Source organism: Phyllostomus discolor, chromosome 8 (genome assembly GCF_004126475.2).
Source record: "Phyllostomus discolor isolate MPI-MPIP mPhyDis1 chromosome 8, mPhyDis1.pri.v3, whole genome shotgun sequence".
In the NCBI taxonomy this organism is placed as follows: Eukaryota; Metazoa; Chordata; class Mammalia; order Chiroptera; family Phyllostomidae; genus Phyllostomus; species Phyllostomus discolor.
Window position 1 is genome coordinate 64,246,951 of NC_040910.2, and position 72,089 is coordinate 64,319,039.

Here is a 72,089-nt window from a genome sequence, read left to right on the forward strand (position 1 = left end):
GTATGGCTTTTGTTTCCTTTATAAAAGCAACCACTAGTGCAAACCGGGAACTGAAGCTTTGGTGTGCAGTAGTTAAGATGCACTGGCTGGTTTCAGCGCTACTTCTGTATTCACACATAACATTGCACACAGAGTAAGGGTTAGGGACCAGCTGCAGAAATCGTTGGATGAAAAATGGCTCTGTCAGTCCTCTGAACGGGACATACTCAATCAGTGTAGGGTTCTGGCAAGCGAAGTGTATGTACAGATTTATGTATAGGTTATTGTTTTCCACTGCTCCATGAATGAGTAGTCCATGCATTCAGCCTCATAACAGATCTTCTCCCTCAGACTGAAGCTGTGAAGGAGGTCTTTCAGTCTGGGGGCCCATCACTGGCAATTCGTGTCTACCACATTCACCCCAGGTTCTCTGGAAGAAACTCTTCAGCTGAACTGTTTGAGGAAGCTGGGAAGGCCTGTGTGATGATACCACCAGGATGCTTCTGTTTCTCTGGAGGATTTCCTGTCCTTCTCTGCATACATGAGTCTTGGGCCATCACTGGGTTTCTGTGTACCAGCTCCAGTGCTCCTCTCTGTCTTACCTCTCCCTACATGTGGGGGTTTGTTAGAGGGTCCTGGGGATGATCTAGGAAAAATATGATCACAAGAGGCAGTCACATACAACAAGCTTTATAGGTGGCACTCAGACAGGGTTGCATGAGGGGCAAGGTGTCTCACACAATGAGATTGTCCAGTGCCCAGGGAGCAGAGGGCCTACCATCCAGAAAGGGAGGAGGGAAAGACAAGTCCTGGAGAAAGGGAAAGAAGGAGGTCTGAAGGGAATCACCTATTTAGGTGATATTGCTCTGCTGCACAATGGGGAGTTTCTGGGTCAGAGAACCCCAAAGGACTGCAGCAACTCAGGGTCCTATAACCACAGGGCTCTATTTCATCAATGGTCAGCAGATGTAAGGTTAGGCTTAGTGAGGTATGCAAAGCATACAGGTTCTAAATGGCTAAAAATAGTCTTATTTGGGCTATTTTTAAGATAATTGAGCCCTGGCTGGTGTAGCTCAGTGGATTGAGCACGGGCTGCTAACCAAAGTGTTGCAGGTTCGATTCCCAGTCAGGGCACATGCCTGGGTTGTAGGCCACGGCCCCCAGCAACCGCACACTGATGTTTCTCTCTTTCTCTCTTTCTCCCTCCCTTCCCTCTCTAAAAATAAATAAATAAAAAATCTTTAAAAAAAAGATAATTGGATATGTATAAATTTGAGTTAGATGCCAGCAGGCTTTTGATGTATGGGTCTCAGACTGCAGGGAAGAAATAAAACAATGCCCAGGCTAGTACACAGAGACCACCTTTGGATCATTCATGTAGCTCTCTAGTGAGTTTGAGGTGTCCTCCCAAAGACCATGATGAGGCCACACCCTGAGCCAAATCCCTGTGGTCCTCCCACAAGGAGAATAAACATTTAACAAGGGAGAGCTTGAGTGGCCATTGGGAAGGACATGGCACAGTGTGACCTCAGACCACACCCACCCTACTCCTTACTTAGGATCACAGTGACAAATCTCTTCCTACCTGTGAAACGTTACCTGGCCTGGAGCCCCTTAGCTGGCTCCTGCCTTCACATCTGCCTCTTCATTTCCTGAGGTGTCTATGGTCAGTTTGAAGAAATGTCATTTCTTCCATTTGCCTTCACCAATAGAGACTAGGCTGTTGGAGCCAGAAAGGTCACAGGAAGTGCCCATGTTTCCAATGGGGAGTTTCATGAAAATAAAGTCTTGGGGAGAATCTGAGAACAAAAGTTCCCTTGTCCAATACATTTAGAAAATGCTTCATAATCTAGTCCCCTCTTAGGGGTCCACAAGACAGGTGCACATTCAATGACCCATGATTATATAGGAATGAGAGGTGAGACCATCTCGAGTAAACCATCCCTGGGAAGATTGTTGAAAACACCTTGCTGGGAAGGAAAATTCAAAAAGAGTCTTGAGGTCCCCCTATCATTGAGGAGTTCACAAGGCAGTGAAATTCAGATATTAATGGTATTTTGATTTTGTTATGCTTGCACATCGAATGAAGTGAGAAAGAGAGAGGGGAAGAGAAGAGAGGTCGACTGTGAGAATAATGTGGTAGGTGATAGATCATTGATGATCATGCAGAGTCTCCCCCCTAGGTCAAATGGACCATGATTTTCAGTGCACCCTGACTCTTCAGAACTATGTGCCATCATACTCATGGTGTTGGTTGTAGGGATTCTCAGATTCAAAGTCACATAACTCTGTCAATGAACTGTTGGCTCAGTCAGGGTTCCTCAAAATCAGTAAAGGTCTAGGCTACTCCCTCTCCTTCAAGTCTTCTGGTGCATTTAAATAAGCATAAAATAAGGTTACTAAACTCGTGATCCATGTAAGTGCTTACATTTTATCATCAGCATTGTAGGATGCACAGCTTAATTCAGTCCTGGCCTGGACATGTGACTCCACTTGGAGACAGCACAAAAGATGAAGTAAGGCCTGGCTCGTGATCACCCGGCCCCTCCCTGGGGCAAGTCCTGTGTCCCTTTCCTCCACTTAAGCCAGGAAGCCACAGATTCATCAGGATGAAGGCATGAGGCTAACATGTGTGATTATTAATCACGATTAGCCCCGTGATCGTGATAGGTTCAATTCTGTGCAAATTTATTTTCCCCTTTTATGTTGAAAACAAGTGTTTAAAAAATTATTTCATGCTGTATCCTCCAAGCTCTGCAGCCTTTCAGGTTCTGCTTTAATTTTTGTCACTGGAACTTGGTGTACAGCTCAGAGTGGAGTTCAGTGGTTAAGAAGACAGGGTCTTGGCCTTAGATGTCAAAGCTTACATTTGGCTCCACAATGTGCTGGCTGTGTGCCCTTGGGCACTACCTCCACCTCTTGTTGCCCAAGGGGCCACAGGAGCACACTCCTTCTGGAATGCTGTTAGTGATAAATGAGAGACCGAACACAGTACCTGGGGAGTGTCCCTAGATTGCAGCTACAGTAATCTGTAACATTTTTCCAAATAACCACATTATTGATTTTCTCATTTCACTAAATTGTCTTCCACAACATTATTTTTAATATCTATATAACATTTCATCTTATCACTGTCCCAAAATTTACCAATAATTTTCCTATTGCTTAGGATTTAGAAAGTTCATATTTTTCTTCATCATAAAAAAGAGTACTGCAATAAATACCTTTAGAGCCACATTTTTGCATATCCATGACTATTTTAAGATACATTTCTAAAATTTTAATATTGAGTCAAAATTCTAAGGTAATTGTGCCATGAGGCCCACGGTAACCACTGAAGTCTCCTGGATTTGGCATTTCCTAGTCCTTTTTTAAAAAAGATTCTATTTATTTATTATTTTTAGAGAGTGGGGAAGGGAGGGAGAAAGACAGGGACAGACCATCCATGTAAGAGAGAAACATTGATTGGTTGTCTCTCTGAGGTGCAACTGAGGCATGTGCCCTGAGTGGGAATGGAACCGGCAACCTTTTGCATTGTGGAACATCACCCAACCCACTGAGCTACATGGGTTGGGGCAGGTATTTCCTAGTTTTTAACAATAAAAAGTAAATGTACTTGATGCTTTGCCCAGTGTTGCTTTGAACCTCTCAAAAGCATTTGGCTTTTGTCTGTGAACCTTCCTGGCTCTGGCTGAGGTTTCACACCTGATGAGTGTGGTTCAGGGACTCAGAGAGCAAGAAAACACCTGCAACTGCTGTTCCTCCAGCTCAGAGGTATGCTCGAGGGACCATGGGCACAGTGGTGCATCGTGGAGATTCTTCTCCCAGGTTCCCTTCCAGAACAGGTGTTGGGAGCCTCCTTTTTGCAGGAGATTAATGTCCCACAGGCATGGCCTCATCTTCCAGAATCAAGTATTCCTTTGGCCTCTCCAGTCCTTGTCCCCCAGTGAGGACAACCACTGACATTAGGCCCAGACAGCCTTCCTCCTCTTTGTTATGCCTGATCCACAGACCCCCAAAATCTATGCATTCCTCTCTTAATCCATCCATTACTGTGTGACCAGCTAGCTCATTCTGCCTACCTCAGTGAGCTTATCCCCAGATGGAGTAGAAAAATGTCCCTTAGGAGGAAGAGTCTTCGGAGAGTTTCAGAATTTTTAATCCCAAGTACAAATCAGTTTTGGAAGCTCTGTTGCTTAAATTGTTCTTGAATCCTTTCTCTGCTGGCTCATGAGATGTCAGAGGAAGGACCGCCTCCTCCCCCTCCACTTGCATCTATGGAATCTGGCTTTCCTAAGTAACATTGCACTTGGGAACAAGGAATCCTTTGTACTTTGTACTGTTCCAATGGCAGAACATCATCATTCTGTACTTGTTCTCTCCCACAGGTGAAGGAGCAAAAGATGCAACTTATCCCAAGAAGAATGCATAAATTCATGTAATTTAGGGAACAGCTTGTGCCCACTTGAGTTTGTGTGTCTTAGCTGTTCTCTACCTGCTTCTGTGTTGTTCATTGGGACCACCTTTTAGGGACTTGGAGGTCATGTGGTTTCAAACATGTCTATTTACAAAGGGATCTGCTCTTCGAAAGCAAGCTGGCTCCTTCAGGTTCTTACTTTCTCCCATCTCCTCCCCTCCCTCTCTTTCTCTTTTTCCTCCCTCTCTACATGCCTCCCTTCCTCCCTTCCTTCCTTCCCCTTTGCCATCTTTTTCCTGTTTGCATGCTCTTTTAGTAATCAGCTGCTCTAGCCCCAGGTCAGGAGAGTCAGGAAGAGACTGGATGCAGCAATAACCTGACTTTTGAGGACCCTTCAGACCAGCTGCATCCCGGCCTTGCCAACAACACCCACACAGGCTGCTGGCTGCAATGAGACAGGAAAGGTTTCATGTGTAGTGTAAACACGCCCAGATACTGACCAAACGCCTGGTGAGACAGACACTCCAAAGACAACTTCGTAAACTGGGCAAAGGCCCAATTGAGACTAGCCTCTGTTTTCTGAGTGGGGAATCTGCATAATGGAAAAACCACAGGTTTGAAAACCAGAGGAACTAGCTACACATTGCAGCGGTGGAGCTTCCACGCCGGTCCCTGGAAGGAATTCTGCAAATTTTCCACGCCTCAGTTTCTCCACATAGAAAATGGTCATGATGATGCCCTGCTGAATAAAACATGACATGAAATAGCATTTTAGTTGCTGTAAGTGCATGAGAAAGGGCTGCCTCCCACTTGCCGAGTCTGCTTGGATTCCACTCCCCAAGGACAGCCAACAACGCAGCCCTGTCAAATGACTGCCGGTTCCAAGCAGGAGCCACCTGGCACTGGTGCTGCACAAGGGAGTGCCACACAGCCAGGGTGCTTAGCGGGGTTCACAGAACAGATGCAATCAGTGGAGGTTTCAGGACATTTTCTAGGTTTATTAACAGAAAAAGAAACATAAACCTAAAAATAGGTGTAATGTGTCGGGGTCTTTGGTAAATAAAAGAAATGAGATTATCCAGCATCTATGGAAGCAGCATGAGAAAGGTATGGATGTGCTGGACACAACCTGGAAGGAGCACAGTAGGATGCAAAACATCTCAGGGGGTGGAACGCAGGCTCTGCAGCCAGAATTCTTGGTTTCAATCCATCATTCCTTCGTGGGGTGTCTTGAGAAACTCACTGAATGTCCTGCTGTGCCTCAGTTTCCTCTTACATAAAAGAGGGTGATGGGATGCATATTTCACAAGTTTGTTGTAAAGACTAAATTATTTGATTCATACAAAATGTTCAGAATGGTGCCTCGCACACAGTAAGTACCAAGTAACCATGGATACTATTGCTATAAGGATTTTTATCCATGAATTAGAAATGATCTGTGGCTAATAAGGGAAAGTAGCATGGTGCAGCCAAAAAGCTCAAGTGTGGGAATTAGCCCATCTGAAGTGACTTGACGGGGTTTCCTCAGGAAGTTTGCCTAATTCTCATTTTCCCTACTGAAAAGATGAGGACTATAACAAGAGTGATCAGGGTGATTCGGTGAATATTCTATTCGTTATTAGGGCAAGTGGCCTGGTGGGATATTCTCCATGACCCTGAGGACAGACACATTGCTCAACACCGATGTCGGAGTGGGGGTCTGTTTTGCGGAGGAGAGGGCCACTGCAAGGAAGGAGAGAGAGGACTAGGAAGGCATTTCCTCGGAGGCCTGTGGGAGGCCGAGTCTGGCCTGTGTATGTGAAGACAGGTGTACTGGGTCCTGGTGGGCGGGGGTGGGGGGGCAGTGGAGCATAGCAGCTTCCAGCCCTGGGGCCTGGAAGCTTCAAGGAGCACATCAGACAGGCCACAGCCAAAGCCAGCAGGTTCTCCAGGGCTTTGCTGCTGGGGATGGGCAGTCAAAGGAGTTCCTGAAACATGAAGTTCATGGAAGGAGGAAGAGCTGATCAGAAGCAAAATGCATGCATGCCAACCCCACTCTACTCCACCCTTCTTCCTTTGAGCAGAACTGATCTTCTCAAAGGTCTCCAGGCTTAATCCTGGCCTGGAAGGCAGCAGCCCTCAGCACCTCATCGTGGGGGGCACAGTAGGAAGCAGCTGTCTGGGGAGGCCCCAAAACCATACTCACAGGTCTCCTCCATGTCAGGGTAGGATTAAGGGAGGCTACTCTCTCTCTCTCTCAAACACATATGAACACCCCAAATGTGCACATACTCCTAATTTGCCGAGCAGGACTGTGAACTATAACTTATAGAACACTGCACCCCACACTGGGCTTGCCTCAATTTGGGCTTCACAGCAGAAGGCAGTTGGAAGGAAACCAGGAACCATGTGATACCATATGACAATCTGGCTGGACACTGGACCATCCTGGGGAATGTTAACCACACCTGAGCCCCATCTCAGACAAGAGTGGCACCTGCTAGGGGCACAGGCCCAGGGGAGGCCATTTGCAAAGCTCTTAGGTGATTCTAAAGAGCTATTAAGGCCTGAGAACCACCACTGGCAAAAATAAAAATGACTTACCCAAATGGAAGAGGCCAACTTATTTCACTGGGACTGGGAAAGCTGGCTGGGAGCAGTACAGGAAAGAGGGTCATTTGGACCCTCTCACCCACTCCAACTTCCTGAGCAGCCCAACAAAACAGAGTCTGTGGCTGAGGGCACTTCTTCAAACTCTACAGGGCACCCCAGAGTGGGAGTCCCTAACATAAGAGGTGGGGAAATTGCCAGAGTTGCCGGAAACTTGTTCAATAAAACCAACTCCCCTTGTCTTGGAGTTTCCACCCAAGAGAACTTGCAAAAGATGGAGGACACTTTTTGAAAGCCTGAAGGACTATTAGCTACAAAGGGCCTGAAGAATACCACGTCTTCATTTGTCCACCTCTCCATGACTTTTCAGTTGCTCTCCTTGCCTATCCTGCCTGAATGGTTAGAATGTTTTCAACAGAGAATTGCTTACTTGAATTGAATTTTCTTATGAAGATCAACATTAAATAATGACTGGGTGACAGAGACTTTTGGTTCTGTGGGGTGTTGCTATGAGAGATAATCTGCACAATGTCTGAGCACCTTAAAAATGATGCTGTTGATTAAAAGTATCTGTCTGTACACATACAACACTATGGGCACAGGCCCTTCACACAGTATATTTCATCTTTGCAGAATTCACTGGGAGGTGGGGGCGTGGACACAGAGAAATCAGGAGACCTGTTTGCTATTACACAGGCTGGTACTTCCAGCGAGAACAGCCTCAGCATCACAGGTTAAGGCATACCCAAAGCTCATCTCCTTCTTGATTTCAGGTTCTACATGCCCTGCAGGGCCTCTTGGGATCACTGAGTTCTGGAAAGTGCACAAAGCTGGGCACTGTCCCTTTAAATAGTAGAGGCTGAGGCACTCTCAGGCCACCATGACACAGTCCTGCGTTGAACCAGCCCCTGAATAACTGGAAGGACGCCTGGTTTGGCTTTCAGTGACAGGGAGCACTACCAGGGAACATCCGGACAGCCTGGTTGGAAGCAGCAGGGTTTGGTCTGCCAGCTGCTGGCCTCTCTGCCACCCTGTGGGGAGAGCCTTGCCTTTGCATCTTTTGCATTTGACTGCAAAGAACACTTCGAGGAGGAAGGGGTAACACTGTTTGGCCTGGTGAGTTTTATTGCAAACTGTGCCTCTGGGTGGTGTATATTTATGCTTTACAGAGTGTTTGTTGCCCAATTCCCCACCCCCCACAAACCGCAAATGGAATTGCAGTGGAGACAGTGTGTTTGTGTTGGAATTGACTGGGAAGTCAGAGAATTTTTTTAAATCCTAGGTTAGGAGCTGGATAAGCTGGATATGTGGTGAGAATGTTTGAGGGAAATCTAGAAAGACCCGTACATCAACGGAATAAGAGGGTCTAGATGCTCCTTCCCTGGTGGGAAACAGATCTGCATATATGCCTGGCAGGTGATCTCACAGCGTAAGCAGGTCAGAGAGAAACTTCCACCTGTAGCTGAGCCCTGGCCCCCCTCTGGGTGTGGCAGAGCTTACTGCACTGCACTGAGCAGAAGCATTTTGCTCCCTATCACTCAGGGGAGAGAGGGGAGGTATGAGGGATGGAGGAGTTCACAGGTTCTGCAGCCCACACTGTGGCTCTGGCCTGGCATTGCTTAAAATGTTGAATTCAAAAGAAAGGAAGATATGAGCTGTGCCTTACAATATGTACACTTTTGTAGGTATATATACTTCATTTAAAAATTTAGTTGGGGGGAAAATCCTGAGTTAAATATGCTAACATCCGTAAAGTGCTTAGAGTAGTACTGGGTACATAGTGACCACATAAATGTTTGTTAAATAAAGTAAATAAAAGTCTAAATGACATAAAGCAAAGCAGCAATGCTTAGGGCAAACCTCACTATAAAATGACCTGGGAGAAGAAAAAACACTTCCATTTCTTAGTCATGCCACTTGCATATGCACTTTCAACCAGTGGGAGTTTGGAGCTGTTTTGGTCCAGGGGCAGTCAGACTTGTTGCAATGGTTAAATGTGATATCATAATAAGGATGGTGACAATTTAGTGGGCACTGGTCCCTTATTATGTTTCAGACACTATGCTCGCTGCTTCACATCTTTTAAAATAGGCATTTTTTGTCCTGTTTGCAGAGAGAAAAGAGAAGCTCAGTGAACTGTAGCTGATTGCCCAAATTCATAATCCCTGAGTAAGCAGGGTAATCAGGTTTGCTGAGCCCAGGGCCTAACCACTGGACCACACCACCTCTCACAGACCATGTGTAAATTCCTGTTAATGTGCCTGCCACATGATGGGCATCGAACACAACTTTTACTAAGATTCTTCTTTTTAATCTGATAATATAATAATTTTTAAAATACCACATTGGAAAATTTTTTTTTCAAATAACATTTTCACTTAAAGAATATGCAATTAGCAGCTACTTTCAAATAGTAAAATAATGTGGAATGTGACCTGAATCATTTAGAGTAATTAAGTTTTATGACACAGTTCACTAGCAGGTAGATGTGTGTGTGTGTGTGAAGTGCATTAGTAGGCAAAGACGTTTAACACACACACATTCGGGCTCTCTATTCATGCATCTAGAATGGGCTTCCGGAGTGTCTTATTTGAGCGCATCTTCGCCACGCCCGGAAGGGCTAGCCTCTCTCTCTGTGACGCTGGGCGGACCAAGTTCAGGCAGCTATGAATCAGCTGATTTCCCCGGCTGCTCTTCCCCCACCTCAAATGGGCCAACTCCCCTCCTCCTGGCAGGGACGCCAGCCCAGCCTGGGAGCCAAGCCAGGCAAATTTTGCCAGGAGCTTACCGGGTCGTGTTTTGGTTTTGTCCAGGCTAGGAGGGGCTGGACCCCAGGACAGGCTGTCTCATAGTTGCCAGGACTCTCCTTCCGCCGACTAATTCTCATCCAAAAAGTGCCCGCTAGATCTGTCCACTCCAATCCTAGGAACCCGACGCACGGCCTGCTTGCAGACACTGATAACAACCGCGCGTGGTGCAGATGTACACAGCGAAGGAGGCTGGGCAGGCCGGGTGCTCCAGGCCCTGAGAGGATTGGGACACCTTCCAGGGCTGAAGTGTCAGCGCCCTTCCCTTCTTCCAGTATAATAGGAATCCAGCCTCGGCCCCCAAGGGAGCTCAGCCTGCTAGGGCCCCCTCCCCACGGAGCCCAGAGCTGGGCACCCATGGGGGCGAACTCTGGCTAGATTTCTCACGTGGGCTGAGGGGGCAGAGGGGCCAGTTTATTGGTCAATACTTGGTTTCCACGAAGTCGGAGGAGCGAGGGGAAGTGGAGTTGAGAAAACTCAGCTGCCTCCTAGTTAGTTTCGAGTAAAAGTCACAGCCGTTTTGTAGAGATCAACTTTCTCCTGCGGCGCATTAAAGACCAAGTAACTGTCTCCAGCCCCCACCCGCCACTTTCTGCCCTTTCTCCTCCCAGAGTCCCGCCCTCCTGCACACGCTGACCCAGGGACACACCCTATTGCAGCGACGCAGACAGGGCGTTGTTCCCGTTAAAGGGGATCGCCAGGAGCCTCCCTCTGGCCCCTGGCTTTGCGATCGCAGCCCCGCGGCGCAGCTGTCTTTGGGGACGCCAGCAGCCAAGAGAACGCATCGAGTTTGTGCCTGAGGCCACTCTGAGGATCGGGGACAGCTATCCCTCTGGGCTGTAAGTGCTTTGGTACAGAAAGTGGAGGAGGTGGGGGAGAAACGTGGGCATCTTCTGTCGATGGTGCCAGAAAGCGCAGAGCAGGCGCAGGCGCAGGCTTGAGGCTGGCCAGGTCCCTGAGCTTTCTATACTGGGCGCAGGCTGAGAGAACACGGTCTGCCCCGTGTGGTTCCAACGGGGTTGGAGTGGGGTGCCCTGCGGTGTGTATAATGTAACGGGCACGGGTGTTGGGCCAGAATACCAGGCAGGGGCGGAGCAGTTTTCGCCTCGCTGGAATGGAGGCTACTAGGGGACTCATTGGCAAACCAGTGCCTGCCCTAGACCTCCCGGAGTACTGTAGTTCCCCACTTTCCAGCTCTATGCCCGACCACCCTCCTCTTGCCACGCCCGGGCACTAAGAGCCACTGGACTTAATTTAAACCTTCTGGGAGACATCAGAAAACCGTGCTTATTTTTTCTTGTACATTCCTGGATTTCTTTGAATGGGTTGCTTGTGGAGGAGAACGGAGGGGCCCGGGATTGGGTACTTTAAAAACCGAGTTATGAAAGGTCTCCCTGGCCCAAGACTCCATCCTGAAATAGTCCCCAAAGACGCAGCTCATCTCCCAGCTTTACACACACTCTAACAGGCCATCCCGGTCTTCCGTTCCCCAAGGTCTGTAAAATGAGGGGCGAGGACCGCGCAACTAAGGATAGAAGGTATCTTGCAGACTGCGGCCCGCCGCAGTCCTCCTGGGACTCAACCCTCCACCCTCCGCCTCTCCTTCCCGCCGGACATTTGCTCCGCTCCATCCACATAGTAGGCTTAGTTCACAAGACACCCTTTAGGACTTAAAACTGAAAGGTTAAAATTGGCTTTTTCAGAAAAGAGTTCCTAGTCCCAGGTCTGCTGGACGCGGTAGCATCCCGGCTTCTTGTGCAGCGGGCCCTGTGAGGCATTGGGGGCAAAGCTGCTGCGTCGGGCGGGGAGTGCGGGCCCCTCCCACAGGGGCTGCGGACGCAGCGGATTGTGTGCGGGAGGTGCAGGGTCCCGGTACCTCTCTTCGACCATTCTCTCCTCCTCACACTGCCCTGCGCGCTCTCCGGAGCCTCCACCGTCTCTTTCGCTGGCTGAGCTGGGGCCAGGACGGCTCCCGGCGTTGGCAGAACTCAGTGGAAACTTGGAGACTCATGGAATGAGAAGCGCGCGGGGATCTGGGAAACCAACTCCCTGCGGCGCGCTCTCCCTCAGAGCCTGCCCCAGGTGTCCCCAGGTCTCTTGCAGACAACTGGGCGCCTAGCCCCTCGCCCCCACCTTCACTGCTGGAGGGAACGTGCTCTCCCTCTGCTTCCCCAAGTTTGGCCGTCTCTGGAAAGCGCCCGCGGTGGGTGGAGGCGGGCTGTGGCCTCTGCTCGCCATTCTGGAAAAACCTCTCCTCCTGCACTGACTTACCACATTTTTTTTCCAAAAGCAAAAGTTGTTCTGTTGCAAGGGGACCTCCCCCCCCCCCAAACACCCCGCCCCCCGCTGCCCTGCTGAGTGCTGAGCGGGTATCCTGTGGTCCGCGTCTGCCCCCTCTCGGCCAGCCGTGGGGAGCTGGGCGGGCGGGCGTGGCGCCAGGCCGGGGAACGCAGGGACCTTCCTCCTCACTGCGCCCCCCCCCCCGCCCGTCCCCCCGCCCTGCCTTGCTAGGACCAGTAGGTTGGGCCTCACGTCTAGCTTCGGCTCTCTCCTGGCAGGCAGAAACTCCGTGAGCAGAACTTGCCGTCAAAATGCTCCTCCTGTTGCTGAGTATCATTGTTCTCCACGTCGCAGTGCTGGTGCTGCTGTTCGTCTCCACCATCGTCAGCGTGAGTGCCAGGAGGACAGCGGGGGCGGCCGGGCACCCCGCGCTCACCCAGTGCTGGGGCCTCCGGAAGCCCGGATCCCGCTGGTATCCCCTCTAGCTCAGGACGGCATGGTTGTTTTCAGACAAGAGAAGCCTCGAATGTCCTAGGGCGTTTTGCAGTTTCTGGCAATCTGCGCCTTTTCAGTTGTTTTGAGAAAATGAGAGCAGATTAAGGGGTAGGGAGGAAGCAATCACTGGACTGGGTTAGCTGCCCAGGCCTCCTTTTAAGCCCAGTAATTTCAGTGGAGGTCCAGGGCCCTAAACCTTTATTTGGTAAAGTTGTTTAGCGTTTTTTCTTGATGCAGGTTTGTTGAGGAAGTGGAGTATTTATGAAGGTTTGCTTTTTCCAAATGGCATAGGTCAGATGGGCAGTTTAGTGCACAAAACAGCCCTTAGGACTTTAAGTTGGGAAGTTAAAATTGGCTTTTTCAGAAAAGAGTTCACAGTCCCAGGTGCACATCACAGTCTGCTTTTTGATGTGCACACAGCACCTTCTTAGACAAGTCCCTACTACATGGACAGGCCAAGAGGATAACTCAGTTACAAAGCCAGCAGCATCAAGTAGATTGGTTTCTAAACTTATTTTCTTGGCTGTGAAGATGAGCACAGTCCTGGACAGTTAGGTGCTGTGGTTTTAACTTCATATAAGGTGAATTCCAGGCCTGATACTCTTGTCTGTTTAAAAGGTTGAGAAATAATTTGATCTGCGAAAAATAATTATGTCCCAGATTTGTGAATTTTATAAGCATCCGAGTTTACCACATTCTAATTGTGCCTGACAATCTTGTCAGATTGGTAGGGATTATAAATAAGGAAATAGGCTCAGAGAGGTGGTGGGTGGGGAATGACAGCCAGAAGACCCAGGGAGAAGTGACAGCTTGAGTACAGGGGCCCTGGGTGACTCCTTCTACTATAGTACACACCTCTGCACATAATGGTAACTTATGCATGTGTGTGTGGTACTTTTCCACTGACAAAGTGCTTTTTACTTGCAAAAACTGGTCTCTTCCTCAAAATGATGTCTGAGCCAGACCAACAACTCTCTCCTTTCTCCAGCATGACTGTGGCCTTTGGCTGGGCAGCACTGGGCGGGGTAGGGGCAGACCAGGTGGACAGGTTGATGAGGCTGCTCTTTGCTTTGCCTTCATCTTCTCCTTTCTGTCACTCCTCACTACCTTAGCTGATGTAGACTGTCTGGTTCTTTCCAGGAATGGATCGTGGGCAATGGACATGCGACTGACCTCTGGCAGAACTGTAGCACTTCTTCCTCAGGCAGCATCCGCCACTGTTTCTCATCATCAACAAACGGTGAGACTGGCACTTTGCTCCACAGGCTTGTCCTTATCAGCCCTTGTGTTTGGAAGACATAAGCTTGAAAGTTGTTGCTGGGCTTGGGTGGAATGTGACTGGGGTCGTGAATGAAGACAAAAGGAGAGGGGCAGTAGTTACACTGGCTAAGCTAAGCTCCTAGGTATTATTATTCGTTCTCGATACCTACAGAATGGCCTTGCGCTCCCCGTTATTGCTTAGGGTAATGCTTCTTGTGACTCAAGATGTGTGGACACAGATAAACAAAGGAGGCATGATAGCAAAGGAGGTAACCCCTTGGGACTTTGGTTTGGTGGCTGTCTCACTGCAGAAATGTCCTTCCTCTTCCTGTTGTAGTGACAGTGGGACTGTCCCAAGGATAGTAGGGCCAGCTTTGGTCCCCCAGGTACCAAACTGCCTCTCCAAGTCTTAGACTCAGTAATGACATTTAGTATCAAAACGTTTGAGTGTTCCTTTGTGCCAGGTGGGGACTTGAAGCTATTTGCAAACCCTCAGCTGAACCCAGGAGGGTCCTTTACCCAGAAGATTGTGTTTCTCATCTGTCCTCAGCATCATTGCTTGTGAGATATTGTAAATCAGGCTCTCTTGGATTCAAGTTAAGGGGCTAATTGGCAGTGGAAGAATCTGCTGGATGCCTCAAGTTCTCAGAGGGGAAAGGAGTACTTAGCAGGGGGCCTTATGGTGGGATGGGAAAGGCTGAGGTACATCGGATGCATTCTTTGTGGTGGCTGGGTGATGTTTAGTGGTGACATGGACCCTGGAAGGAGCTGCAGTGCTTGGTGCTGAGGACACAGTGAGCCTGACTTGGTATATGCCTGTGTTCCAAAGGAAGTGTCCTTGTCCTGGAGAGGGCAATAGGTGCAGATATGACAGTGCTTTGCTGACACCCTGGGTTTAAAAGACCAATAACATACAGGTTTCAATATGGCTGCAGTGACTCATAAATCCAATATTTCTGTTGAAGATGTTATACTCAGTGGAAGAAACCAATTTAGATCTAGTTCCTGAAAGCAGGCAGTGAAGTAGCCCTTAGTTCAGGCTTTGCACAATCCAGTTTCTTTGCTGGGCTTTGCCTCCTATGGGCTCTGCACCCACTAGCACCTAAGCTGTCGCTGAAGTATTCCAAACAATACATATCAAACCTCAGTATAAAAAGAAACTGCTGGAATAGTCATTTGGTAGTTTATATGGGGAGAATAGGCAAGGAGTGGAAAACCTGCTTTATGCTTCCACTTTCCCAGGGGAAGAAAAGCAAGACCCTGGTGCATATTGAAAGGAGCAGCTCTTCATCTTTTGTCTAAGAGCGTGAAGGCTATTGAATTAAAACCATCCTACAAATTGCATAGTGAGATTGCTTGGTGAGTTGCAAGTAAATAGTCACAAGGGCCCGGGAGTCTGAGATAGTACTGCTTGTCCCTAAAACCACCAGAAGCAGTGTCTCCCTCTTCAGGGTCAGCTGAAGTGCCCTGAAAACTCAGATAGGTATCTACTCGCTCGCTACTGACACCTGGTGGTCACAAGTGGTGACACAGTCCAGAAGGCAGGCTTTCCCTGAGGCCAAGCCCTGTCCACCAGCAGTTCCCAAGTGGCATGTGTCCCATGTGGGTTTGATATGGAGTCCTGGACGCTTAGGCCCAGAAGGAGGCAGCTTGGGCAGGCATGTTAAAACCCAGCTGGTTTCAGCAGAAATGAGGCGGCAGAGGAGCAGCCATCTAAATTGTGCTTAAACTGTCTGCAGGAAGGAAAGCAGAATTTGCCTCATGGCCTGTTATTGACCTGCATTCAACATCTGCAGTTTTAAATAGTCATTATTCCATGCTAGAAGCATCTCTCAGAGAGGCACTCATGTTATTCAATCAGGAAATTTGTTACTTCTCAATTGGCTCTTTATGTGTCAAACACATCTTCTAGGGTTTATTTATGAGGACTTTGGTGTTTCTAGCATGGTTACTTTCTGTGGGGGTCCTGGAGTGTGGGTTCTCCCCATCTGCATTTTTAGGGCAGGGCATTTTGAGGAAATCTGGACACACCCTTAAACAGACTGATAGTATTTGGACTTGGGCTCATGTACTAAATTAGAAGTTTCCATTTCAGTGTCCCCAGTCATCATTATCTTTGATGACATCTTGCTGATACTGATGGGTCAACATGTGTTACAAACTTCTGCTCTGGTGGGGGTGAACCCTCTGGGCCTTTGTTGCCTTTTTGATTGGGTTTAACTACTTCTGTGGCAGACAATAGGGTGAAAAATATATAATTTTTAAAAAATTAGACTGTCTTTAGAAATGAACTGTATCAGTTGCAAACCATTTACCTTGGTCTGAACTTGCTCTTGCAATATTTGGAACATGCTTTTTATTTTACTAAAATCAAAAGTAAATTGTTACTGGTAATGATTTATGCAGAACATGTTGCAAGTATGTTCTGTGAAAATACATAGGTTTACACGACTTGTTGTTTTTTCTGAAGGGCTCATTCTGTGGGGCCATGGCATGGCACCTCTCTGGGGGCTGCCATCACTTTGTTTTTATGTGACTCGCACCCCTTGCCAGGTTAACTGTATGGCAGGCCAACAGCTATGTTATATTGTCAGGAGGAGCCACACCAGATCTTTCCCCCAAGTTGCCTCTTTATTAGAAGTGGTTTTAGATTTCTTACAAACTGCCCTCAACTCTGCCTGCTCTTCCATATTTAGACTTTACTTACTTACTTTCTGCTCCCATCCTGATCCTGGCTGCTGGTAGAGGCAAAAGAGGTTTACTGGGGGCACATGCATGGTGACCTTGTATTGGAATGCCTCTCAACTCCAGGGAATCCAAGGACCTAGGAAACAGACACGTTGCCCTTGATGGTCCTGAGCCTCTTGGATCAGTCAGGGGGTCCATAGAGAGGGATGAATCACTGTGAAGGCAGCTTAAGCCAGGTGCCCAAGGAGTGGGGGCAGGCAGGCAGTGCCAGAGTTCAGGGAGGAAGTGGAAGGGAAGTTTTGTGTGGGAGGTGCAATTTGATCCATTCTCCAGAGCCTGGGTAAGGTTTAAATAAATACAGGCAAAGAGAAGGATATTCCCTTTCAAGGGAATGGTGTGACTTAAAGCAAGGGAAAGCAATGCAGGAGATGTGATTAACCAGCCACCTAGCATTCCTGCTAGGATTAGGATTCATTGCATACAACAGAACATCCTCAAATGACAGTAGTTTAAATAAGATGGTTTATTTCTCTCTCTTTTACAAGAAGCCTGGAAGGAGGCAGTCTCAAAAGAGGTGAGTGAGGCAGTTTCATGAAGTTGTCAGGTACTTTCTTGCTTCTTTCTTTGTCATCTCATGGGTTTGTTCCTCATCTTCACAGACCTGAAGGCTGCTAGAGCTCCAGCCATTTCATCCTTGCTTCAAGTAATAGGGTGGAGAAAGGAGGAGGAGAAGAATGCTTCTCCTTTCCTTTTAATGAAATATGTCCAGACGGACCACACATTTGTTTCTATCTCTTACTGGAACCTAGTCACACAGCCACGCCTAGTTACCAGGGAGGCTGAGAATGCAGTCATTTGGCCTTGTGAGATGCATGGCTTCTCAATTCACACCAATGTAAATGGTGTGAATTTACGCCTGTACCTCCCAGTAAGCTGCTTGACACATATACCTCCTAGGCTTTGACCACCCCTCCCCATATCCAGTTATACATTTTTACAGTAGCTCTGCTGGGCCCATGCAATTTCAGAGCAGATTTGGGATTCTCAAATATTTCACCTCCACTATGTCTGGAGCTCCATATCAGCTCCATGTTCACAGTGACCCATAGCAGAAACTGTAGCATCCTTAGATGTTTCTCTGTGTTTCTGTCTCTCAATCCCCACCTCCCTAGACATTAGTGCAGTCTTATTATTTCATGCTATCTCTTGAATCTTTGTTTTCTTCCAATCCACATTCTCTTCTGAACCCCGGACCCACACAGCCAACTACCTACTAGACAGGTCCACTGGGATGTCTCAGGGGCACCCCAGGCCAGTCAGTGTCCATCGCCCTCCACCAAACTCACTCTTTGACTGTTCCTTGTATGTTAGTGAGTGCTGCTGCACCAGCCAGCAAGTTCACCTTGACATGTCTCCTGTCTCTGTTCTCAGAGCCACCGTAGGTCCTGCAGGCCCATCATGGTCCCGTGTCAGTTGCCAGCCCTCCTTACTGGTCGGAGCTACTGTGTAGTCTCCTAACCTGCATGCTCCCTTGTAACTCATTTTTCATATTGAATCCACAGTGATGCTTTTAAAAATCCAAACTTAATCCTGTTACTCTTGAATTAAAACCTTTCAGAGATCCCTAAGTGGTCTTAATCTTCAAATGAAAATTTTTACACGGCCTATAGAAATCTACCTGAATGGTCTGTTCCTGTTTACCATGAAATCGCATCTTTTCTCTCTCCTCTCTTTCATCTTGGAATTTCAGCCTTCTCTAAGTTCCTTGATCATGAACTCCCTGACTCAGGATTCCCTCTCTGCTTCTGTTCTTTCGTTCAGAACTACTCACTGAACACCTATCATGTACCAGATACCATTGTAGACACTGAGGATGCAAGAGTGAGTGAGGACTTATATTTTCCTGTGAAACTGCCAATAAATGTGGGTAATTTAGGGCACTGATAGGAACTACAAAGAGAATAAAACAGGGTAATGTGATAAAGAGGGACTGGGGTGGGGCAAGGAGGGAGGCTCTTGGAAGAGTGACCCCGGGAGGATCAGAAGTTGGCCGGCCATAGGAGCATCTTGGAGATGGTTCGGGCAGAGGGACCACCAAGGGCAAGGTCCCTGGGTAGGGATGGCACCTGGCTGAGTTGAGGAACTGAGGGCAGGCTGGAACATGGGAGCAGAGAGTGAGGGATAGGATTTTGGGCCAGCCCCTATGGCCTTCTAGACCCAAGTAAGGAATTTGGGCATATGGATTTCACTTGACCTGCTCTGTCTGATATGTGTCTCTTAACTGTCTGTTTTGGTCCAAGTTAGAATAACAGTTCCGACCACTTACAAGGCAGAATATATGAGAATTCTTACAAACTAGAATCTCACCAAGATAATTCCAGTGATTATCCTAGGTCGTGGATTCTTGGTACATTGGTTGTGCCCTTGTCCTCTGCTGCCTTACTCGTTTTCCTCATTGAGATCTTTTCTTTTCACAACCAGAAAATAGTTATGAGCGATTTTAGGTTAAGAGGTGAGTACTGAGTAACAGGTTCTGTTTGCCTTGGTTGAGAAAATGGGGTGTCGGGACATGGCAGGTGGGACCCATCAGGTAGCATCCACAGTGAACATCCCTTCAGAGACAGGTGAGGCCAGTCCCTGCAGCCTTGATTTTCAAACTAATAGGATCTGAGAAGCTCTGTCTGGGGTCTGTGAGGTGGGGTATACCAAGCCTCCTCCTCAAGCCCTGAAGGAAGGAGCCCATCTTGCTGGGGTCCATAAACCACGGGTGAATTTCCAATTCACTGCCCAGGAGTTAACAAAACATTTGCCTTGCACTGAATGAACTAATGCTTTTAGTTTCGCAATTTCAGAATTATCCGCATTTTAAGTCCAAGTGTACACAAGTGTTCTCCCATTCCTTATTTTATCCATGTGGACATGGTATGTCTCAGAATGGTCAGAGGGCTGGAGTCCGGCTGCCGCCACTTGGAAGCCTGGAGTTGGAAGGCACAGCCCTGGCCTTGGCCTGCCCCTCAGCCTGGCCTTGCTCGACTTCAGGGGTTCAAAGGGAGGCAGGGCCCAGATAGAGTTTGTCTTCAGTAAAACCCATCTCCCATTCCCTGTTTCCACTTACAAAGTCTTCTCTTGTCTTGGAAGAGAGTTGGTAAACTTTTTCATACTGAGATATTAGGCACATGAAATGTGCCTAATTCTGGAAGCATTTTCATTTTTATAGAGGAAGCTTGTGTGCAACACAAAAGCATGAAGAAAAAAACTGGGCCTTCCTCCAGTCTGTCCCAATCCTTTGCCACCTCTTGTGTCTAAAGGCAGCTGCACACATGCACCGCCATATCCCAGCAACAGTAGGCGGGTCCGCTCTGCCACAGACCATGGGCCAGAGCCAGGGTCAGAGGCCCAGAAAGGGAGCTCTCATTGCCAGTCCTTCCATTGTAAACAACAGTGACAAGCTCATGGCCATCAGCAGGCTGTTGGCAGCAGCAGATCCATGCTTTGGATTGAAAATTAGGTGAAAAAATCTTGCCAGTCTCAGGAGCCCCCAACTCTAGCACTCAGTGGTCACCTGGTGTCTCTGTCTCCTACAGTTCCTGACCTATCTTGTTTGTCCCTCCAGTGGAACTGTCGTTTCATCAGGGCATCAAGAGACCATTTCCTCGTCTGTGGCTCAGCTTTTGGTCAGGTTTTAGAAAACCCGGGAAGCCCTCTGCATTTATGGTTCATGTTTTGCAACTTAAAAATCTCTGTGGCTCCATGGGCCAACCCACAATCTCTGCCCAAGTAATGGCTCTTGATTCACAGGCCCCTGTGGCCGGTGACAGAGGTGCAGGGGTGGAATCTGGTGTCGTAAGGCTGATGTTTCAACCCTTCAACTTTCCCATCAAGTGCTGTCGCCAGGAGCTAATTTGGTATGCTCATTCAGACCTGTGCCTGAACCAGAAGGCCCTTGAAGCTCACAGACTTTGCTTTTTAAAAAACTTTAAACTGCATTCCTAGGATTTTGCCAGAATCGAGAAAGAACCCCTCGTATGATTTCAGGAGCAGGGACTGGCCATGATGTGGCCTGAGGGGGCAGATATCAGTGAGAAGGACATCTGACAGGAAGCCTCTGCGTAGTCAGTTATTGGCACACACACACGGACTCCCAATGCTGACAGGACCCTGGCAGGTCTCTGGGTCCATCCCTTGGCCCTATCCCACCCAGCATCTGACCCTTCTGCAGTATGTCCACCACGTGTTCGTCTCACCAGCCCTGGGGAACTCACTACTTTTCAAGAAAGCCCCTTTCATGCAAAGAGCTAACAATGTGGTCTATTCATTTACTTTTCAAATTGGGCACACAGAACTAAAAGACCCTGTTCTTGTGGAGCTCAGTGACTTGGGGGAGAATGAGAATATACAAAATAAATAATACACATGGTGGAATATGCTCCTCAGGGCGTAAATAGGGTGACGGAGAAGAAAGTTGCCCCTGGGGAGGGAGCAGCTAGTCTCCCCTGTTCATAGTCATATGGGTTGAGACTTAAAAGACAGAGAGGGACTGTCATGTGAAGAACCACAGGATGAAGACTGCAGGCAGGGGTGGGGGGTGGGGAGTGGGGGGAGTGATGGGAAGGGTCGAGGCTGTGAAGAAGGAAAGAGCTGATGTGTCTGGGTGGCAGGGGCCAGGTGGGTGACTGTGCTGGCTGGAGGGTGGTGTGGGGGTAGCCGGAGAGGGAGGGAGGGGGCGATTGCTAGGGCCTACGGGCTATGGTGCTGAGAGGCACAACTGGGGCTCCACTGAAGGGTTTCAAGCAGAAGAGTGGCCTGATTTGGCTTGTATTTTGCAAGCTTATTCTGGCAATTATGTTGAGAGAGTGGAATGTGAGCCATGCACTTGGATTTAGACATTTGTAGCTCAAGGCAGAGGTCTGGGCTGGAAATTCAAATATGGGAACCCCTAGTCTATACAGGGGTGTTGCATGTTATGGTGCTGAAGAAAATGAGTAGGGGAGCCCATGAGAGGAAAGAGCAGGATGAATGGAGTATGGTCCAGAGTGGAGTCTTGTGCTACTCCAGGGGCTCACGGGGTACAGGAAGGGGTGAGCAGGTGCAATCCGGAACAAGTGGCCAGTGATGTGGGTGGAATGCTGTGAGATGTCAGTTCAGAGATGACTTTGTTCAACCCAGTCTGTCCCCTCTTTTGTCCAGCCATTTCTGGTTGTCTTTGTTCATGTCTGATGTGCCAGACCAGGGCTTTACTCGGGTATGTGGATTATCCTTAATGAGTTTACAACTCTTTAGTGTCCCTGCACTGTTTCTTCAAATGTGTGGAGACTCCAGTCTTATCTTTCAAGGGTCTTCCTTTGTCTAGTTGATGCCTCCTTCCTGAGCGGCTTCTCCAGAGCTGCCGAGATTCTTCTGCAGGCCTGCTGTGTAGGGCTTGCCTCTGGAGGGCAGGCAGAGCATGCCCCGCCCCTCTGAAGCTGTGGGTGGTTGGCTTGGCAAGTTGATGGGCAGGGGATTTGGTAATCTGTTTCCCTTCACCAAACCTTTTTTCCTCTTCACTCTCTGCCTTTTGTGGATTCTAAGCATGAAGAAAGGCAGTAGCATCATTTAGTTTATTAGATTTTAAACATACTCTTGAACTTCTCAGTACCTGCAGTGTGTTCTAGTGGAAACCCCAGTAGACTGGGCATGAGAAGTCCTTGATTTTCTGCACTGGGGCTGCCTCTGAAAAAACTGGGAGACTGGGGCAGGGGCACTGGCAGCCTAAAAGAATGGACCTGGAGGTAGGACCTGGAGTTGGTGTGCACGCCCATGAGTCCCGGGGCCTCTTCTCATTCAGGATGTAGTTGGGACATGCGGGGATCCCAGCAGCTGTTGAGCTGGGCCTCAAAAATCAAGTGCAACTTAGGCGTGGGGAGGAGAGAAGGGTGTTGGTTGTGCTTGGGGAGGAACATGTCAGGGGTTTACTGTGACTGGTTGGTGGGGCTGTATTAATTCTAGCTCTTAGCTTGCATGGTGCTTGGCCTTTTTCGTACATTAGGAATAAAAAGGAGAGGGGGCTTCTGATTATTTTTATATGGAGAATGCCTCCTAAACACAAAGATCTTGAAAGCATCCCATAATTCCCTGTGCATTCTGCATTAGAACAGCCTGTAACTGGGCAATTAAGTGTCTTTCTTGTCTTCACTGTCATTTTCTGTGGTCAAACCCAGAATTTCCAAACCCAGCATTCTCAGCATTCTAAAAAAAAATTTCTCTGACAAATTTAAAAGTTAAGCAGGCTCCCCCACCTCCGCCCAATGGCAAAACCACTTGATTATTTCATTGTTCATTGTAATGTCCAAAGAGGGAGGTTCAGATACTTGACCATGGAACCCACTCCCTCTATTTGTCCTCCAACAACAATTCTTTGGGAAACACAACCTAACCTGATCTTTCTGTTACTATAGAGTTTTCCAACACGGAATAAAAGAAGTCTTAAGTATCAGGTAACTTCAGGTATCTCAGTGGTGGCATTATATTTCCTTTTCAAGTTCAAGGACTAGTTAGCAGAAGAAGACTGTTGGTGTCAAACCATAAATACAAATTAGACTCTGAAAAACTGGTTCCTATACCCACCAGGAAGCCTCTTAACTCTGAGAGAAGTTGATTGGATGATTGTATCAGGTTTAACTGAAACACCTGTACATGAACATGCCTTCCACCTACTGAGCAGTTAGTGTTTGCAAGCTGCCAGCCACAGGTTTTGTGCTAGTTTAAATGCCCTCGTGGCAATGTGGTGACAGAGTCTCTTGTGTCACTTCCCTATCATTGTGAGCTCCAGGTCCATGCCTGTGGGCCCAAGGCACACCTATATTGTAGCTTTCCATGGGGGCTTGCATTCTGCAAGGGCCCCAGCAAAGCTGGCTTGAGGCCTGAATCCTATTTCAAAGCCAGCAGCTGGTCTGGATGGGGAGGAAGCTGCAAGTCCTGGGGGAAGAGCATGCTGGGCCCTGCACATGTTCTAGCTGGTGGGCGAAGCTGAGTGTAGAAGCCGCATTGTTCAGGGTGGAGGTCTCTCGGCCAGCCAGCTATGTCTGGAATGACATTTCCACTGAGAAGTAAGGAAAATGGGGATCTGTGGGAGGGCAGTGGGTAGGGAGGGTGAGGGTAGTGGCCAAGCCTGGCGAGTCATGTGCTTCTGAGGGCAGCCCAGCATCTGCACACATGCAGTCTGCCTCTTGCAGTTGGGCTCGTCCCCTCTCGTGGCCTCTCTCCTCAGGGCTTGTTTCTCCCATGGCCCCTTCAACTTATGTTCTGTAACCATCCTCTCTTTGACTTTCAAGAAAACCTGTTCCCTTAATTGAGTCGTGAAGCTTTCAGGAATTGACCAGAATGGGACTGGAGGGGCTTCGAGGGCAAGGGGTGGGGGTGGCTCCATGCTGGTGAGAAAAGATGCAGAAGGATCTGGAAGATCTGGTACATTTAAAGGTGCTTCATCTTTTCTGGGTCCTTAATTTACTAGATTATAAGCCCCAGGCTAAGAATACAGCTGAGGGGGCAGATGTATTTCCTTCATTTCCTAGTCACCAGCAGCAGGAATCTGACCTTGAAGCGAGCTTGGATGACTGTGCCACTCAACCTTCCCCTTATCCTCTGGGGAGCTGGGTCTGCCTGCAGCCACGGCCTGTGCAGAAGCTGGCAGCGGCCCTTTCTACTGACACTCTCATTGGAAGAGCAGGTCTCCAAAGAGTTGTAGGGCTTTTCATTCCTGTGCTCAGCACCAAGGTTGGAGATGAAACACTGCCCTGAGTGGAGCCTGGAGGAGTGGGCACTGGCCGTGGGCCCTGCTGGTAACTGCAGACCCTGGGGCTTGGGCTGTTGGCTTCACACTAGGTTTGCTCTTTATCAAACAGGTTTGGGATTGACAGCATCTCCATGGCATCTGACTCTAATCATTCTTTTCTGTACATCTGATTTGTTGGGCTATAGCAGAGGTTGGCGAATTGTAGCCTGCAGCCTGATTTTATAAATAAGATTTTATTAAATGAATGGACCACACCCAATAATTTACATATAAGGCGATTTTGTGCTAAAATGGCAAAGTTGAATGCTGCCTGAGACCATGTGACCTGCCAAGCCTAAAATATTTACAATCTGACTCTTCACATATAATTTGTTCACTGCTGTGCTGAAGATTAAATATGAGTTGATGTAAAAGTTGTACCAAAATGCTTTTGGGATTCTGGTTGTTGTCCTAATAATATGGTGAATGCAAACATGGGGTCCCCATTGTTCCATCACTTGGAGTGGCCCACAGGGAGAGGCCCCAGAAGCCATACCCTGGAACAGTCTGTAAATGCCGTTTACCCTGGCCTGCAGCACCAGCCAGGCCAATGTTGACCTTCATCAGAGTACTCACAACAACTCCCCTATTTGATCGAGACAACAACCCTGTGACATAGTATTTCCTGTCAGAGAAGAGGGGGTCAAGGCTAGAAACACATTAAGTAGCAAGCTAAAGGGGGATCAGCAGAACTAGATAGCCAGGGCCGAGGCAGGTTCACATACTCTCGAGTGGGATCAAACACCTGCCACACCTGGAGTGGGGTGTCTGCCCTTCATTGCTGTTTGCATGGGTCTAGTCTAGCTTTGATGCAAGATTCTGGCTCTGGAACAGTGTCCTCTGAATGTCGGTATGTTCTCGGGCCTTGTGGGCTTCCCTTTGGGACAATGCCAACTGGGCTTTTGAGTATTTAGCCAGCCATTTGGCACTGGACTGGCAGCAGCTTCCTCCTGGCTCTCCCTGCTTCTCCCTCTCTGCCCTGTGTAGCTTCTGAATGGATAGTAGTTGAGGGAAGGAAGATCCCTTTACTCTTTGCATGTGAAACCCAGGCCTGCCCAGATTCCAGTAGTTCATTGAGTTTGGAATCCTGACTTATTGTTCACTGCCATATCTTCTTTACCTTGTAGTCTTTTAAATTGTCTGTAATTGTCTGAGTAAGAAATGAAAATATTCTCCTTATTACAAATTAATCAAATGATATAGATCAAAGGAAAGGCCTTCTGAACCAAACTCTCCTTCATTCCAGCTCCAGTTGCTGGCAATAACCATTGATGTTAATGTAGCATGCCTTTGGCTCTTTCTTGAATGAACACACACATTCATGTATGTGTATGTGTATATACACATGCATAGTTATTTGGTGTGTGTTTACATAATGACATTATGTTGTATATATATGCCTTCCTCTTTTCATTGTCTCGGAAATCTCTCAAAGGTTGTTCGTTTTCTAACTCATGATTTTTTAACCACTGTAGGGATATACCTAATTTATTTTTCACTTATAGGAATGATATTATAATGAATATCCTTTTTCATTTCTCTTTAAGTTTATGTGTAAGTATTTATCCAAAATACAGTGATTAACTTGTGGAGTCATAGGAATTTAAAATTTTAAATACATTCTGTCAACTTGTAGGTTTCAAAAAGATTATATTATATTATCATTTCTGTGAACAGTGTGTAGAGGTATCTGTCACACATGTTACTCTGCTGATATCAGTTTTTTTGTCAATTTTTGATGGATAAAATTGATATCACATTCCTTGTGGATTTTATTTGCATTTTCTTGGTTACTAGTGAGGCTGAGTACCTTTGAATATGTCTATTGGCTATTCATATTTCTCCTTTGTGAACCACGTGTCTACATGGCTTTTTAATTCTACACTTAGCTCTTTGATGCATCTGGAATTGAATTTTGTCAATGATGTGAGCTACAGACCTAAGTTTATTTATTTTTTATTTTTTTAAAGATTTTATTTATTTATTTTTAGAGAGGGAAGGGAAGGAGATAGAGAGGGAAACATCAATGTGCGGTTGCTGGGGGTCATGGCCTGCAACCCAGGCATGTACCCTGACTGGGAATCGAACCTGCGACACTTTGGTTTGCAGCCCGCGCTCAATCCACTGAGCTATGCCAGCCAGGGCTAAGTTTATTTTTTGACAAATAGATCACCAACACCAGTTATTTGTTCTGTGCTTTCCCTGCTGATTTATATGCTGTGTTTATTATTTATTAAACTCACATGTATACTTCCAAAGTTTTCATTCTGTCTCATTATGTTTTTCTTTCATGACTAATACCACATTGTTGGAGTTGCTGAGACTTTATCAAGTAAATATAATATAAGCTTTGTGTATCTATATGCTTGACATCTGGCAGGTGATGTCCTGCCTCATTGGTTATGTTTGTTTGTTTACTTGTCTGTTTTTGGTCTTTGCTGTTGTGTTTGGTTCAATTTTTTTCTTGGCTATTAGTGCTCATTGTTTTTTAGATGAATTTTTGACACATTTGTCAAGGTTTAGTTGAGGTATTAATTAGGATAACATTGAATTTGTAGATTACTTTGTAGAAAAGTGGCATCTTTACAACTTATTAGTGTTTCTATCTGGAAATGTAGTATATTTGTTTCTTTGCACTTTTCTTATGTACCTACTTTATTGATCCCCCAAAATCCAGATTCTTTAATCAATAATATTTTTGTCATATTTTTTCTATTTATTAATCTCTGCTTCTATTGTCTATTAATTTTGGATTTAATTATTTCTTTTCTGACTTCTTGAGTTCAAAGTTTCATTCACCCTTTTTCAGTACTTTCTAGTAAATGTCCTGTGGCTCTCCCGATTCTTCTGCTCGGGCCACGGCCCACAGTTTGATTAGTGGGATTGTTCTTTCTGAAGAAATTTTTACTTCTCATCTTGATGTCTTTATCCAAGGAATTATCTGGAATACTATTTTTAAATTTCCAAATTTATTTTGGCTAGTTCATGTTTAATTTCACTTCTTGTTTTCTATCTTTAGTTGTGTCTATTTTAGGTCTGTTATCTTTGAGATTTATTGAGATTTTCTTATTACCTAAAACATAGTTTGTAAGACTGTCCCATATATGTTTGAAAATAATTTACAGTCCTTGTTACATGGACATAAATTTTCTCTATGTCTGTCTAATTGAATTGGTTAATCCTGTTATGTACATAATCCTGTTATGTATATGTGTATATCTTACTGTATATTTGACCTACTTGATGTATCTATTCTGAGAGGTATGCTGAAGTCTTCCACTGTTATTATAACTTTATCATTTTCTTCTCATGCTTTAATTATTTTTTTTGTTTTATACTTTTTCTAGGCCATGTTATATGCATAAAGGTTTCTGACTATTATTTATTTTTGGTAAACTGGATCTTTCCTCACTATGAAACATCCCTCTTGGCCCACTTTTATCCTTTTCAATTTAAATTCTGTTTTGTCTAATGCTATTATTACTATACCTGCTTTCTTTCTGTTAATATTTGCCTGGTGTCTCTCTTTAAAATCTTTGCTTGTTGACTTGTTTGACATAGGTATATCTCTTATGTGAGACTATAGTTAAGAATTATGTAATCCAGGATAAAATTCTACATCATATGACCAGTGACTTGAATTCATTCTCATATGTTGGGACTGATGATATAATTGGACTTACTATTTTCATTTATGTGCTTCACTTATTGTAACTATGATTGAAAACCTTCTTCAACTCAGGATCCCCAGAACCAACCAAAGGGCCTGGCTCACAACAGTAGGTGTTCAACCAATGCTCATCAAATAAGCACTTCCTTGATCCTCTAATTCTGATCTGACTTGAGAAGCAATTGTTGGCAAAATATCTTAGTTGTAGTGGGGTTGGGACTAAAGTTCCAGTGATTGGTAAATAAAGTTTCAAGAAGGATTTAGTTGCATTATTTAGTCTAAAGGACTTTCTCTATTTGTGTAGATTTAACATATGAAATTTTGAGTTTTCTCTAATATAGCAGTGGAGGTAAAGACTAAGGAAGTCCTGGTGGCATCTACACCAGCCACACTTCTGCTGCTGGTGCAAATGGAGGACATTCCCCAGCCAAGGGGGGATGTTTATTCCAGCTGTGCATTTGTGTCTCAGATTTATGTTTCTAGCTTTACCTACTAGAGCACTGGACAATTGTTTTACTTTTAAAAATAATATTATGACAACATTGACTTTATTGCAGACTGTTCTTCAAGGAGAACCACTGTGCTGGATACAGATGAACACATTTAACTAAGGATATATAAAAATGAAATCAGGATGGCTCACAACCCATTAGACATCGGTTGCTTACTTAATTGACAAAGAAATTGAACAAACTTTAAAAAGCATATGTTCTGTCACAGTGAAAAGAGTACTAGACTACAATCAAGGGCCTCCTGGCTTGGCTGTGCCAACTGGGCTCCTCCAAACATCCCTGGAGATCTCTTTCAGGACAAAGTTGCTGAATTAGTTGATCTCTCATGTTTCTTCCAACTATAAAATGCTTCTAGCCCGTGTCTGGAAAATCTTATGTGAAGCTCCAGTAACAGTTAGTTTAACCAGCACCTTGAAAATGCTGCCATGAGCTACCACTGGTAACTCAAACCAGGTTTATTGTATTCAGTTATGATTATAAACCATCCACGTCATAGCTTTGAATGCTATGTTAAGCATTGATGGGTTTTTCTATAAGCCTCTATACATTAGCCAGTTACTAGGCGGAGAGGATAAGACCCTGTGGCTCCTCCAGTTGCTTTTCCTTGTTTAGAGCAGTGCCTGCCCCAGCACTCTTTTGGCATTTGGAGGAAAGGACACAGGTGACAGGTGGGCAAGGCCACATGCAGCTCTCCTAAGCAGACACCATAGGTTTCCCTCCGAAGTGCTGAGCCCAGCCTGTGTCCTATTCTCCATCCTTGTGCAAATGACATAGTTTTGGAGTAGATGGTGAACGACAGCATTCCCTTTCTTGCCTGAATTTCAGATGGAAGCCTGGAAATGTGATCTAAGGCTGGGGGCTTCAATGAAGAAGCGGAAGTGTAATTCATGATCACCAGGCACATGATTTGACCAAGCACAAATTGCTCTGTGCTGAGTTTAATGATAAAGATCAAGGTTGCCCAATAAAAGATAGAGACTGGCTGAGCAAATGGATTTTCATAGCTCCTCTCTATCAGTATTTTCTTCCAATTTTCTACCATTTTCTTATTTTGATCCATCCCTAAGTTATCTATATCTCTTTGGGGGATGCTGACATTTTGGACAGTGGTCTTAGACTATTCCTGTCACAAGTGGGATCCAATAAGCCCTTCAAAAACCTCTGAGGACAAGAAGAGAGAAGGCAGTGGACAGGCTCACACCCTCTTTAATAGATACATATATGTGTAAGTAAGTAACACATTTGGCAAAAAGACTGGAAGGCAATTCAATATATTTTAATTTGAGTTTAACTGCTAGTGATGTTTACTCTAGATATTTTCTTACAGTCCTTTCTTAAAATATCCACAGTTGACTTTTAAGAGTACAAAAGTGAAATGTCTGATTTTGCTCATAAAAGAGGTCTGCCTGGCAGGGCTGTCAGTCTCCAGGGTCATGGTGCACCAGGCCGTGCTTCTCATGACAGCCCTGCCCTGGCCGTGACTAGCTTGCTCTAACCCAGTGTCTCTTCCCTCCAGAATGGCTGCAGTCTGTCCAGGCCACCATGATCCTGTCTGTCATCTTTAGTGTCATGTCCCTGTTCCTGTTCTTCTGCCAACTCTTCACCCTCACCAAGGGGGGACGCTTTTACCTCACTGGAATCTTCCAAATCCTTGCTGGTAAGTGGAGACGATAGAGTCCACATAGAAGCTGGGCCCGTCTAAGACTGCGGAATGATCAGTTAGTAGAAGGATGTGGCCCCAGAATGACTGCTTTTCCTGGGTCTGCCCATTAGACTGATTTCATAAAGTGCAGGGGTGTGTGTGTGTGTGTGCACATGCCTTAAAATTTGGGAACAAGCCACTTCTTCATGGAATGATGTGCACAGGAAATAGGGGTTGGGGGCTGTGGGAGGAAGGTCCCTAACTAAGCCAGACCTACTACCTGGAAGGAAGCTACAATCTGGACACCTAATCAGAGGTAAATGCTGAGGATATCAGTTTAGTGGAAGCCAGACTTGAGGATGGGTTCCTACACATTATGTCACCATGTCAGCATAGAAAATGGCCTGATGTGCCACTGAGAGCTGCCCAGGTTGTTCTCAGTATGTGTCTGTCACTCTAAGCAGTGCTGAAGCCACACTGACAGATTCTTACTTCCCTTTGCCCCAGCGCCTTGGTCCTACTGGGCTTCGATGTACTGTTGGCATTGGCAGGTGTCTTCATTTTGGCATCAATGTGTGACCTGCCATCATTTCCAAATGTGGGAGCCTGACAGCACACAAGAGACCTTTATCTCTTCCCTATTCTGTCTTCAGGTTCCCGCATTGGACAGATTGTCCATATGTATGACATGCAGAGTCCTAGAAGCTTCTACCATAGAGGGCAACATCTCCCAACTTTGTCTTTAGATTCTGACCAATGTCTTACTCCATCAGCTCATCCTTTTGACCACTGACTGCTAATTGTCTGGGTCAGCAGGACATTGGTGAGAAGTAAGAGGAAAACGTAGTGGTGGATTCTGTAGTCCAAGTTAATAAGTCACCAACTCCATGTGGACCAGAGTACATCTGGGTACCATGAGATAATCTAGATTCTGGCTGTCTGAGTAGGCAAATGGCATAGCATCTCTTGTTTTAGTTGGTTGTCAGAATGTCCATGGTGCTGAGTCACCATCTTATGCTTAAGAACAGTCATTTGGAGGGTTGAAAACAGTTCATGTGATGTGGCCTGGATGTATGGATGGATGGATGGATGGATGGATGGTTGGATGGGTGGATTGAGGGATGGTGGCTATAATGGCTTACACAGGGCTCTATCATAAGATGCAGCCTGAGGTTGGATGTTGATAACCTTCTGTAGAAGCCAGAGAGTTACCTTTCTTGGAAAAAGGAAGTGACCTGGAGACCCATTTTTCATTAAATGTTTAAATATAACATTTCAATATGCACAGTTTTAGAATTTCAAAACCAAATAGTGCTTCACTCTTTGCATAGTTTTATTATACTAAACCCAGCTTGAGGGTTGTCGACGGTTTTGTTAAATTACTAATTATGCAGTAAGAGATCATTGCTAGGTTTGTTAGAAGCAGAGTTATCATTATTCACTCCAATTCCAATCAGAGTAATATAAAAACTAAAATGTATTCTGGGGTTTCTTTGGCTCCCCATTGAAGTTTGATATAAATGCAGATGATCGTGTCTATGGTATCAATGGATGTATCCCCAAGATAAAGTAATATAGACTTAGGAAGCAGAAATTTCATAAAATATTTATATTTGATCTCTATGAGCTTGTTACCTTAATGATAAATAAACTGGCATTGGGAAAGAATAAATTGAATGCATAGGTCACACAGCGAAAAACTGAAAGCTTCTCATGCCCTCTCACTGCACAGGCACTGAGCCTAGCTAGGTACCTCTTTATACCTAGAGATACAAAATACACCCCAAGCTTTAAGGGACAGAAAATCCAAGGTGGAAACTCTGATTTTTTTATTATTTTTCATTGACTCTGGCTTATGGTGCAAGCTCAATGCCAGTCTGCCTCATTATATCATCCCTATGTTCCCACACAACCGTGAGGAATAAGAGCCTGCACCATTAAAACTGAACTGAAAGTAGTGGACTGAGAAGAGCTAGGTTACTATTAAAAGGGCTCCTGGAGCAGACAGCACTTTCCTCATTTTCCCCACTAGGTATTTCAGCTTTAAATCCTGTAAAATTGCCTCTTTAACAACATCATTTTAAGTCAAAACCCGAAGTCCAGAGATAAGAACCATTGAGTCAAATGCCATGTCATCACTGTACTGTGTGTCAAAATATTTCATTCAGCATCAAACTCTTAGGCGTTGACATTTTCTCTCCATGTTCACCTCATTGTTTTGATCCCCCTCTGAACTCAATACAAGCCTTTTAGAACTCTGTGTAAAAACCTCTGAATTTAAAAGCACACAAGTTGTTCTTCCTTCATGCCCTTCGAATCTAGCTGCTTATCTCTCATAAGACCTACTTTTCCATTATCAGTGTGTCAGTTTAACTGTCCATATTTGAATAGGACTTTATCTTGGATAAGAACTGTTGAGCCAAAATAGCAGTTGTAATTTGTTAGTCCTAAGGATGTTCTGCTCTGAATTGTTAATTCTAGTCAATATGGTCTGAACATTTGTCTTCTAGGAACCCCATGTCTCTGCAGTGTTGCATTTGAACTTGCTGTAGAATCTTTTCCATTAAAATTGAGAACTAAAAGAGTTAGGAATTTGACTTATAGATTTTCTGACTTTTAACATCTGACAGTTCTAAATCAACTTTGTCATGTGTGTTTCCCAGGTCACAACCCATTAAGAAGCCAGTAACTAGAGAGAAAATCAGGGAAGGGTTGCTGGAATTGAGAACTGGTGACAGCCTGAGACATCACAGCTTCATATTGAGGAATAAGTCAGAAAAGCAACAGACAAAAAACAAAAAGAGGAAAGGAACGGAAGGAGGGAGGGCAGGGGGAAGGAAGAAGAAAGCAGCCCCACAATCATGGGATGTAAAATGTAAGTGTTCCTGCCATGGCAGAGAGGGTCCATGCTTGGCTGGAGCATCCTCAGAGCCTGAAGCACTTGAAGTGGAAGCCACCAGAATCTCCGCTGAGTCTCCCCAGTGACAGTGGCAGACATAGCTTCTCTTTGGGGAGCCTAGCTGTGACCTTTACAGATCTTACACCTAAGGATGCAGGAAAGGCAGGTGAAAGGTAGGGGGGACGGGGCTGTTGGGGCTAACTAGAGATGTAGGAGCTGTCTCTGCCTTGCTCCTTGCAGAGCTACAGCTCTGCATGTGGTTATAGGCCCACCTGCTTTGCTGAGTCATCTCTTCTCCACTTCATCGTAAGCCACAAGTCTCACATTTAAAAGCTATCTTTCCTTAATTACATACTTCGTAGGTTGGCGGCTTCCTAAAGACATTTCAAGAGGTGGCTTCATCTAGTTAAGTGCTTTTTTATCTTAGCTGTGCATCACAATTACCTGTCAAGAGAGGGGGTGCTTTTTTAAAAAGGCCAAATTCTCCACCTTCATTCCGGGAGAGTCCTGCTTCAGAGCTCTTAGGTGGGGCCACTCCCTGGGTGGCCCTTATCCATTCCAGGTTGGGAACTACTGGTGTAGCCATTAAACTGCCCCCAATCCCACCATCATTTCTAGGACATTTCTCCATGGGCCACTCATCCTATTCTTGAGTCATCGATTCTCCTCAGTCCCCTTCTTAGGGAACAGCCATCCCAATCCTATAGGATCCTCACTGTCAGAGCCTGTAGACACCTGTCCCCAGATAGCAGTTACCCTTGCCATCACTCTGTTGGGTTGGGTTGGGTTGTACTAGATGGGAAAACATAAAGAAATTCGAATAGATGCAGATGTGAGAGAAAAATACGTGTGTTTTATTTATTTTCCTTCTGACACCTGGCAGTGAGCTCTGTGCATGCCACATAAGAGAAGGCCCTAGGCCACCCACTTGTCAAATGACTGCGGAATCGTGTTCTCTCAGCAGCATCAAATTCAGGGCCCATGTGTAGTTACTGTCCATTGTAATTAAGAGGGACAGGAAACATGGAAGAAGGAGACTCCTGAGTGCATTTTATTTTTTCCATTTCTCTTGTCAAACAGATTGATTTAGCTATAGATAATGGAACTTTAGAATAAAGTAAATTGGGAAGCGGAATAAAAGCATAGTGCCTTCCCTGTTTGGAGTGCTTCAGGGACAGCCTCAGTTGGATGCCACATTTGGAAACTCTCTCATGAGAGAGTCATTCCAGATGTTGCCCTGGCCATACCCAGGTCAGAATCTTGAATGCTGTGGGTGACTTTCTAGGCTGCAGGGTCATTTGGACTCTGAAAATGGAAACTGGCCAGCAGATCAGAGAAGAAGGCTGTGTGTCTCACAGATGAATAGCCCAGTGCTTTCAAGACAACAGACTTTCCAGCCTCTTCCTGCCCCCTCTTGCTGCCCCAAGGATGAGGTGGGGGAGACAAAGGCATTCCCTCACTCATCACACCAGTGGCACCCAGGCACCTCCCACTGGCTGGCCCAGGGGTCTCACCTGATGGTCATTCTCTGTCAGCTTCACTCTGGCTTCTGCTGCAGGCTCTTGGAGGAACTGCTTGACAAAGGTTACCACGGTCCACATTTAAGTCATTTGCTAAATTCCTCCACTCCTTTCAATACTGTTGACTCTCCAGTACTTGAAACTGTTTATTTCCTCAGCTTCCAAATTTTACCATTTTCCCAGTCACCCATGTTAACCAGACAATCATACCAGAGTTCCCCCTCACCTCCCATATCTAGTCCACCAGTCCTGCTATTGCTCAGCCTCCTACAGAGACATTGTGTCCATTTCTTTTCTTTTACTCACTGATAGCATTGCAGCTGTGCAAAGCCAACTCATGTACCTTTCTGTCCCGTACCTTGTTCCCACCCCCAAATGTGATCCCCACACAGCTGTCAGGATGATCTTTCTAGACGAGATTGGGTACATTCAGGGTTCTATGGCCATAGACTGGGATGATCTTCCTAAAACATACATCTGATCCTGCTTTCTCCTCTGCTGAAGCTGTACTTCCCCCACAGCTTCTCCAACATGCGTTCAGGCCTGCTCTTTCCTGGCCTGAGTGAGCTCAAGCTTCATTGTATGCTGCTCACCCTGGGTCACGGGACACTCTTACCATGACCTGCTGGTGGTTTCCACCAAGTTCTCTGTTTTCCTTGCCTTAGTCGTGTTCTTCCTTCTACCTGGATTCCTTTCTTCACCTGGCTAACTCTTACACACTCTTTTGTCCCAGGCCAAGCACTGTCTCCTAGTCAGGCTTCTCCAGGGCCCCAGTTTTGGCTCAGTGCCCATCCCTGCTCTAAGAGTACTGGGTGCATTTCTCTCTCCCTCTCTTGAAATCATATCATGCAATATTGGAAGTTTTATTGACGTATGTTTTTGGATGCTACTCACCCTTTGAAGGTCAGGGCCATATCTTGTTTATCTGGGCACTCTTAACATCTAGACCAGTTCCTGTACATATTAGTTACTCATTTTTTGAACCAAACAGAATAGAGAAGTTTAAAGAATTCCCACCATCTCTTCCTTTGCCTTTGACCCCTTGGTTTCTCCCTTCCAAAAGTTCTGGGCTCTACTTAGTCACCTGCAGTTGCTGTCATTGTTAAAGGGGGCTTGATCTCACCTCTTCAAGAAGTCTTTAGGGAGCATTTTTAGGGAGTTACTTCAGACCCAGCTGTCCTGAGACAAGTGCCCAGTACTCTTATGTTGTCTAGACAAGGCCTGGGCCCTTCCACTCAATGAGGGCCTGCAGTCCCAGCCTCAGGCCCCTCCTTGGGGGCCCCTGTCACTGCCAGGGTGCAGGATGTTCATCGGCAGGGAAGGCAGAGCACCTGCCAGTGTGCCCACAGTGTCACTCACTTTTGTGGGAACCTCCATCGCCACATTTCCTCTCACTACTTGCTGAGAACACAAGTCACAGTGCATGTGTGGGAGCGATGTTGGACTTTTCAGGACTATGTTATAGCATTAATGCTCTGGATTTCAGGGCACATCTCTTGCTATACATACAGATAGGCTTGTAGTAATGCATTCCCTAAAACTTCAGTCTCCTAACAGCAATCATTATAAAGTGTGTATCCTCTCTCTGACTTTGTAAGAACCTACATTTATCGCTTTTTGAAGCAAAATTTAAATTCATTTACCTCTGGAATTCCACCTGGGTAAATTTCATATAAGTTAATCCACCTAGTCAGTCATGGCAGTGTGTACCCTGCTGCTCTCTGCCCCTCTTGATCAAAGATGGGATGTTTCTCTCTGCTGTTTTATTTGCTAGTGAAATCTGGGCACAGCTGGTCTCCGTGGCTACAATGGCATTTTTCATGCCAGTGGTGGTTAGACACACATCCCATTTGGAAGCCCTGCCATACACAAGAGGCATTGTCCTGGCCTTTTAGCCTCCTGTTTATACCTCCTTCTCTCCTTTAGCTCAGATATAGCCCAAAAGACCACGTCCAGGTTTCTTAAAGGTAAGGATGAGCACTTTTCAGAGGCGAGCCATGTGCTGTGGGGGAAACCACTGGGGATCATGGACCACCAGGCAAGTTGAGTGTTTGTAGCAGATCAAAACTATATTTCTCAAAACAAAAGCTGGCCCGCTACAGTTTCCCCTCTGACACAGATGTCTTTGCTGTCTCTCTGACTTTCTGTAAGTAGTAGGGTCCTGGATCTGGTCCCACTGTAGTTCTAAGACTATTGTCTAGCTTTCTCAAGAGGGGCTGGCTGAGTAGGAGTTTTCTGCTCTGACTTGCAGAAGGACAATCTTATCACAATATGAATGTGACATATTCCCAATTCTGCACTTTACTCAAACAAAGTTGCAGTGTCCTGCCAAATAGCAGCCTGAATAGCAGTGAGGTTAGCTGTAGGTGGTCCAGATCATCGGGAACGTGGGCACCACAGGAATCCCACACAGCCCACTGGCTTCATAATAGAGTCACTCAGAGCCTTTCAAAGATGCTGCTTTCAGGAGGGAACAGAGCAGGCTTTGTGCAGCTGCAGGCTGGGTGCTGATGATACCAGACCCCCACTGCCATTGCAGGGGATGCTGATGGTCATGGTGGGTGTGGACTGTCATACTTGAATGTGCCTGCTTCACAGGGACCAAAGTGGAGGTTTTTCTTCTTCCCACACCAAAGAGCTGCCGTGGTGGGCAAGGGAGCTTGGCCTGTCCTACCTGTGTATACATTATCATTCTACCCCTCTTTTGACCTCAAATCCAACCTCGGGAGCACCAAGAACTGCTGAAAGGGACTACATGTGATGGGCTTGCCCTGGTGGTCTCCTTCCTCTGAAACTTTACATCTCACTCAGACCCTGGCCTTCCTCCTGGCTTCCTGCTCACTTGTTCATCTCTGTGTGTCCTACTGTCTGCCTGGTAGTGCCTGTCAGCATTGCCTGCTCCATCTCATGTGGCCGTCCTGCTAAGGGGACCTGTGGGGGCATCTTCCCCTGTGTTCTGCCTGGAGCTCAGCACTGTGGCCATGACACCACTTTGATGGTAGTAAAGGGCCATTTCACCTTCACTGGCTCCAGATAGCACCCCATGCGTCTGCACAGTGGCTCACAGGTGTTGGGGAGCTCCCACACCCAATCATTCTTGTAAAGAGATAGGAAGTTTTCTCTTGCAACCCAAATTCTCACTGGCTACCTTGTGTCAAGTGGAAATTGATGATAGTTAAAGCAAGAGAAGTGGGGCAGAAAACATGGCAGAGATGATTCCTGGGGTCACATGGATTAGAAGTGTAGTTCTCCTGTATCTTCATGCCTCCTCCTCTTGGTTCTGATCTGGCAGCAGACTCCTTGCAGAGCTATCCGTGCTCTTCTCACACAGCATGGTCTGCCTCCCTGGTCAGCCTGGAGGTGTGTGGTCAGGAGTGGTGGGTGGTTTGAGCACGCACCCAGGGTCCTGTGGATCCTGCCCTGGGGGTGGTGGGGAGGGGTCCCCACTGTGATCTCTCCCTCACTCAGATTGTCCCTCTCTTTCCCTAGGTCTGTGTGTGATGAGTGCAGCATCCATCTACACCGTGAGACACTCAGAATGGCACCTCAACTCTGATTACTCCTATGGATTCGCCTACATCCTGGCCTGGGTGGCCTTCCCACTGGCCCTCCTCAGCGGCGTCATCTATGTGATCTTGCGAAAACGTGAATGAAGGGCCCAGATAGTCCATCTGAGGCTCTGAGCAGACGCAGGGAAGGGAGGAAGGAAACCTGAAAACAGAATTTAAAAAACCCACAAAAAAACCCCTAAAAGCTAGCCAAAAAACCCAAACTCAAACCAAACCAAACAGAAAGCAGTTGGGGGGTGGGGTTAGTATTGATTGAAGATGTATATAATATCTACGGTTTATAAAACCTATTTATAACACTTTTTACATATATGTACATAGTATTGTTTGCTTTGTATGTTGACCATCAGCCTTGTGTTGAAACCTTAAAGAAGTAGCTAAGGAACTTTACATCCTAACTGTATAATCAAGGTCAGTATTTTTGTTTTGTTTTTCATTTTTTCCCCAGAAATAAAATAACTCCATCTTGCCCCTTCTCCTTCATCTGAAAGAAGATACCTCCCTCCCACTCCACCTCATTTAGAAAACCAAAGTGTGGGTAGAAACCCCAACTGGCCAAAAGCCCTCTTATTGTGGGTGACCTAGTGTCCTCACAGGGACGTTCACTGCCCACAGCCCATGGGAAGCCTTGTTCATGCATGGGCAAAAACCTAAAACTGGAGCCCTTGGCAAAAATCACAGCTTGTGGCTTTGACCACTTGCCCTTGAGGGTAGGTGACCTGGCCACATGTCTAGATGAGAAATCAGTGACAAAAAAAAAAGCCTGTGAAATGGTGCTATGTATTTACCATTCCTTATTATCACTAATCTTCTAAACTACTCACTGGAAATTCAGTTAACAGTTTTACACCACAAAGTAGAATGGAGACCTGAATAATTCTGTGTAATATAAATGGTTTATAACTGCTTTTGTACCTAGCTAGGCTGCTATTATCACTATGATAAATAAATAATAAACACCGCCTTTAGCGCTCCCACATTCTTCTTGCGGTCGGAACATCAGGACGAGTCTGTAGACCCCCTGGGGCCATGAGTTTTTCAGGGCCCATCTGGGTCTAGGCTGTTCTCTGTCTCCAAGGACTGTCTGGCAATGACTTGTATTGGCCACCAACTGTAGATGTATATATGGTGCCCTTCTGATGCTAAGACTCCAGACCTTTTTTGTGTGTGTATGCTTCACTTTTCCTGATTTTATACCAACTGTGTGGACTAAGATGCATCAAAATAAACATCAGAGTAACTCACTTATCTCTGTTGGGTTTTTGTGGGCACCTGGGTGTAAGGGTGAGGTATGTGTCCAAGTAGAGGGGAGTACTTCCATGGGAGTCAGATTGAACAGATGATCTGGTTTACAGTTTGGTGTGAAGGGACCACAAGCCTGGATTTTGCACAGGCCTTTGAGAAGCCTGTGCAAATGTCTGCGAGCTGGAAGGGGCCAAGAACTGCAGCTGAAATGGAAATTGTAAATGGACCAGAAGGAGCCCCTTTTGCTGACCAGCATGGGGACCACAGAAGTATCCATGCAGCCACCTAATACATGGGGAATGTTAGCATGAGCATCACAGATCCCTAACTTTCAGAAGGAAAGGAGATTGCCCTGGCTGGAGTGGCTCAGTGGATTGTTGTGGTCTGTGAACCAAAGGGTTGCCAGTTCAATTCCAAGTCAGGGCACATGCCTGGGTTGCAGGCCAGATCCTCAGTTGGGGCCGGGGGGTGGGGGTGTTGCACGAGAGGCAACTGCACATTGATGTTTCCCTCCCTCTGTTTCTCCCTCCCTTCCTCTCTCTAATAAATAAATAAATAAATAAATAAATAAATAAATAAAATCTTTTTTAGAAAAAGAATGGAGCTATAATATGGTGCAAAATGTGCATGATGACGATTTGAGGCCAGACTTTCAGATTAAACATTGGTTGGCATCAACTGAGTTCTTAACACAGTCCCAACAGAGAAGGAGGGCTCTGTGAGGTTGGACAGGTACTTGATCTCCAAGACTCAGTTTCCTCTTCTGTAAGATGAAGATGCCAATGCCATGTTTATGATATTTTAAAGGTTAAGAGGAGATAAGTGTAAAGTGGTTGGCATAGGAAGCATTCTATAAAATAGTGTTTATCACAAATGATAGGACAGAGGTGTAGTAGAAGGAAATACTAATTGTCCTGGGGAATCTCAAGGACATATAGACTGCACGTTAGAATCTCCCATGCTGGGGCCACCCCAAAATTTGGATTTCTTGTGTCTGTGGTGGGACCCACCTGCCTTGGTGGGTATAAAGAATGCTACTGGAGAGTACAGTGCACAGCCAGAGCTGACAGCCTTGGATCTTTCCACTGCTTATTGAGTTTTAATGTATCACCTGTAAGATCCAGACTCTGCCTCATGTGGTGGAGATCTGGGTTCTGTATTTCCAGTTAGTGCCTGAATGACACTGGTGCTGCTGTTCACACCTTGAGTAGCAAGGACCTAGAGTAACGAGGACCTAGAATAAAGACACTCTTCAGACTCCTCATGCTTGGTGTCTTTGAACATCTATAGTCAAAGGGCTCCTTCCTTCTGAGGTTTTCAAGAGTGACCAGCTTACTCTGCTTCCGACTCCGATCGCCTGGTCAGGGCGGCACAGGTAGTCATGAAGTGCATGTGAGACACAGGTCACTGAAGAAAGTGGAAACTTCACAGGCTTGTACAGGCAGACTTCAGAGATATTGTGGGTCAGCTCTAGACCGCTTCCATAACTCAAGTCACAACCCTTCTGCTGGCCAGAGGCTCTTGACTTCAATTTGTAAAAAATACATCTGTGAGATGCAATAAAATGAAGTTCAATAAAATTATGTCTGCTTACACTTGTATTTCATAAACTTTCTTTTATAATTTAACTAAGAATTGAAAATTAATACAGACAATACTAGAGATAAAGAGGGACACTTTATAATGATAAAAGGGTCAATACACCAGGAAGGCAAAACTCTTATAAACAAATATGCACCTAATATTAGAGCGCCAAAATATATGAAGCAAATGCTGACAAAAATGAAGCACAAATAGGTAATTAAGCAAAAATAATGCCCCACTTTCAATAATGGATAATACGACTGAACAGAAAATCAACAAAGAAATAAAATACTTGAAAAACCCTATAAACCACCTAGGCCTAATGGAAATGTATAGAAGATTCCACATAACAGCAAAATATACATTCTTCTTAAGTGCACACATATGCAGCCTCCAAGATATCTCATATGCAAGGTCATAAAATAAATATCAATAAATTTAAAAAGATAAAAATAACACAAAGTATGTTCTTTGACCACAATAGAATAAAATAGGAATCAATAGCAGGAAAAATATTGAGAAAGAAATATGTGGAAATTAGAGTTCCAGCCAAGATGGAGGCGTAGGTACAAAACCTTCACTTCCTTGCACAAGCAAAAAGAGGATAACACCCAATCTAAAATCAATAAACAACCAGATGTACCAGAAAATCAAACTGCATGGAACTCCAACAACGAAGGAATTAAAGAAAAAATCAACCAGAATAACTAGACCAGTAAGAACCTGTGACCAGACAGGGGACCATGTGGGCAGGGCTGGTTGAAAGCCAAACTGAGACTCAGAGATGACTGTAAACTATGGTGGTTGCTGCAGTGGGAGACACTCCTGTTTCACATGAGAGTTTGTTGGAAAGTGGGCTAGAGAGGAGCAGGCAAGCTGCATTGTTCCCTTTCTGGCCCCTGCCCCACAGGCAGTGCTAACGCCCAGCAAAGAGGTTTGCCCTGCCCTGGTGAACACCTAAGGCCCTGCCCCCTTACCACTTAACAGGGACCCCAAACAAAGAAAGAGGGCCAAAATGAAAGTGCAGAGCAAAACCCCACAAAGAGAGCTAAGCAATGAGGTGATAGCCAACCTATCTGATGGAGAATTTAAAGCCCTGGTAATCAAAATGCTCACAGAGCTGATTCGAAGAACTGATTTACAGAACTGGTCAAAAAATGAAAAAACAAATAAAAGATACTCAAAATAAAATAAAGCAAAATATTCAGGGAACCAACAGTGACAGGAAGGAAACCAGGACTCAAAGCAACAATTTGGAACAAAAGGGGAAAATACACATCCAGCCAGAACAGAATGAAGAAATAAGAATTCAAAAAAGTGAAGAGAGTCTTACTAACCTCTGGGACAACCTGAAATGTTCCTATATCTGATTTATAGGATATTCCCAGGAGGAGGAGAACAACAGCAAGAAATTGAAAACTTATTTGAACAAATAATGAAGGAAAACTTCCCCAATCTCGTGAAGGAAATAGACTTCCAATTAGTCCAGGAAGCCCAGAGAGTCCCAGAGAAGTTGGACCCAAAGAATACACCAAGGCACATCATCATTAAGTTACACAAGATTAAAGATAAAGAGAGAATTTTAAAAGCAGCAAGAGAAAAAGATACAGTTACCTACAAAGGAATACCCATAAGGCTATCAGCTGATTCTCAAAAGAAACCTTGCAGGAAGGGACTGGAGAGAAGTATTTGAAGTCATGAAAGGCAAGGACCTACATCCAAGATTACTCTATCCAGCAAAGCTATAATTTAGAATGGAAGGGCAGATAAAGTGTTTCCTAGATAAGGTCAAGTTAAAGGACTTTATCATCACCAAGACATTATTATATGAAATGTTAAAGGGACTTATCTAAAAAAAAGAAGATAAAAATATGAACAGTAAAATGACAACAAACTCACAACTATCAACAAATGAACCTAAAAGAAAAGAAAAACAATGAAAACAAAAACTAGGCAAACAACTAGAACAAGAACAGAATCAGAGAAATGGATATCACATGGAGAGGTTTCATTGCGGAGTGGGAAGGGAGGAATTGGGGGGGAAGTACAGGGAAGAAGAAGCAAAATTAGAAGGCATAAAATAGGTAGGGAGAGAGAAAAAATGGTATAGGAAACAGAGAACTCAAAGAACTTATGTGTACAACCCATGGACGTGAACTAAGGGGGGGAGGGAATGCTGGAGGGTTGGGGATACAGGGCAGAGGGGGGAAATTGGGAACACTGTAATAGCGTAATTGATAAAAAATACTTAAAAAGAAATATGTGGAAATTAAACAACACACAGCTAAATAACCAGTGGGTTAAAGAAAAAATCAAAATGAAAATGAGAAAATATTTTGAGATGAATAAATATAAAGACATAACATATCAAAACTTAGGTGATGCAGCTAAAGCAGTGGTTAAAGTGAAATTTATAGCTGAAAATGCCTATATTAGAAAGATCTCAAATTTACAATCTAGCCTTCCACCTTACAACACTGAAAAAGCAAAGCATATCAAACCTATAGCATGCAGAAGGAAGAAAACAATAAAGATTAAGGCAGAAATTAGTAAAATGGAAAGTAGAAAAAATAGAGAAAACCAATGAAACCAAAAACTATTTTTCTTAAAAAGAACAAAATTGACAAAACTTTAGCTAGATTTATTGTGATATTGTGACATAATAAGAAGTTACATAAGGTCTTTCTCCTTGGTTCAAGGCACAGAACTCCTAAAACCCTTGTAATTTCCTTAGTAAAGAGAGTGAGAGGAGGACTTTTTGTTGTACATACTCTGGCCCTTTCAGTCACACCAGGTGAGGTGATTGAAACATCATGCCAATGAGGTGATGTTTGGAGGATGAGAGCTGGTTGCCAGAGAGGAATCAACTATGCAACTGGAGAGTTGGAACTTCAGCACCACCTCCTGATTTCCAGAGGGGAGAAGGGCTGGAGATTTAGTTGATTGCCTTGGCCAGTAATCTATCAGTCTTGCCTATATAGTAATCTCTACAAAAACCCTAATAAAGGAGACCCAGAGAGCTTCCAGGTTAGTGAACACATCCTTATGTAGGGAAGGTGGTGACTTCAAACTCCATACACTCCATACAGGGAGGACAGAAGCTCCTGCACTTGGGACCCTCCCAGACTTCACCCCATGTACCTCTTCATCTGGCTGTTCACCTCTATCCTTACCATGTCCTTTATGATAAACCAGTGTGAGGGAAGTGTTTTCCTCAGTTCTGTGAACCATTAAAGCAAATTAGTGCTTTTGCCTTTAAATTGTTCTTTATTTCAACTAGTGTATCCTTCATTTCTGACTCGATCTTTTTAGTGCTATTGAGGTCCTCACTAAGTTCCTTGAGCATCCTTATAACTAGTGTTTTGAACTCTGCATCTGATAGATTGCTTATCTCCATTTCATTTAGCTCTTTTTTTTTTTTTGAGTTTTGATCTGTTCTTCATTTGGGCCATGTTTTTTTGTCTGCTCATTTTGGCAGCTTCCCTGTGTTTGTTTCTATGTATTACGTAAAGCTGCTATGATTCCCTGTCTTGGAAGCCTGACCTACAAGGAAACAACAGCAGAGTGGATAAAACTGAGAATCAAATCAATGATTTGAAACATGAGAAACCAAAAACCAAACAATCAGAACAAAAAGAAGGGAAAGAACCCCCCAAAATGAGAATAGTGTAAGCAGCCTCTGGGACAACTTCAAGCATTCCAATAGTCATATCATAGGGGTGCCAGAAGGAAAAGAGAAAGAGCAAGAAATTAGAAGTCTATGTGAAAAAATAATGAAAGAAAACTTCCCTAATTTGATGAAGGAAATAAACATGTAAGTCCAGAAAGCACAGAATCCCAAACAGTATGGATGCAAAGAGGCCCACTCCAAGACACATCATAATTAAAATGCCAAAGGTTAAAGATAAAGAGAGAATCTTAAACGCAGCAGGAGAAAAGCAGTTAGTTATCTACGGGGTGTCCCCATAAGATTGTCAGCTGATATCTCAAAAGAAACTTTCCAGACTAGAAGAGATTGGCAAGAAATATTCAAAGTCATGAAAAGCAAGGACCCACAGCCAAGATTGTTCTACCCAGCAAAGCTATCACTTAGAATGAAGGGCAAATAAGGTACTTCCCAGAGAAGAAAAAACTAAAGGAGTTCATCATCACCAAACCATTACTATATGAAATGTTAAAGGGACTTATTTAAGAAAAAGAAGATAAAAACTATGAACAATTAAATGGCAATAAATACATATCTATCAACAACTGAATCTAAAAAACAAACTAAGCAAACAAGAACAGAGACAGAATCATGGATATGGAGAGTGTGTTTTGATGGTTGCCAGATGGGAGGAGGGTATAGGGGAATGGGTGAAGCAGTAAGGGGCTTAAGTACAAATAGGTAGTTACAAAATAGCCATGTGGATATAAAGTAGAGTATAGGAAATGGAGAAGCCAAAGAACCTATATTCATGACCCATGCATATATGAACAATGGTGTGGGGATGGTCTGAGGGAGTGGGGATGCTGGGGGGAGGGAAGCAAAGTGGGAAAAATTGGGACAAGTGTAATAGCATAATCAACAAAAATAATTTTAAAAATAAAGCAAATTAGTGAATCTGAAGAGGGTATTGTGTGAACTTCTGACTTAGAGCCATGTTGGACAGAAGTGTAGGCAACTTGAGGATCCACTACTTGGAACCATCATCTGAAGTGGCAGCCTTTAATTAACCTGTGGCGTTTGCACTAACTCTGGGTAGTTAGTGTCAGAATTGAATTAAACTGTAGGATACCCCGTTGGCATAGGCAGAGAACTGGAGAATTACTTGGTGCATTTAGGCATTTTCTGTCAGAAATATTGTGATCTATGAATAGAAAAAACAGTTTTCCCTTAATGACACACACACCAAAAAAAGGTAAGACCCAAATCACAGAAATGATAGAGGGGGCAGTACACTGGCCCTAAAGAAATTTTAAAAAGAAAAGAGATTGTGAAAGAATTCCATGAAAAATTGTATGTCAATAATTAGATAAATTTGATGAAATGATAAATCCCTAGAAAGATATAATTACTGAAACTGACTCAAAAAGAAATCATCTGAACAGATCTATAACAAGTGAAGAGATTCAAGTAGTTATTAAAAAATCACAACTACCCACAAAGAAAAGGTCCAATCCAGATGGCTTCACCACCAAATTCTACCAAATATTTAAAAAAGTATTAATACCAATCTTTCACAAACTATTTCAACAAAACCGAAGAATGAAGGAATGCTTCCCAACTCTATATGAGACCAATGTTACCCTCATACCAAAACCAAAAACATCACAAGAAATGAAAACTACAGACCAATAAATTTTATGAATATGAAATAAAATATTCTAAAAAATACTAGTAAAGCAAGCCTAGCTACATTAAATGAAAACATTATATGCCACAAAGTAGTAGGATTTATCCTAGAAACACAAGATTGGTTCAACATCTGAAAATCAATGGCATACATCACATTTACTGAATAGAAAATAAAAATCATACCCTGACCAGTGTGGTTCAGTTTGTTGAGCATTGTCCCACAAAGCAAAATGTCTCTGGCTCAATTCTTGGTCAAGGCACATGTCTGGGTTGCTGGTGTCATCCCCAGTTGGGGCACATGCAAGGCGCAAGTGGTTGATGTTTCTCTCACACATCGATGTTTCTCTCCCTCTCTTTCTCCCTCTTTTCCCCACTTTCTCTAGAAATAAATAAATAAAATCTTAAAAAAAACCAAAAGCACATGACAGTTCAATAGACTCAGAAAAAAGAACACGTTTGACAAAATGCAACTCTTTCATGATAAAAGCACTCAACAAACTAGGAATAAAAAAAAGATCCACAACCTAATAAAAACCCACATTCAACACCATATTTACAGGTAAAATATTGATAGCCTCCCCTCAATGATCAGAAGGAAGACAAGGATGTCTGTTCTCACCACCTCTATTTCATGTTATACTAAAGGATCTAGCCAGAGCAATTAGGCCAAGAAAAGAAATAGAAGAAATTAATATTGAAAAGGAAGACTAAAACTATGTTTATTAACAGATAACATGATTTTTTTGAAGCAAATATTCTTTTTTTTAAAGATTTTATTATTTATTTATTTATTTTTAGAGATGGAAGGGAGGGAGGGAGAGAGAGAGAGAGAGAAAGAGAGGGAGAGAGAGAGAAACATTAATGTGCAGTTGCTGGGGGTTATGGCCTGCAACCCAGGAATGTACCCTGGCTGGGAATCGAACCTGGGACACTTTGGTTCCCAGCCCGTGCTCAATCCACTGAGCTAGGCCAGCCAGGGCTTCATAACTTTTGTATATAGAAAATCCTGCAGAATCCACTAAAAACATATTAGAATTAATAAATGAATTAGCAAAGTAGTGGGATACAGTATCAATATACAAAAATGAACACTGAAAGCGAAAGCCCAGAAATAAATCCACATAACTATGGCCAACTTATTTTAGACAAGGGTGCTAAGACCATCTAATGGGGGAATTCCTGTCCCAGGTACATATTCACTAAAATGAACACATATGTCCACATAGAAACCTACACATCAATGTTTACAGAAGAATTATTCATTGTAGCCAACATTTCATACAAACCAAATGTCTACCAACTGATAAACGGAGAAACAGAATGTAGTAGATCCATGTGCTAGAATATTATTTGTCCATAAAAAGAAAGGACATACTACTCTACACTACAACATGGATGAACCTTGAAAATTTATGCTAAATGAAAGTCTATATGTTATGATTCAATTTCTATGACAGTTCAGAGCAGGGAAATGTCTGGAGACTGAAAGTAACTTAAAGGTTATTTAGGGGTGGGGAAGGGCTATGGGACTAGGGCTGTAGTAGCTAATGGGTTCAATGTTTCCTGTTGAGGTGATGAAAATGTCCTCAAATCCACTGTGGTCATGGTTACACATATTGCCATAGATGTAAATACACTAAAAAAATTATATACGTTAAGTGGATCAATTGTATAGTATGAGAATTATTTCTCAGTAGAGCTCTTAAGAAGCTGTTCGCTCCAGCTTCTTCTTATTCCCTCACTAAATCTATTATTTCTGTTTGAAAAGTAATACATCTTTTATTTTTGTGGTTTTCATTATTTTTGAGGAAAAAGATTTTCTTCCTTCTGAGCGATTCAAAGCAAAACAAAATATTGTAGGTGAACAATTAATATATATTTTTTTTCACTAACAGACGAGTTTTCCCAGGGGATTAGCTTGATGACATTTGTTTCTTGTCCTAGGGCTCTTCCAAGAAATATTTCAACATCAGGAATTTATGGAAATGGAGTTTTGATTAGAAGTCGCCCTCTTAGCAGCTGCTGTCTGCTCTGCGTTCGGACTCGGGCCTGGGCTGTCTGCATGCAGAAATAGCAGACAGTGCAGGAAACAGCACCTCAAGGGGTCAGGCCCGCTTCTTTGCGTTTCTCTTCTCGCCAGATCTAGTACCCTTATGTCTTAGAGACTGAACACTTCTGTCTCCCCAGCTCTTCGAGCCTCTCAGCCTTTCTGCACCTCGCATCTGCTTTCTGGACAGACTTTCAACTTCTTGGTCTGATGTGTATTAACTGGCAAATTCCTTAAGGGGGAACTTAGGAGTTAGTGTTGGGCTCACCTCAGAGGGTTTCTTTCTCTCTGATCTGCTGGCTCCTCAAGATTTGGTGGCTTTGGCATCTCTTGATGCTTTCAAACAACTTTAAAAAAAATTATCCAGATTTTCTAGTAGTTCTCAGTCAGAAGAATTTATTTGCTATACCCTATAGTTAAGAAAACCCTTTTATTTTGAAAACAAAAATTCAATATAGTTGAACCTTGAACAGTGCAAGGACTGGGGTGCTGACTCCCCTCTATCCACCCTCCCAAACACCCCCCACACAGTCAAAATTCCTATATAAGTTTTAACTCCCCAAAAACTTAACTACAGTTGTCCCTCAATATCTGCCCACAGGGGATTGGTTCCAAGACCCCAGGAAACCAAATTCTTAGGATGCTGAAGCCCCTTATATAAAATGACGTCGAACAATGCGTCAGCCCTCCACGTCTGTGGACTCCCAGTCACAGATAGAAAATATTGTTTTTAGTCTTCAGTTAGTTGAATCTGAGGAAGCAAAATCTGGAATATCAACATCTGACTGACTGTACATTTATTTTTAAAACTCCATGCATAAATGGACCCATGCAGTTCAAACCCATGTTGTACAAGGGTCAGCTGTATTTATTTTGAAAAAGTTTATATTGCATTTATATATTTTGATTTGAAGAAACTTAGTACATTCAAGCAGGCACATAGTACAAATAAACTTTAATTATAGTTTTTGTTTATACTTCAGTAATATATTTTGTTTTCTTTAGGTAGGTCCTATACTGTTATAGTAAGTTCATTTCTAGGCATGTATGTACTTTACACATTTTGTGACTTGGTTTTATTCTATTGTATTTTATTGTTGGTTATTGTGGGCATGTTGGAAACATAATTGGTTTTTCTAAACCAGTTTTATACTTGTTTGCCTTACCGAATTGCTGTATTCTTTTCAATATTTCCCCAATTGATTATCTTTGTTTTTCACATAAAGATAATGTGCTTTTTTTTTCCTTTTCTGTATTTATAGTTCTCAATTTTTATTGCCTTGTTGATTATCTAGAACTTCTAAAACATGCCAAATAATAGCTGTGGTAGTAGACATTTTTTTCTGAATATAATAAAACAGTGCTTATAATCGCTATTTAAAAATAATTTACTTCAATGTGTACATATTTCTTGATTCTAAACAGGAATTTTAACCAAGAATGTATATTAGATGTTACTAATTTTTTTCAGTGTTTATCAAAAATACTGTTTACTTTTTTCTACCTTTAACCAATTACTGTGGTGAATCCTATTAACAGTTTTCTTAATATTGACCATCATTTCACTAAGGGACTAAGAACTGCTTTTTATTCTTTTGACATATTGTTGGATTATTTTTACTAGTATTTCATTAAAGCTTTTTGGTGTTTGTCTTTATGATGGATTGATTTTTAGGCCTTTTGTGTGCTTTCTTTAATAGGTTTTAATTTTAGGGTTATGGTAGAGCTGTCATATGAATGGAAGCTATTTTATCTTTTATATATGTGTTTAAGAGACTTACACAATGTAGGAATATGGGCTTTTTGAAGATGTGATAGAACTTGGCAGTGAAACTGCCTTGGCTCTCGCACAGTGAACAGCACTTCTGATGCCACATCTCAACACCATGTGCAACAGAAAGTGCTTCACATGTCAGGGTAGCAATGGCTTTGTCCCCTCACCCATGAAAAGTGAGAGCAGAGAAGTGCCCCTGTCTACTGGTCACATCAATTCCCAACCCCTTGGAAGGTCACATGGAGAAATGAATGCAGCCTATTTACAAACTAAGGCAGCTTTGTAGTAAGAATTGCTCTCAAATGCATTTTCTCTGCTTCCTAAAAAGTTTAGTGAAATATTGGATCCACAGGAAGAAAGGGTAATGCATCACCCAAGCATCTCAACTATCACCCCATCAGGGGAAGGAACAGTAGTAACCCATGTTCTCACTTGATGCTTCTGTCAACAGTTAGGGCAGGTTCTGTAAGAGACCTGTCTGGGATGCTGACAGCAAAATTGCCCATCACAAAGTGGTGGGGAGATCAGGGGATGTCTGCTATTCCTGAGCTAAGAGTTGCTTCGGACAGCAAACTTCAGTACCCACAAATTTAATTGGTCCTCACTGCAATGTCTTAGGCAGCACCAGAAAAATACTACTATAAAAATAGGGCTTACAGAAAAAAAATGACAATCTCTTCTAGTCCCCACACTAACGAACAAAATGCTAACTATGGGAAGTTGGCAATTCTAGTTGAAAGGTCAAGTGCACTCAGGTTGATGCTGGGCCTCAGCAACTGCCCTCCACTGGGAGATGAGCAGACATGGGGACTGTCAGCAAGGTCATGGAAAAAAAACCATGAAAACCAGCCAGAAAAACAACTGGTTCCAAAGTTGCCCAGTTCATAGGCACCAGAAGATTCTGATGCAGTGGAAAGGGTCCCTAGACCAATAAATAGAACATAAACCACAAAAAGTCATGTATGTTGCCAAATGGGTATTTCTGAGAAGTCTCTAATGCATGGTACAACAATTTTGGTTTTTAAAAATGTAACACCTGTTCTATAAAGAGGTTATCTCACTTTAAAAACAACATCTTTAGAAGAGAAGAATGGAAAGCACAGTCCCTGTGACACTGTGACCCTTTCTCTGAGGCTGAAGGATACGCTGGGCTCCATGGGATCTCCTGCCCAGGCTGCTGAGGCCTCTAGAGCCCTCCATCTGCTCTGTCATTTGTGTACAGGGGGGAATGGACCCACATTTAAACTGTCATACTTAGGTGGAATTTAAGATGTATGTTGCTTTCTTCTTGCTGAAAGAAAGAAACACTTCTCTTTCCCACTGAGCGCTGCAGTAATGCTTGTGGCACCCTGTGGTAAAACAGAGCTCAGAGAGTATGTTGGCCTGACAAAGAAATCTAACCCATCAAAGTCATCTCACAGCATCCCCTTGACTGGTCTTCATTACTGCAGTGGTATGTAATGAACAATGCATTTTCTTTACAGGTTCTAGTGAAGCTTTCTCTCTTTTGCTGGGAGGGCAAAAGGGTGAGCTTTGTCAACTTATTAAAAACTAGCCTGCCTGTAAGAGACTACATGGTGACTCCAAGTGCAGTGAATACTCTGGTGATCACAACAGTCACAGGAAGCAGGCAAGAGCACACTCCTGTAGCTGGACAGTGTGGGCTGGGTGAGTGCTCCTCAGATTCATGGCTGAGGCTGAGAGTCTCCCTCAATCAGCCAGAGTGCTGCAGTCTGGACCATCACAAGTGGGTGACTGCAACTTTATGTAGTAGACCATTCTGCATGGTGTGGGCCCAGCTCCCACTGGGAGATGCACAGGACCCACGTCCACAGATAGGTTTTCCTATGGGGAATCAGGACTGCAATGTACCTAGGTCACTATGAGTCTTGCTTTTTGCTAAAACTCCCTCACCCTGAATTGAGGACATTTACTATAAAGCAACTTCCTAAAAATCATGCTAGACCCTCCAAGGATGAGTGTAACCAGTTCAACTACTTTTGCCTTTTCATTTGCAAATATCTCTCTTCTGTGATGTGATTAGCAGCATTGGCTCCTTTGATTTCTGTATAAGGTAACCACCTAAATCGAGCCTGTGCATAGTTAATGAGGATCTTCTTGTAATGTGCCCAGTAAGACAATAAAAGCTCATTGGAGCAAGGGCTGAGGCTTTTGCTTCCCTTGAGAGAAAAGCCATGCTGTCCCTTTTCCTTCACTGGACTCGGTAGTCCGTGTGAATGTCTCATTTTATCCATAATGACGCAGACCCCGCAAGCTGGGTTCTGCATCAACTTTGCTTTAATTGAAGACTCTCCAATAGCATTAAGGTATCTTTGTAGCTATAGTGAGGTTACTGTCAGGATGGGCGGGGTAGGAGAAGGCGGCGGCTGGACTACAGTCAACATGGCAGCTGGACTACAACTACTCATGGCGGCTGAACTACAACGGGGAGAGATTGCTGATGTGAAACCAGTGCCTGAGAAGAGCCACCAATGATATGTTGCTGCTTTGTTCGGAGGGAACCAATCACCAGCCCCCACGAAGAGGGCCAACCAGAATAAAACCCCACCATGTTCTCTGCATGGCGTGGACTTTTCTTGGCTCTCTCGCTGTGTGGACAGAGTGGACAGAGAAAACCTCGTCCGGGAGTGCACAAACCCCAATAAAAAGCTTTATACTCCCTAACGTTTATGGCTGATTAGCATTTATTTCCTCGGAGGAGCCTAAAAAAAACTTTCAGTTACATTAGTTAGGTGTACAAAGTGGGAAGTATGTTTAGAGCACTGTGGAGACTGCTGGAGAGCAGTCAAGCACCTACCAAATGCCATTTGGGCACCCTCCACGTTTTGGCTTTCCATGTGTGTGAATAGATTCTCAGTTTGTGGAACCAAATGGTTAACGTAGGGAAGTTCTAGCATGGGAACCAGCCCAGACAGAACAATCAGGGACATGCATTCAAAATGGGGTATTTACATGACCCATGAATATATTATATTTACATATGTTCCATAAATGACTGAAAGACCATGATTTTCAGTCAGTCCCTGCACTCACTGTGACATGAGGTCATCGAAATGTTTCCAGAGTAAGATGAACACCATTTGGCTCTTGGTGTCTACCTCATGTTTGGATTCTTTGAAAAGAGTGTGACCATTTCTAGTCCTGTGACAAACTCCAGGTTTTTGTGCACAGGAAACAAGATGACTTTCATCCAGCCCTGCCTTGGGGGCCTGAATGTCCCAATGGCTGGGGTCACGGGACTCCCAGCTTGGTCTCACAACTGGTCTTTGAGAAAGAATAAGGTTGTTTCTTGGAAGCTGGTCTCATCCCAGACAGGGCCGTTTGTGTTCCTTAGACCTTTCCTCACCTGCTTTTCCAGGCCTTTGTGGGCTCTCTGTTCCTCCTCCATAGATTTCATCTTGCTATCCTATCTTAATTCTTGGACTTCTTCTTTCAGTGCATAGACAGTATCAACAAGACTCTGTTCTTCTATCACTGTCAGGCCAATGCTGCTAGTGTTTTCAACTCTTTTTTCTTCTTCTTCTGGATGCAAAGCTTGGGGAGCAGCTTCTTTGTGGGAACTTGAATTGAGCATTTGTAATATTTTGGCACTTGTGCCATTAAGTTTCGATGACTTCCAGAATCTGTGTGTCTCCTTCCAAAGCAGCTGTGATTTTTTTCCAGTGCAAATTCAGTGTCTAACGGTTTCTGCTTGGGTTTGTGCTTATGTGGCAGCTTTTCATGTGCTTGGGACTCAGTTACTTATGATCCTCCTTGAGGTGGAGAGCAGCTAAGGGCCAGAGGGGAAGTGTGGTGGCGGAGATCTCAGGCTTGGTGGTGTAGCAGTCTTCGGAGGCTCTGATGCCCTAGTTGATAGCAGTGTGTGGAGCACTATGCTGGGAGGTGTGGGGCAGCATGTGGTAGGTGGGTGACAGCTACACCAGCGTGCTGCCACTGTTTGCTGGATTGGTGATTGAATGGGAAGAGAGCATATGAGATGGCCCAGAATGAGGCTTAATGGTGAGGTTGCTGATAGATGCAGCTTTCATTTGCTTCTGCAGATGGTCCACCTATTCATCAAGATCCTGCTGGTTGTTGCATGGCATTCATTTCCACCTACTCATGCTTCCTGATATTTCAAATGTATTTCTGTCATTTTTACTGTCCTCAAGCTTTGTGATTGTCATTCCTGTCATTGGCAGCTTTCCCTGATAGAGAAAACCATTCAGCTTGGGACTGACAGACCACATTACCAAAATATTTAGGAAACATAGAAGTTATCTTTCATTCTTTTCCTCACTTCCTGCACACGGAAGCATGACCTGGGACATGTAAGTGATGTTGCCCAAGGTCTCACTGTCATCTCCCTCCCAGCTTCAGATGGCTTCCCTCAGGATCTCAAACTCCTTTTCTGAAGGTCTTGACCCTGGGGTGCAAGGGTTTTTGAAGGCAGTCATGGCTTTTTGAATATCATCTATCTGGATGATAATCTTCCATGAGAACATCCACTGCAAATAGCACAATAAACAAGGTAGAAGACTTTCATCTGTGGCATCAGATTTAAAATGCAGCTGCCAACCTTCTGCTGAGTTCCAGGTAACTTGCTGCATTCTTCTAAAAACTGCACAAGCATTTGCTGGGAAGAACATATTCTTCTAGGTTTTCCATTAAATATAAAATGCTCGAGGAACTTCACTTCTCACTGGCCTGCAATGACCACAGACATGTTGAAAGAACAATCTGGATTTCTTTATAATATTTATTTTCTGTTCCCCAAATATTCTGTAGCACCGCATTATAATAGCTTTTGTTAATGGCAGTTGCATGGAGTCCTGTGGGAGGCTCTCCAATGTTCTGGACTTGGGAGACACAGGCTTTTCTCCAGGCTTCATATCTCCTTTCCTTCTCCAGAATGACAAGGATGACATCTCCTTTTGTAAACAGAAGTTTGCCATTTGTCTGCTGGAAGTTAAACTTTGTTCTTATGACCACTTGGTTGTTGCTGTTATTCGTTATCGTGTCCAAACTTCAACACCGGCCCTGGAACAATTTTGAAGTTAATCATGTGAAGGCTGGGGTCTCAAGGAGTCAGAAGGCTTTATCTGATGACATGAGGGCAGGGCACACACAGACTCACTTCCCAGTCCAACGTCTGTTTTTACTTTATTTAGAGTCACTAAGGAACTGAGGATTTATTAAAATGCTGCCCACAGTACAGATCATTTGCATCAATGTCTCAGGTGACGGGAGGTCCGCAGCCTCTCAGGAAGTTTCAGATGTGGCTCAGGCCCGTGCCCCACGCTCTCTCCTGGGCTCTGGGTAGATGCTCTTTTCTTTTCCACCTCCAGGTGGCACCAGTCTCAGGCCCCTTCCTTCATCAGGCTTTCTTGATTAGTCTTAATAGTGGTTTATCTTTTTTTTTTCCTTAGAAGTATTATATTTTTCAATTTCACATGGTTTTTCCTAATTCATTATGATTCTATTTTTTTTTGTTTTTTCATTCCTGTGCTTATTATTTTATATTAGTTTTTGCCATTTCTTCCTTTGATTTCTAATGATTTCTTGCTTTATTAATATTGATACTATGACACCTGTTGCATAAAGAATTAAAATGGTTATATCTGTTTGAATCATAGCCTTTAGAATCACATAGCACTATTTGACCAAATCAATTCTTCTTTCATTGGATTTAATTTTTATGAATATTTCATTACTATCCTGTTTTCTTTTTGTTTACATTTCTTCAATATGCATTTTACTTTACTTATAACATTCAGCACTTATTAATGCTCCCTTTCAGCAAAAGCTATGTATTCTTTATTGTACTCTCTCTTTTAATGTTTTGGAATACTTATATCTTATTATTTTTTCAGCATTTAAAGATTTTTTAAATCCGAACCCAAGCATGTGCCCTACTGGGAACCAAACCAGCAACCTTTCAGTTCACAGGCCAGAGGTCAGTCCACTGAGCCACACCAGCCAGGGCTAAAATCATCTTAAAAGAAAATAATGATATCACATAGGATTAATCAGAGTATAAAGCACATCTTTTAATTTATAAAAGAAAACCTGATCTTCTGGCCAAGATGGAGGCGTAGATAGACATACTGTGCCTCCTCGCACAACCAAAACTAAGGACAACAAACATTTAGAAACAAAAAAAAAAACACAACCAGAACAGAGAGAAATGAACTAAATGGAAGTCTGACAACCATTCATCCAGACCATTAAGAGGGGCAGAGTCAGAGGCCTATGGAGAGGGGTTGAGGGGTCCCAGCAGGAAAAAGCGGTGGCTGGCAGACACAGGCGTGCAGGGCACAGGTGGCAGTTGGCTGACCCCAGACGCGCAGGGGCAGCTGACGAACCCCGTGGCAAACCCTGGGTGCAGGAGGCAACGAGCAGACCCAGTGAGGTGTGCAAGGCAGCTGGCTGTCTGCAGTCACACATTTGTGCGCAGATAAACTAGGTGAAAACAGGCAGCTACACAGACCGTGCAACCCAGGGACCCACTGCTGGGAAATAAAGCCTAAAAACACTGATTGAAAACACCTGTGGGGGGGAGCGGCTGGGAGACTCTCCCAGCCTCACAGAAGAGCTCCTTGGGGAGACCCGTAGAGTCCTAGAAAGTACACAAGCCCACCCACCTGGGAGCCAGCACCAGAAGGTCCCAATCTGCTTGTGGGAAGCAGCAGAGGGGACTGAAGTCCTAGAGAGAGCAGAACAGGCGACACTGTTCCCTCTCAGACCCCGCCCCCACATCACAACCCAGTGACTGAGGTGCCCCACCCTGGTGAACACCTAAGGCTCTGCCCCTCATATGCAACAGGCATGACCAGACCAAGGGCAAGGGGCGGGGGGCAGGTAGGTGGCTCAAACAGAAATGAAAGCCCTGAGGCCAATACTTTTAAGCGACCTATCAGATGCACAGTTCCAAGCACTGGTGATCAGGGTGCTCACAGAATTGGTTGATTTTGGTCACAAATTAGATGAACAAATGAAGGCTACAATAAGTGAAATGAAGAAAAATGCACACAGAACCAATAGTGATGGAAAGAAAACTGGGTTTCAAATCAATGGAATGGACCAGAAGGAAGAAAGAAACAACCAAACAGAAAAGAATGGAGAAATAAGAATTCAGAAAAATGAGGAGAGGCTTAGGAACCTCCAGGACAACTTTAACCATTACAACATCCGAATTATAGGGGTACCAGAAGGGGAAGAGGAAAAACAACAAGTGGAAAAGTTATTTGAACAAATAATAAAGGAGAACTTCTCCAATCTGGCAAAGGAAGTAGACTTCCAGGAAGTCCAGGAAGCTCAGAGTCCCAAAGAGGTTGGACCCAAGGAGGAACATGCCAAGGCACATCATAATTACATTAGCCAAGGTAAAAATGAAGGAGAGAATCCTAGAAGCAGCAAGAGATAAGGGGGCAGTCACATACAAAGGAGTTCCCATCAGACTTCCAGCTGATTTCTCAAAAGAAATCGCCAGCAAGAAGGGGCTGGAAACAAATATTCAAAGTCATGAAAGGCAAGGACCTACATCCAAGATTGATTGCTCTATCCAGCTAAGCTTTTATTTAGAATGGAAGGGCAGATAAAGCACTTCTCAGATAAGGCCAAGTTAAAGGAGTTCATCATCACCAAGCCCTTATCATATGAAATGTTAAAGGGGCTTATCTTAAAAAAAGAAGATAAAAAATATGAACTGTAAAAATAGACATCAAACTCACAGTTAGTAACAACCACACCTAAAACAAAAGGAAATGAAGGAAACAAATAGAACAGGAACAGACCCACAGAAATGGAGATCACATGGAGGGTTAGCAACAGGGGAGTGGGAGGAGGAGAGAGGGGGAAAAGGTACAGAGAATAAGTAGCATAGATTGTAGGTAGAAAATAGACAGGGGGAGGGCAAGGATGGATGGTACGGGAAATGTAGAAGCTAAAGAACTTATGACACATGGACCTGAACTCAAGGGGGGGAATGTGGGTGGGAGGGAGTATGCAGGGTGGAGGGGAGTGAAGGGGGAAAATGGGGCAATTGTAATAGCATAATCAATAAAATATATTTAAAAAGATTTTTTAAATCCTTGAACCTATATTTATTTAATTTTTATATTGTGTGAAATTAAAAATATTTCATCTGCCTTGTACTTTTTTCTTTTTCCTATCTTTGTTGAGGCTGCTATAAAAACATATATCATTAACCAAGTGACTTATAAACAGCAGAAACTTATTGCTCACAGTTCTGGAAGCCCAGGAATCCAAGATCAAGAGATTGGACGTCTTGTGAGCACTTACTTTCTGTTTTATAGATGGCACCTTCTGGCTGTGTCCTCACATAGCAGAATGGGAGAGGGAAACCTGTGCCTTCTCTTTTACGCAGGCACTAATTCCATTCATGATGACTCCACCCTCCCAGCCTAATCACTTCCCTAGGGTTCCACTTGCTAATATCATCTCCTTCGGGATTAAAATTTCAACATATGAATTGGCAGGGCAGGGGCGGGTAAAAGCATTCAGACTATGAGGTCTGTCTAGAAAGTATCCAGCCATGTACTATGAAAAATAGACGTTTATTGAAGAAGATACAAGAAAGATCCTACATAGGACAATGACGCCTCAGTCCCCTTCAAAGTAGACATCTTGGGACCTCATACAGTTCCCCCAATTGCCATCAACTACCCTTTTGTATTTTCCTGAATCTCATCCGTGGTCTGAAATCTCTTCCCTTTCAAAGGTGATTTTAGTTTTGGGAAAAGTGAGAAGCCACAGGGTGTCTAATCTGGGCTGTAGCGGGGCTGAATTGCCTGGGTGATTTGATGTTTTGCCAAAAAACTCTGCAGGAGACAAGATGCATGAGCTGGTGCATTATTGTGATGAAGCTGCCAATCACCAGTCACCCATAGTTGTGGCCTCCTGAATCATCCAAATAGTTTCCACCAAGAAATGTTCAAGCTTAACACAAAATTTGATGCAGACTCATTGCTCTACTCACTCAGTCATTTTGTATGTGATGGCCACACAGTACACATGCTCACTCAATAGTGTCTATCACTCCCACTGACCAGTACAGTGAAGTCATCGTTACTCATGCATGCATATTCCAGTCCACTTTCCTTGACTGCCAGGTTACATTGATGTCACACAAACCATTCTTGTTATAACAGACCAATGGTTGGGGTTTTTTTTCCAGACAGACATATAGTTTTCCTCTATGTACCATTTCTCATTTTCTATTAATGTAAACTAGTTTTTTATAATTCATATAATTACCATTTCTCCTATACATATGCTTTTCAGATAGGTTTTAACATTAGGAATCATTTTCACAATGTTGTGATTGTATCCCCAATTATTTTATTATCATTGTTCTGCCAGCTTTTAGAGCTCATCCAGTATTTTTATGCCATGCTTTCCCCATTCTTGAATTCTTAAAGAAGCTTTATTTCTTAGTTTGTTGGAGGACATCTTCAACTAAGTTTTCAAGAAAACATGGGTGCAATGTTTTCTATATCTGTGAATAACTGAGAATGACCTTCTGTTATCTGAATACATAAATTGTCTGGAGATCCCCATGTGTATGTATAGCTTGGCTCACAGATTTTTCTCCTTACAATGCTAGAAGAAATATCACCTCTTTGTATTCATTCAGCATAGCAGCTTAAGAGCCTAGTAGTAGCCATAGATTTTTTCTTATAAAGATGACTTAATTTTCTTCCTCATGGGTTTTAGCATAATTGTCACAATAGTAGGCATTTCATAAATATTTGTTACATGAATAGATAAATGGGAAAAAGTTTCTAGCACATATATCAAGGGTTTTTTATTCTTGATAAAGTATTTAAAGATTTCTTGCCAATCAATAAGAAATCATAAATATACTGGTAGAAAAACAGGTGATGTTATAAGCAGGCAATTTGCAAGTAATGAATTATAAAATGTGCTAAACATGAATCAAAAATTATGAATTAAAACTGAGATTTTTTGTCTACTAAATTGAAAAAGAAATGTTAGTAGAGAAGTATAAGTTGGAGTAACCTCTCTGAGGAACAATTTGTTAACATGCATCAAAATTATTCTACTTTTGACACAGCAATTCTATATTTTGAACTTTAATAGAATAATCAAGTATATATGCAAAGATTTAGCTTTAAAACTATTTATTTTAGACTTTTTTGAATCTTCACCTGAGGATATGTTTATTGATTTAAGAAAGAGAGAAACATGGGTGTGAGAGAGAAACATTGATAGGCTGCCTCCCATGTGGCCCTGACTGGGGAGCAACTTGGGTATGTGCCCTGACCAAGCATCAAACCCACAATGTTTTGGTGTACAGGATGACACTCCTACCAACAGAGCCACCCAGCCAATGCCACCTCAGACATTTTTAAATAGGAAAAAATGGAATCAATAATTAAAAGATTTTTAAGAAATTATGATGCATGCATAAATGGAATATCAGGCTATCATAAACAAGTAAACATGTAGTTGTAGAAAAATTTATCAGAATGGAAATATCACAATGCACTGTAAAATGAAGAAAGTTGGCTATCAGACAGTATTTCAATGTAAGTATACTCATTTCAACATAACACTTTTTATTGATTATCTACAATACTGCAGTAGATACAGGGAAGACTATATTCTCTGTAAGAAGGAGAATTTCTCTAAACTGGTTTGTATCCCAAACCACAGTGTTAACAAAGTCATGGATCTCCAGTTCAATGTGTAAATGAATAAACTCCCTAACTCACATTTGTGTAACCTTTTAGAAGTGGCTTCTGCTTACACATTTCCCATGGAGTTCACAGAAGTTATTCTGTGACTATTGTTGAATTGACTTGCAATTCCTCACATTGATGTTCAAGCTTGCTCAGCTGGTTAGACTACATGAGTGTGGTTAGTGCGCAAGCACATGTGTGCAGTGTATGAACTCAGTCTGTGTTAGTACAGAGAAAATGTCCATTTGTCTCATTGGCCACTATATGGGAAGACTCATTTTCTTTACATTCCTTATATTCACTTCACGTGCATTTCTATATAAAGGACTGCTGGGAATTCTAAGACAATTCACGACTAATTGATCTACTGATTTGACAAAATTGGAAATGCCTTTTAGACTCTATAATTCACAGACTAATCAGTGAATTCCAAAATCTAACTCTGTGTGTTTAGAACTTCAAATGGATATTGTTTGGAATTTACAGTGATTTTAAAAAAATTCCAAGTGGAGTCAAGAAGGCAATATAAGATTTTAAAATGCATAAGCTTTATTACTACATCATAGATTTATAATATAATATCCTCAACATGCTTATCTGTATTGACAAGGCATGTAGGTTTAAGAGTGGGAGAAGGTGATCATCTTGAAGTGCATGCAACAATTTTTAGGACCTAAATCTTTGAGAAATATATGGTGGGTCCATATCTCAGATGGACTACAGCCAGCAAACAGTTTCAAATTGTCCATCAGGCTGTTGAGTAGAAAATCATTCCTTTTGCTCATTTTTTCTCTTTTAAGTTCTACTTGGTATTTCCCAGAATATTTTTTTATTGCTCTAGCAAATTAAGAATAACACCAATAATAACATAAAAGCATTCTCTAGGAGCATTTTCTTTAAATTTGAAGCATCTTTCTGTATTCATTCTATTCATGATAAAGCAGATGAATATTCTTTTTACTTTACCAAATTGGTGACTTAGCCCTAGAAGTATTAGAACGGCTTTTTTTTCAAGTTTCAAACATTTATTCATCAGTGTGAACACCAACAGAATACACCAACATGATTTTGTGCATTTGGAGGGGAAATATTTCTTGGGTAGGTGGAAAATTGTGTGAATGACTTTTGGAAGAGCTTCATTTTAAGCAACTTTAGAGTGAAACATTTCCTTTAGAAGTTCGGACCTTCTTTCTTCAGTTTGCTATAATCTACATTCACTGAATAGAACTTGTAGTGCTCATGGGGACCCAGTATGTTCCATGGTTCTGGGTTATTCTTTTTGTTCCAAACAGATACCTGGATTGAACTACTTCTGGCTCCAATAAACACAAAACAGGGATCAAGCTTGGATGCTTCTTGTCCTGACTGAGGATCTGATGGAGCATGGTTGCAGCAGAGGGCCGGGAAGCAGAGAAAAAGAAAACTCTGGAAGGGATTGTATTACCTATGTAGACAGGTGAGGTCAGTCCTGAAAGTTCTAATTATTAATGTAAGTAAGGGAAACCAAAGTTTTGCCTCCTCAAATTGTGCCTTTTGAGAAATTGATTTAAGTTGGTTATTAAGAAACAAAAGGCTCAGAAAAAAACCTTTTGGCCACCTTGCCTTTCTGTCTAAAGGAATTCAGGTAGAAAAACCTACTTCAGAAAGGGAATCTTAGCATATTCGCTTTAGCATATTCACCTTAGCACATATTAACTAGCATGTATGTGACAGGCAGGAAGAAATCTAGCAAAGCATGGTTCCCTGTGTCCTGAGAATTCAATTACCTTATGCTTGCTTTTTGTCTGCTACTGTGAATTACTGACTTCACCTTCAGAGTCCCAGGCCCCTGCCCTGCCCCTTCTCCTTTGTCCAGAATGGCATATAAATCTCAATTATGTGATGCATCTGGGGTCTCATATCTTATGACACCCCCAGCAGCTACATCCATGATAAACTCTACATTTTCTCCTGTTAATCTATTTCTGTTCATTTGATTATAGGCCCAGCTAGAAGAACTTAGAAGGTGAGAGGAAGATTTTTATCTCACACAAGTGCTTTTCCTGTTCTACTGCCAGGTTAATAATTCAAGAAGTTCATCACAATTCATGTATTTTATACCAGATTTCCAGCCCGGGGATCTTCTGCTTGGGCAATAAAATGTAGGGACCATTTTCTTCTTCCTTGTTTGTCTTCGTTAAAACTTCCAGACTAAAGGTTTTGAATAGAATTTATTCTTATGGTTTTTCCATCCCCGGTTATATTTGTGTACTAAGCCCAAGATTTATTTGGCCAAAATGAACCAGACTACCAATTCTCTACCTAGGTCCCAGAGCAGGGGCCTCCCAGTGCCCAGGGCCCTGGCTTTGGTGACTGGTGATTGACCGTGAAGCACCTGACAGTGTCTGGAACCTCTTCCCTTTTCCCAGGGACTTTTTGGACCTGCAGCACTTACTCTGCAGTTTAAAGAGCCTTGCTTATTAAGAGGATAAGAGGCTTTCAGTGAGCTCTGGCCTGCAACTTGGAACCGTGTTCATCCAACCTTCTTTTATTTTTTAATTAAAGATTTTATTTATTTATTTTTAGAGAGAGGGGAAGGGATGGAGAATGAGAAGGAGAAAAACATCATGTGAGAAAGAAACATCAATCAGTGGCCTCTAGTATGTACCCTGATTGGAGACCAGACCCACAACCCAGGCATGTGCCCTGACCGGAAATCAAACTGGCAACCTTTCACATTGCAGGACAATATCCAACCCACTGAGCCACATGGGTCAGGGACTCACTCAATCTTCCTAACCATCATACTGTTTCGGGTGAAGCCTCAGATGAGTATAGGGAAGAGGATGGATTCTTGGCAAAGACTGGCACTGGAGCCTCACCCTGGAGCTCATCTATTCCCCTCAGGGGAACATTTTGAGACTTCTCTGGGAAATAAAATGAAAGTGACTTCTTAGCAATTTCTCTGAGTTAGAGGTAAATGAATGCTAATATTCATAAATTCAATCCTTTAGTTGTTTCCATAGTGCCGAACAATGGTGTTTACTTGTCTATTCTTCATTCTTTGAAAATTGATTAATTGTAGGAACTGATCTAACTTGCCAATGGAAGCCATGAAGACTCAGAAGGCACAGGGGAGGTTATAGCTATATATATGAGGTGGAGGATAAGAGCCTGGGGTTCAGAATCAGACACCCTATGTCCAAACCCCAGGTCTCTCACTTCCTGTGTAACTTGGACACGCTGTCCAAGCTTCCCAAGATAATGACAGAATTGACCTCACAGAGTTGAGTTTCAAGTGGCATAATCCTGGCCAATAAGAAGTGTCTAATATATGTTATTATTGTTGTTTTTACTAGGCCCATTTTGTCTTTGTTGTCCCAAATTCTTTTCATTTACATTCTTTAATTCTTTTCCTCATTCCTGCCAGCTCTGCCTCACTTTTGCAGCTTGCTGACAACTGGGGACACATAGTTAGGCAACTGTTAGTTAATACATACGGGGGGAAGGGAAATGATTGGGAGAGGAGGGACAGATGACGAACACAAAACCCAGTTTTAGCTGTTGAAGAAAATGTCTTTAAAAACAGAGCCCACAAAGATAGCCTCCATGACCAAGGCAAGGAAGCAGCTCTGAGGATGGTGATTTTTCTCATTTCAGTGCACCAGAAACTTATTCTTTTAATTAGGGAAAAAGAGGGAAAAAGATGTCCTATAAGTCGAGGTACAATTATGTTGTCTTATGAGTACTTGTCTAACACAAACTAAAGAATATAACTCTCAATGTCAAGTTTCAATTTTTAATCTGTATTCTTTACTTCTTTATAACTAATCTTGATGCTTTTTACTTCTTTTTCTCATTTTATTGTGCTGGCTAGGCCTTTCAGTACAACACTGAATAGAGGTGGTGGGAGCATTCACCTTTGGCTTGTTCTCAATTACAGGAGGAAAGCATTCAGTCTATTAAGTATGATGCTAGCTGAACATCTCTCATAGGCATCCTTTGTAATGTTGAGGGAATTTTCTTCTATTCTAACTTTGCTAAGAGTTTTGTTTGTTGAATTTTGTCAAATGTGGCAACTATCAAGATGATCATACAGTTTTTCATTATCAGTTTGTTAATGTGAAAGATTACATTGAATGATTTGCAAATATTAAATAAACCCTGCATTCTCAAAATAAACTCTATTTGGTCATGATTTATGTTGTTGGATTTAATTTTATATAATTTTATTTAGATATTTTATGTCTACATTCATGAGGGATATTGATGTATAGTTTTCATTTCTTGTAACTTCTTTGTCTGGCTTTGGTATCAGAGAATTCTGGCCTCAAGGAATTAATCAGTAGATATACCTCCCTTTGCCATTTTCTGGAAGAGTTTGTGTGGAATTAAAATTATTATTCTTTGACTATGTTATACATTTTATCATTGAAGCCTTCTGGGCCTAGAGTTGTCTTTGTGTGACAGTTTTTAATTACAAATTCAATTTCTTAAAATATTTATAGGGCTGTAAAGATTATTTTTAATGAGTTTTAGTAGTGAGTACTTTTCAAGAAATCTGCCCATTTTATCTAAATTGTATGATTTATCAAATTTATTGCTTTATCTCTAAATTCACTTAATTTCCTTTTTTATCTGCAGGACATCATGCAGACTATCATCCTTTTCAATTCTGATATTGATTATTTGTGCTTTCTTTCTTCTTTTCCAAATCAATTTATCTAGAGTAGGGATTGGCAAAATATAACCTGTGGGCAAGCTATGTGTTCTGCAAATAGATTTTTGTTGGGACACAGTCTCATTTATGTATTGTATGTGGCTGCTTTCTCACTAAGATGTCAGAGATGAGTAATGAGTACAGAAACTGTACAACTTGAAAGCCTAAAATATTTACTGTCTGATCCTTTTAGGAAAAATTTGTGCTATTTTGGATTGAATAATTATTTTTATTTTTCCATTTGTATCATTCAATGTTCAACCAGAGAAACAGAACCAGTAGGAAAAACATACATATGTAAATAGATGAATAGATAGACAACTTATTACAAGGAATTGGCTTAGATGGCTGTGAGGGCTGTCTAAGCAAGTCTGCATCCACAGGCCAGGGAGTTGAAAACAGCAGCCTAGAATCCTCCAGACACGGACCAGAGCTTTTGTCTACTGGAGTCAAGATGGGAAAATCCAGCAAAAAGAGAGCAATTGTAGACTCTAGCACAGGGACCGCCAGACTTAAAGGACTTTCTCTGACTAAGTCAGGCTCCCTAGGGTCATCATTTTTCCTTAGAATCACCTGATTAGGAACATTAATTACATCTGAAAAATCCCTTTACTGTAGCACCTGGTTAGTTTTTGACTGAATAGAGAATGAAGGTATTGGATGTGTCTGTCACAAAGTGACTGTTGTTCTTCCTTCTTTCCTTGTAGTCTATTCTAGCCAAGTTGACACATCAAAAACCATCACAGGATTTTATTTCCTTTGTTTTCTGTTTTATATTTTAGTGCTTCAGAGTTTACCAGATACATTTTCAATTTAGAATATCTTAGCTTTAGTTGATATTATACTTTCATGCATAGTATAAGAAACTTACAATAGTATACTTCCATTTCTCCCTTCCCAAATTTTGTGCTATTGCTGTTATATACCATATATATATGACATCACATTATATTGTTACCGTATTATTCTAAACAATAATATAGTGTTTTTCCAATTTTTTATTGTGGTAAAATATACATCACATAAATATTAACATCTTGATCATGTTTAAGTATATAGTTCAGTGACATTAAATATGTTCATAATGTTGTATAACCATACTACCACCCACCTCCAGAACACTTTTCATCTTATAAAACTGACTCTCTATATCTGGTAAACAGTAACTACCCATTCTCCCTTCCCCTCAACCCCTGAAAATCACCATTCTACTTTCTGTCTCTACAAATTTGACTGCTCAAGCACCTCATATAAGTGAAAGCATACAGTGTGTTTGTGTATGTGTGTGTGTGTGTGTGACTATCTTATTTCACTTACCATAATGTCCTCAAAGTTCATCTGTGTTGTGTCATATATCAAATTTTCTCCCTTTTGAAGGCTGAATAATATTTCAACATATGTATATACCACATTTTGCTTATCCATTCATCTGTTGATGGACACTTGGGTTGCTTCCCCATTTAGTTATTAAAAATAATGTTGCTATAAACACGAGGTACAACTATCTCTTTCAGGTCCTGTTTTCAATTCTGTTGGTTATCTTTTATAGTGTTTTTGAATGTATAGCTATGTATAGAGTTTTAGTTTTCTCTGGGTATTAAGATATGCACATATGACTTTTTACTGATGTCAACGGGTATCAACATTTCACCACTTGAATGGCACTGGAAATTTTACTTCCATTTAGGTCTTTTCACCCTCCACTTTTTAAATCTTGGATATCAGAGTTGCTATAATTTTTTGTTCAGTCATCAAAAATGTTTTATAAAACTCATGAAAAGAAGAACAGTGTATTATATATACCCATGTTTCTCTTCTTGTTGTTTTTATCCTTCCTTCCTAGTTCTCTAAGATTCCTTATTTTATTATTTTTCTGTTTGCAAAACTCCATTTGGCCACCCTTAAGGAGTGGCCAGAAAAAATCTTTTCAGTTTTCATTTGAGAATGTTTTTGTTTTATCTTTATTGTTAATGGATGGTTTTTCTAGATACTGAATTTGTGATTGAAAGATTTTTTTTTCAGTACTTGAAAAATGTTGTCACTTTTTTCTGCCCTTTGTGGTTTCAGATAAGAAATCGGTTGATATTCATATTGACATTCTCCTTTAGGTAATGCATCATGTCTCTCAGGTAGCTTTCAAAATTTAAGTTTTTCCTGTCTTTAATTTTTGGAAGTTTAATTATAATGTCTCTAGACTTCCGGCCAAGATGGAAGCTTAAGTAGATATACTGTGCCTCCTTGCACAACCAAAAGAAGGACAACAAATTTAAAAACAAAACACAACCAGAACTGACAGAAAATCAAACTGTATGGAAGTCCAACAACCAAGCAATTAAAAAAGAAACATTCATCCAGACCCATAAGAGAGGTGATGGGCAGCCAGGTGGAGAGGACTTGTGGCAAGGCAGCAGTTGGCAGACTGGGGCTGGTAAGGCAGTGGCTGGCGGACCCAGTGAGGTGGCAGATGGCAGACTGGGTCCCATATTCACATGCAGATAAACGGGGAGGAACAACAACTGCGGAGCGGGACAGACAGTGCAACCCAGGTTTCCAGTGCAGGGAAATAAAGCCTCAAACTTCTGACTGAAAACACCTGTGGGGGTTGAGGCATCAGGAGAAACTCCCAGCCTCACAGGAGAGTTCATTGGAGAGATCCACAGAGTCCTAGAATGCACACAAACCCACCCACCTGTACTCAGCATCAAAAGGATCCAATTTGATTGTGGGTAGTGGGGAAAGTGATTGAAAACCGGCAGAGAGTGAAGTAAGCAGCATTGTTCCCTCTTGGGCCCCTCCCCCACATACAGCCTTACAATGTGGTGACGTGGGTTGCCCTGTCCTGGTGAACACCTAAGGCTCCACCCCTTACTGGGGTGTTCACCAGGACAGGGCAACCCAACAGGTGCACTGGGACAAAAAAAAAAATGGCCCAAATGAGTGAACAGTTCCAAGCTCCAGAAAAAATACAACTAACCAATGAAGAGATAGCCAACCTATCAGACACACAGTTCAAAACACTGGTTATCAGGATGTTCCAGGAACTCACTGAGTACTTCAACAGCATAAAAAAGACCCACGCAGCAATGAAAGTTGCATTATGTGTAATAAAGAAAAATCTACAGGGAACCAACAGTGATGGGAAGGAAGCCAGGACTCAAATCAATGGTTTGGAGCAGAAGGAGAAAGAAACATTCAAACAGGACAGAATGAAGAAACAAGAATTCAAAAAAAAATGGGGAGAGGCTTAGGAACCTCCAGGACAACTTTAAACATTTCAACATCTAAATCATAGGGGTGCCAGAAGAAGAGCAACAACAGAAAGAAATTGAAAACTTATTGAACAAATAATGAAGGAAAATTTCCCTAATTTGGAAAAGAAAATAGACTTTCAGGAAGTCCAGGAAGCTCAGAGAGTCCCAAAGAAGTTGGACCCAAGGAGGAACACACAAAAGCACATCAGAATTACATTAGCCAAGATTAAAGATAAGGAGAAAATCTTAGAAGCAGCAAGAAAAAAAGGAGACAGTTACCTACAAAGAAGTTCCTGTTAGACTCTCAGCTGATTTCTCAAAAGAAACCTTGCAGGGAAGAAGGGGCTGGAAAGAAGTATTCAAAGTCATGAAAGGCAAGGACCTACATCCAAGAATTCTCTATCCAGCAAAGCTATCATTTATAATAGAAGGGCAGACAAAGGGCAGAAATGTTTCCCAGATAAGGTCAAGTTAAAGGAGTTCATCATCACCCAGCTCTTATTATATGAAATGTTAAAGGGACTTCTCTAAGAAAAAGAAGATAAAAAATATGAACACTAAAATGACAATGAACTCACAGCTATTAACAACTGAACATAAAAAACCAAAACAGAACAAAAATAAACTAAACAAATAACTAAAATGGGAAGAGAATCACAGAAATGGAGATCACATGGAGGGTTATCAGTGGGGGAGGGGGAGAATGGGGGGAAGGTACAGGGAATAAGTAGCATAAATGGTAGGTACAAAACGGACAGGGGGAGGTTAAGATAGTATGGGAAATGGAGAAGCCAAAGAACTTATATATACGACACATGGACGTGAACTAAAGCAGGGGAATGTGGGTGGAAGTGGGTGTGCAGGGCTGAGGAGAATAAAGAGGGGAAAATGGGACAACTGTAATAACATAATCAATAAAATATATTTAAAAATAATAATTATAATGTATCTTGGCATGAATTTCTTTGGATTAATCCTATTTGTGGTTTGCTTAGTTTCTTGAATCTGAGGGCTAAGGTCTTTTGTCAAGGTTGGGAAGTTTTCACCCATTATTTTTTCAAAAAGTTTTTCAGTCCACTTTCTGCTCTCCTTTTAGAACTGCAATGATACAGATGTTGGACATTTTTGTTATTGTTTCACAGGTCCATGAGGTTGATTATTATTTTGTGGTCTATTTTCTCTATATTGTTCAGATGGCATTGGTTATGTTGTTTTGTCTTCAAGTTTAATGGTTTTATACTCGATCATCTCCACTCTATTACTGAGCCTATCATCAAGTTTTGGATTTCTGACATTAGCTCTATAATTTTATGTGTTTTTTAAACATTTTTATTTCTTTGATAAGATTTTCTTTTTTCATTTGTTATAAAAGAATTTGTACTCACTTATTGAGTACATTTTTGTAATGGCTGTTTTAAAATCCTGGTTAGATAATTCCAACATCCGATTGAGCTTCACATTGCTGTTGACTGTCTTTTCTCATTCAAGTTGTGATTTTCCTGGCTCTTGGTATGACAGGAATTTTTGCATTATTAGGCATGTTGGCCATTAAGTTAGGAGACTCTCTAAATGTTTAAATTATGTCAGAAAGTCATGCTGTTTAGGGTTAACACACACATCCAGGCTTATTTTGTATTCTATTTAGTTGTAAAAGGCTTTGTGGTGGTATGTTTGTCTGCTCTGTTTATCTGATGCTGCTATGGCTCTCACTAGCCCCTGCTGGTGCTGCCTGAGGAGGCGGAAGGGCTTCCCCAGACCAGCTTTCTAGGGGTGTCTAAGTGGGACACTCTGACCTTTGGGCCCACAGAGAACTTCAGAGGCTGGGTGCTTATTGTAGTGGGATCCCTTTCACTGTAGGCCCTGGCCATGCCACGTCTCTTGGTTCAAGGAGTCTCAGGTCTGGTATGGAAAGAAAGTGCTTCTTGAGCTGAGCAATTTGAGGTGCACTTTTCCCTTTTCTGGTGTTTCTGGTTGCACTGTGTCTTTGGATGAGGGAGTAGTCTCAGGTCCAGCAGGGAAGAAGGGCACCCACACTGGCTGCTTATTATTGGGGGTTTAGGGACTTCTGATTGGTTGTCCTTCCAGTTCTGCCAGGCTATATCCTGGGGTTGTCATTGGGGCTCCCTTCTGATCTGGGGGAAAAAATGAATCTACCTGGGATTTAGGGATCTAGGTTGAGGATTGTGAAGTGTTGGGAGCCACCCTACCTGGTTTAAGGAGCTATAACCCCCCCACCCCCATGGCTAAGGCTGAGTGAGCGACCTTCAGACCATAAGCCATTAAGGAGACAAAGCTTATCTCCCTGGCAGGAGCGCGGCTTCTGCTCCTTTTACTTCGCCCATAACTAGCCCCTAGTGCTTGGTCGGTTAGCCAATGACAGGTAAGATTCCTATAGGGGGGAATGACCTAAGGCAGACATGATCATGTGGAGGCCCCAGGGAAGGACTTGTGGGGCTACAGCAAAAAGGGGTGATGGACCTTCGCCCCTCAGCTTTGACAAAGCCTGAGTCTTCATTCTGTCTGTGAGAAGTCTCCTAATTTCTTGGCTATCTTGCCTCCTCTGCCTGACTTAATCCTGAAAAAATGACAGAGGGCGGTGAGCCCTGTTTTGAAAAGGGGGGGTTTCCCTGGGTGATCAGGCCTAAGAAAGAATATGTAAAATCCTGTGAAACCTGCTTTGCTAAGAATGCTCTTAATTAAATGAAAATGGGTTGGGTAGGAAATGAGTTTGGTCCCTTAAGTTTGTAGCCTTTTAGATGACAGACCCTGACTCAGAATAAGACCTCATAGTTCTTTGTATGCTATCTATTGTTTGATCCTTACTGCCTGACAATGATTAATGAGCTTTAACTGTATTCCTGGACAAACAAACCCATTAAAAACCTATCAAGGCAAGGACTGGGGTACTCTCCCCTAGAGAGAGTGGCCAGGCCACTTGGAGACACCCTCCCCTTGAGAGGGTAGCTGTGCCGTCCCTTTTCCTCCACAGGACTCAGTAGTCCATGTGAATGTATCTCATGTCTCATCCATAACGCCTCAGACACTGTGGGCCGGTGTCTGCATCAGTGAAATGCTGTGTCCTTATTCTGTTGTGTGCAGGGCTTTGGAGAGGAAGGGTCATATGACATCTTGAACTACACTGTTTCTCTGGTCTCTTTTTTTTTTTAGTGGTGTGCTTACCCATCATTTATTTTAAAACCAATTATTTGCAAATTGTCAAAATAGGCAATATGATAATACAATTACCAACCATAAGAGAACTCTTTAAAGCACATTTTATTGATTAT

General features: G+C 43.2%; 1 protein-coding gene and 2 pseudogenes across 2 annotated transcripts; 1 reads left to right on the forward strand and 2 right to left on the reverse strand.

The window, feature by feature from the left end:
• Nucleotides 1-7,932: 7,932 nt before the first annotated feature.
• On the forward strand, nucleotides 7,933-39,383 carry PMP22 (peripheral myelin protein 22). 2 transcript variants are annotated; one of them, XM_028534394.2, is made up of 5 exons: nucleotides 7,933-8,101; nucleotides 12,351-12,461; nucleotides 13,708-13,807; nucleotides 30,024-30,164; nucleotides 38,058-39,383. In XM_028534394.2, exons 2-5 carry the CDS (start codon nucleotides 12,384-12,386, stop codon nucleotides 38,219-38,221), a joined length of 483 nt encoding a protein of 160 aa, XP_028390195.1. In that variant the 5' UTR covers nucleotides 7,933-8,101; nucleotides 12,351-12,383; the 3' UTR covers nucleotides 38,222-39,383. The 2 variants fall into 2 exon arrangements, with proteins under 2 accessions (XP_028390195.1, XP_028390194.1); XM_028534393.2 differs by lacking the exon at nucleotides 7,933-8,101 and adding an exon at nucleotides 10,453-10,631.
• A 14,016-nt stretch (nucleotides 39,384-53,399) lies between these two features.
• LOC114515390 lies at nucleotides 53,400-59,213 on the reverse strand (annotated as a pseudogene).
• Nucleotides 59,214-61,855: 2,642 nt separating this feature from the next.
• On the reverse strand, nucleotides 61,856-62,271 carry LOC114515419 (annotated as a pseudogene).
• Between the last annotated feature and the right edge of the window lie 9,818 nt (nucleotides 62,272-72,089).

Bases quoted from the DNA above. Each gene is read 5' to 3' on its own strand.
- PMP22 (XM_028534394.2), top strand. From the start codon at position 12,384: ATGCTCCTCCTGTTGCTGAGTATCATTGTTCTCCACGTCGCAGTGCTG. The intron at 12,462-13,707 runs GTGAGTGCCAGG...GGTTCTTTCCAG, and splicing joins TCGTCTCCACCATCGTCAGC to GAATGGATCGTGGGCAATGG. The intron at 13,808-30,023 runs GTGAGACTGGCA...TCTTCCCTCCAG, and splicing joins TTTCTCATCATCAACAAACG to AATGGCTGCAGTCTGTCCAG.